This window comes from Amphibalanus amphitrite, unplaced genomic scaffold (assembly GCF_019059575.1).
Source record: "Amphibalanus amphitrite isolate SeventyFive unplaced genomic scaffold, NRLGWU_Aamphi_draft 000108F_arrow, whole genome shotgun sequence".
Classification (NCBI taxonomy): Eukaryota; Metazoa; Arthropoda; class Thecostraca; order Balanomorpha; family Balanidae; genus Amphibalanus; species Amphibalanus amphitrite.
Genome location: NW_024881603.1, coordinates 1 through 65609, shown reverse-complemented (window position 1 = coordinate 65609; position 65609 = coordinate 1). Strand labels below are relative to the sequence as shown.

At 52.1% G+C, this 65609-nt stretch overlaps 1 protein-coding gene across 2 annotated transcripts; it reads right to left on the bottom strand.

Annotated features, from left to right (window-relative positions):
* Positions 1 to 15835: 15835 nt before the first annotated feature.
* On the bottom strand, positions 15836 to 56153 carry LOC122380867. 2 transcript variants are annotated; one of them, XM_043364396.1, is made up of 7 exons: positions 55835 to 56153; positions 51905 to 51984; positions 21509 to 22463; positions 19791 to 19897; positions 18612 to 18662; positions 18162 to 18287; positions 15836 to 17593 (listed from the first exon to the last, which is right to left on the bottom strand). In XM_043364396.1, the coding sequence occupies exons 1-7, from the start codon at positions 55872 to 55874 to the stop codon at positions 16376 to 16378; spliced, it is 2577 nt and encodes an 858-aa protein (XP_043220331.1). In that variant the 5' UTR covers positions 55875 to 56153; the 3' UTR covers positions 15836 to 16375. The 2 variants fall into 2 exon arrangements, with proteins under 2 accessions (XP_043220331.1, XP_043220332.1); XM_043364397.1 differs by having other exon boundaries at positions 18192 to 18287.
* Between the last annotated feature and the right edge of the window lie 9456 nt (positions 56154 to 65609).

Here is a 65609-nt window from a genome sequence, read left to right as displayed (position 1 = left end):
TCTGACCTAACCTCAGGTCACAGATAAAAAAAATCTGAGATATACAAACGACACATACTGCAGGTATGTACTGTTTTGAAGACTTGATGAGAGGAAATAACTTCGTGAAAAACTCAAGCTCTGACGTGATTGCAAACTTTTCTGAGGTGGGGTCAACAAACCCGCTCTGGTTACCTGACCTGACCTGACCCGGCATTTTTTTTTTGCTGAGATGTGCGCAATGAGCATTTAGGAAAAGTCACCAAATATGAGCTGAATGTCTCATTTCTTAAAGAATTGGGCGGTTTTGACTCGTTTACTCGAGGCAGGTCGCATTTCAATATTTTTTTTCATAGGCTTGCAATGTAAAGGTCACGACTCTGACCTAACCTCAGGTCACAGATAAAAAAAAAATCTGAGATATACAAACGACACATACTGCAGCTACTGTTTTGAAGACTTCATGAGAGGAAATAACTTCGTGAAAAACTCAAGCTCTGACGTTATTGCAAACTTTTCTGAGGTGGGGTCAACAAACCCGCTCTGGTTACCTGACCTGACCTGACCCGGCATTTTTTTTTTTTTTTTTTTGCTGAGATGTGCGCAATGAGCATTTAGGAAAAGTCACCAAATATGAGCTGAATGTCTCGCGGCGTTTGACAATTGTACAAGAAAATCCTGAAAGGCCTCCCCCGTCCGAAATAGGGTTAATGTGCATATGAAGAGTTGCAGATGCTAAACATACTCAGATCTAAGACTGCAGTTCCCAGCGCCGCTGCAACGTTTTAAAAAAAAAAACATACATACATATGACATACAAACATGTTTATTTGCATCTGTTTTGGATAATAGCAACTCATGGCGCCATCACCCGCGAGAACTGTTAGGATTTGAGATACGTTTTTTATGTAGGCCATTAGTTTGGCTGTAATGTTTATTAATATTAGTTGGGCGGAGTTTGGTAGTCTTTTTATTTAACTTGTGGTATGTTGTGCTGATTGCGGGTTGTTCAAACCTTTCAAGGACCTTATTGAACTCGTCCCTACCCCTACACTACCCTCTGGACATTTTCCAAGCCCACAAGCATCACGACGCCGAGATGGAATGTAGCCGGGAAATCACCCTCGCCATCTGCTCTATGTAGAGCTAATCGGTGTGGGGCGGTGTGTGGGGCGCCGCTTAGCCTATGGGGGTGCACTTCTAGTGGATGGGGGACGGGGGTGCACCTGCACCCCTTGGCCCTTTCATATGGAAAGTTACTTCCCTGATTACAGCTCCCCGTATTGCACCTAATCAGGGAACGGCCAGCAAACGAAGGAACTATTTCTGGATGACAGGCGAATAGCCGCTCACGCAAGGAGCGGAGCTCGGCCCCGTCCAAAGTGGCCAACAAAGCAGAGACAGAGGCAGCATCACATCTTCCATCAAGGAACTGGTTTCTGGCTCGGAAGATGAGCTCCATCTTTGCATCTGAGTCGGTGCTGTCAGGAATCAGCTGGTCTAATAGAGTGAGACGACTAGCCATCGTATCAGAGCTGCCTGGTCCTCGTAGCATTTGCACTGATTCTTCTCGATCGGACTCTGAATTATGTCCCTCCTGCGTATTACTTGAGGCATTGCTATGTAAGTCTTTGGCAGTTTCGTTATCCATGCTTTGCAAACAGTGCCATAACAACGCAGTTAATTAATCACCAAGCTTCTTTGCAAGTTCCAATACAGTTGAATCGCACGCGATTTGAGTGCGAAAATCAAGAGAAGTGCCAACTTGTTCCCGTAAAATATTTTGAATATTGACCTAGAAAATGAGTAATTTCCAGATAAAATAACAGCGAAATCAGTTTTTGCTTGCCAATAAAACTCACAGATATTGAAGCTCCACTATTAAAGGAACATTTTAGTATATGTTAATCTTGATAAAATTTCTTAGCCACGCAATACCAGCGCAAAATAAAGAGACACTGAAAACATGACCAATCACTCCGATTTACCATAGGAAAATACATAGAAAATATATGTCTCAACTGCGCCAAATATACAGGCAGTTATATACCTACATGTGACGTCATGATTAGCCCGACCAATCAGAAGCAAGTTGTTTTCAGTCACAAATAATTAATTTCTGAGCTAACTAGGTATTCTTTTAACAAAATGATTTTTAATTAAATCATGAAAAATTCTCAGCTTTCTTATTTTACCAAAACATACAGAGTGTGGAGATAGGTCCCAACCCTATTGCTCATATGCCTGCTTTGTCATATTATCAGAAAGTATCATCGATTAATTCACTGAAATAAATTCATGAAATAAAGACATTTGCTGTAAAAGAGATTTGGTGCAGATTTGGTCAAATTAGGTGCACTCGCCGGATAGCCCGTCGTGAAAACGGCTAATATGAAGTTGGTCAATAAACAGGCATCAACAAGATGCAAAAAAAAAGCAATACGATCGCAAAAGTTATCACATATTCATTGACTTTAACTCTTTTCACGACCGTTATTTGGCACACATTTAGTCACATTTGGAGCGATTCGGTCAAATTATATTCATAGTTGATTCTTAGTAGTTTTCAGCATGGGTTCCACTACTTCTTATACGTAGCCGTTTTCATGACGGTCTATCCGGCGAGTGCACCTAATTTGACCAAATCTGCACCTAATCTCTTTTACAGCAAATATGAATTTATTTCGGTGTTTTAATCGATGATACTCTCTCATAATATGACAAAGCAGGCCTATAAGCTATTAGTGCAACCCTAGCTGACAGCTACCTACCTACTAAGAGACACACTGAACCTAATTTGACCAAATCTGCGCCTAATCTGCACCAAATGTGAACCAGATGGCCGTCGTGAAAACGGCTATTATTTATCAAATCAATGGACTAGAATTATCCGATAAGAGCACTGAAATAATTTCATTATATGAAAATATTTGCTGTCAAAGAGATTTGGCTTGATTTGTTCAAGTTCGGTGCACTCGTCGGATATCCCGTCGTGAAAGCGGCTATTGTAGATTTACAAAATTTATTAATGCCGAAAAATACGTCCTCTCAGCCAGTTGTCAGATTACGTTATACTACGGCGTCACTTACGTCGATCCAAGAGTAGCAGCAGTAACTCGGTGGCGGCGTCCCCCGCTGTCGGCCGCGGTTCGGGAGGGCCGTGCACAGCTCTAAGATCCGGCGGCGGCCGGTGACGCAGCCGCCCGGTCAGTCCACGGAGTCGGACCCCAGCCGCCCGGCAGTCCACGGAGTCGGGCCCCAGCCGCCCGCCCGATCAGTCCACGGAGTCGCCGGCCCCTGCCGCCCGGTCAGTCCGCCGTACTGGGGCCGGTCAGTCCATGAAGCTGGGATTGGTCAGTCCGCCGTGCATGGTCCAGCCAGTCCATGAAGCTGGGATTGGTCAGTCCGCCGTGCTGGACCTGGTCAGTCCGCTGCGCTGGGTTCAGGTCGTTCCACCAGTCCGCTGAGCTGGGCTTCGGCGTGGTCTGCTCCGCAGTGGCACCGGGCACCATCAGAGTAGACAATGGCACTGCATTCGTTCTTCAGTCCAGGCACAGAACTGCTCCCGCTTCCCACACAATATCCAGCACCTGGCACTGAGTCGCTCAGTTCCCCCACCGCCGTCACCATCTCCGCCGCTGCCCGCTGGACCAGTACAGCCTCCGTCACAGCAGTCACAACAGTGACGACATGTACCGTCACAGTGGCAGTCATCGACCATCTCCCGCTCACACACGGACCGTCCCAGTGGCAGTCGTCGACCATCTCCCGCTCACGCACCGCCACACGCGGTACCGTCACAGCCAGCGCTGTTCGGCGTCTCAGGCGGAACGGAACATGACAGAGCACAGCCACCGTGACGCTCCTGGCCGCTACCGCCGCTCCGCTGTCACTGCCGCTGACAGTGCCGCTGCCGCTATCACTGCTGCTGTCACTGCCGCCCGTGCTGTCACTGCCGCTGTCTCCGCTGTCATCGGGCTGCCGTGGCGCTGGTGGTGGAGCCGTTCCACGACGTCCGCCGCGCGCCATCCAGGGTTCGGATCGCCAATGGTTGCCGCCGCGGGCCCAGTGATAATTTGACTCTGGTGTATTTCACCATGAGAGGGTGCATTACACCGTCCCAATCACCACTCTCGGCTAATGTGGCGCTGTTTTGTGCCAACGCCGTGTAGGGTCGATTTACCAGAGCTCTATACCAGCGCCGTGTGGGATCGGTTTACCAGCTACACCAGTGCTGAATGGGATCGGTTTACGAGCCGTACCAGTGCAGTGCCGCTTACTTATCAGTCTGATCGCTGATACCAGGGTGGGGGGGGGGGGGGAGAACAGACTGGAAGATAGTTTTGAAATTTGATGCTGCGCAAAATAAACTTTTTTTAAAAAATCACCGTAAAAAGTTCTTGCTGCAGAACTGGCTTTCTTCCAGTTTGCTGTGCTGTTTGACAAACAAACTTGTCAGATAGGAGCTGGTAGATTCTCCTGTATCAGAGAAAACGCCAAATTTAGCCAAATTCAGATGCAGCGGGAAGGAGCTGCCTTTCTTTGGATCCATCATGCATATGATCCAGCAGGTCGCCTTCGTTTCGTGATTGCTAAGGTTAGCTCTATTTGTACCCAGGCTTCTGGGAGAGGCTCAGGTTTGTAATCCTCTCCGTGGACGCCGCGGCCTGTTGACCGCAGGAATCCAGTGGTGGGTATCAGAGCGCCGGGCGCCGGCTGAGCCCCGCGATAATATAAACCCATAAAGCCCCGAGCCCTCCACCGCCGCGCCGCGCCGGTTTCTGGTTCGGAGATGAAGAGTCTCAGGCTGCACGCAACCGCGCAAACGTGGCTCTCATAAAGCAGGATGCAAGTTGAAATCCAAACACGGATCTCTGAAACAGTCCCGAAACATGCAATGACTACCCCGCGCCCTGCTGGGGGGTGTTTGAGCACCCCCCCCCCCCTGTGTTTTTCGCGAATATATCAAAAACGGGGGTGCAGAGTGCCGCCGTTTTTTGCACACCTTATACCTCTTGTTTGCACATGTTGCAAAAATTTCAGACCAAGGTCACTGTAACTGTATCGGTCTGGCCCGGACCCGGGCTGGGTGGACGGGGCTGGGGTCGGACTCGGCCGACGCGGGCCCATGTGCCGGCCATGTGTCTCCCCGGCGGCGACACGCGGTGGACGGGAGCCGCGGGCCGCGGCAGTGTGAGGTCGGCGATAGCTGAGCGACCGTGTGGAAATACATACAGAAACTACAAGCTATTTCGGCATTGCGAAAAATGGCCAACAAGACCGGCAGTGGGACTGTAGACGTGAAAGGAGTGGACTCGAGTGGACAGACCGTGGTGGTGGCGCCCAGTGTCGCATTCGACGCGCGTGTGATCGCCGAATTCGATGGGACCGGCGATGTGGTCGAATGGCTGGGCAGAGCGGAGCTGCTCTGCCAGCACCGCGGAGTGGATGCAGCAGCGATCATCCCACTCCGGTTGACCGGCGGAGCCTTCGCCGTGTGGGCGCAGCTGCCGGACGAAAGCCGTGGCAGTTTGGCGGCCATACGCGCAGGCCTGTACCAGGCTTTTGCGCTTGATCAGCATGCAGCATACGAGGCCTTCACCACCCGAAGACTCCGCAGTGGAGAGTCAGCCGATGTGTTTCTGGCGGACCTTCAGCGGCTGGCACAGCTGTTTGGTGGCGTACCGGAGCGTGCGCTGACCTGCGCTTTTGTAGCAGGTCTGCCCGAGTCTGTTCGGCAGATGGTGCGGGCTGGGTCTAGAGCGGAAGGGCTCGACCTTGCCAGTGTGCTGGCGCGCGCCAGAGCTGTGCTCAGCGACGAGCGCGTGGCGGCGGCGGCGGCGGCGGCGGCGGCGGCGGCGGCCGGGCCGGCACCCCTCGCCCCCGCCCTCTCCCGTCAGCGGCTGTCAGCGCAGGAGGGACCGTCGCGCCGGGCCAGCCGGCCGCGGCGCTGCTGGGCATGCGGTGATATAGGCCATATGTCCTTCTCATGCCCCCGCCGAGCTGCGGGAAACGACGGAGGAGAGGACGAGTCAGCGCCGGCGTCCTCTCGCGTGCAGCACTGAGCGGCGCTCTGCCAGTCGTGCAACTGCGAGTCAACGGGCGAGACTGTCGAGCGCTAATCGACACCGGCTGCACCGATAACATCATTTATGCACCGTTCTGCGAACAATGGCAGCGCGGACCTGTCTCGGTGACGACGATGAGCGGTGACGAGTTTCAGTGCACTGGCTCGGGCAGTGCTGACGTGGTGACTGTGACCGGGCAGCGGGCCCGAGTGAGTGTGCTGGTGGTGAGCGAGCGGCCCCTGGGAGTGGAACTAATTATCGGCATGTCTGGCATCTCTAGCCTGGGGGGTGTCAGTGTGCAGTCACCGTCTCAAGTCCGCTTCTGTGGAGCCGCTGCCCGTGCACCACTCGAAGTTGACGCGCCGGACTTTAGTGTGCGGTTCGACTCGGCAGAGCGAAAGTGGACTGTGGCTTGGAAGTGGGCGGACAACTCTGGCCCTGAGTGCCTGGAAAACTCTGTGCCCCAGTACTCCGTGCCACGGTCCGCCCGCTACGAATTTGACACGGAGCTGGACACATGGATCAGCAACGGCTGGCTGCTGCCATACGACGAGCAGCGGCTCGGCCCACCGCGAGGGCTCGTACCGCTGATGGCTGTACAACAGAAGAATAAGGAGAAAGTGAGGCCGGTGCTGGACTATCGGGAGTTAAACAGCCACCTAAACGCCCACACCGCTGAAGCAGATGTCTGCGCCGATCAGCTGAGGAAGTGGCGGCGTCACGGCAGAAACGTGGCGGTCGTTGACCTCAAAAAGGCGTACCTTCAGATCCATCTCGACGAAAGTCTATGGCCGTATCAAACGGTTGAGATTCGTGGCCAGCGCTTCTATCTGGGGAGGCTAGGATTTGGACTCAGCCTAGGGCCGCTAGTCATGAAGGCGGTCGTCAGTGCTGTGCTGGCACAGGACCCTGAAATCCAGCGTGCAGTGCTCTCATATGTGGATGACTTGCTGGTAGATGAGGACATTGCGAGCGCGGAGCGGGTTGTCAGTCATTTCGCCAGGTATGGACTCGAGTGCAAGGCCCCTGAGCGTGTGTCTGATGGTGCGCGGCTGCTCGGACTGCGAGTTCGCCCACTGCGTGACGAGCTGCACTGGGAGCGAGACAACCCTGTCGGCCCCCCGCCCAGCCCGCTGACCCGCCGCAGCGTGTTTGCTTGGTGCGGTCGCCTGGTGGCCCACCTCCCGGTCTGTGGGTGGCTGCGTCCCGCTACAGCCTGGCTCAAACGCCGTGCTAATGCTGTGACACGCGGCTGGGACGACATGACAGCGGACCGTACGCTGCAGGCGCAGGTCGATCATGTGGCTGAACGGGTGAACAGTGACGATCCGGCGCACGGCGTGTGGTGTGTCTCAGGTGACGCGGCCGTGGTGTGGACGGATGCCAGCTCGCTGGCCGCAGGCGTTGTTTTGGAGACCGCAGACGGTGGCCCTGTGGAGGATGCCTGCTGGCTGAGGCGTGAAGCTGCTGCTTCTACCCACATAAACATGGCTGAACTGGATGCTGCTGTGAAGAGTATCAACCTAGCCATCGCATGGGGGATGAGAACTGTTGAACTGCGAACTGACTCTGCCACAGTCCATCGATGGATTGACGACGCTCTGAGTGGGCGAGCTCGGCTCCGCACTAAGGCACACGGCGAGATGTTAATCCGGCGGCGTGTCGACCTTATTCGCCAGCTGGTGGAAGAAATGGGTCTCGTGCTGACAGTGACCCTGGTCAGGTCAGACGAAAATCGCGCAGACGCCCTGACACGGGTTCCGAAAGAGTGGCTGAGGCATGACGCATCAGGGCCCGCGGCAGTCGGCACGGCGGTGGCCGCCGACACGGGAGCGGCAGCCGGCACGGCGGTGGCCGCCGACACGGGAGCGGCAGTCGGCACGGCGGTGGCCGCCGACACGGGAGCGGCAGTCGGCACGGCGGTGGCCGCCGACACGGAAGCGGCAGTCGGCACGGCTGTGGCCGCCGACACGGGTGCGACCGCGGTGGTCGGCGCGGCGGTGGCCGCCGGCACAGAAGCGGCGGTGGCGACCGGGGCAACAGTGGACGCCTCTATTGCTCAGCTGCACGAGCGCGCCGGTCACCCAGGGATTCGCCGCACCTGGTATTTCGCCCGCCGTGACATCGCTCCTACCATTACTCGGTCTCAGGTGCGTGCTGTTGTGCATCACTGTGATGTCTGCCGCTCAATCGATCCGGCACCGGTCACCTGGCGTCACGGATCGCTGGAGGTACCGGAGACGTGGCAACGGCTGGCCATCGACGTCACCCACTACCAGCATCAGTCGTACCTGACAGTGATCGATTGCGGTCCGTCTCGTTTCGGTTTGTGGCGGCAGTTGCGTCGGCCGGACGCGGAAAATGTTGTGTCGCATCTGGAAGCGATATTATGCGAACGTGGAGCGCCATGCGAGATTCTATGTGATAATGACACTGTGTTTCGTGGACGACATTTTGCGGCGTTCGCGGCGAAATGGGGCGTGGTTTTGCGGTTCCGAGCAGCATACGAGCCGGGCGGTAACGGTATTGTTGAACGGCATCACCGGACAGTTAAGGTTATTGCCGCTCGAAAGCAATGCTCAATCCCAGAGGCCGTGCATCTTTACAATGTGTCGCCCCGCGACAGCGACAGCGCCAGTGATGCCCCCGTCGGTCGGATTTATCGCTACACAGTGCGCGACTGTGTCGGGTCAGCTGGTCGCCAGCTGCCGGTCGGTGACAGTGACGGTCAAGGGCGCAGCCAGGGAACGGACGGCCGTGGGAATGGCCGCGAGGGATCGGACGGCTCGGAGCCGGCGGCGCCGCGCGGGACGGGCGAGTTCGCCCCTGGTGACGCTGTGTGGGTCAGGCGCCGTGGCACGCGATGCACGGACGTGTCTGAACCTGGTGTCGTGTCCTCAGTAGTTTCTCCACAGGTAGTAGTAGTTGATGGCACCCCTCATCATGTTAGAAACCTGCGACACCGCACCGTCAACGTGAGCGATAACTGTTTGGTTGACGACACAGAGGGTGCCGAAAATGAGCTGCCACTTTTCGTATCCGCGCAGCCACATAATGCTGATTCTAGTCCTGGCCCCGTAGTGAGTGTCATGTCTGATGTCACGCCTCGCACTGAATGCACTCGTGCTAATGATGCTTCCAATGACGATGGACCAGGAGTCGTTGCACCACGAACCCTGCGGCGCACCGAGCGGGAGAGTCGCCCGGCACAGCGCTATGGAACACCGGTGTATTATTAGGTACTCGCCTTGTTATGTTGTGTCATGTTATGTGCATTTTTGTGTTGATTATGGATTTGTGATCTTGTAGATCAGGGGGGTGTGTAACTGTATCGGTCTGGCCCGGACCCGGGCTGGGTGGACGGGGCTGGGGTCGGACTCGGCCGACGCGGGCCCATGTGCCGGCCATGTGTCTCCCCGGCGGCGACACGCGGTGGACGGGAGCCGCGGGCCGCGGCAGTGTGAGGTCGGCGATAGCCCGTGGTGGGTGAGCGACCGTGTGGAAATACATACAGAAACTACAGTCACTCAAGGTCAGGTCACCAGCTTACTTCAAGTGACCTCACCTCATAAAAAGTTTCCAAATGTCTGCAAATTGTCATAGCTACACCAAGTGACCGATCGCTTTGAAACTTTCAGCGACTGATAAGAACATAAGAACAACAGTATGTACAAAATGTATACCTCGGGATTTCGGTATCGGTAACCTAAGGTCAGATCAATTTTGCGACCTCTCGATTATTAGTCTGCAACAGGAGAAAATTGAAAGTCGCCGCTTTTGGACCAACGTCATTCTAACCACTCTTTAACACTGAACTATAAGTAACTATAACACACTGAACACGAAACTGGCACCCGAAACCCCTGTTTATACCCTGAGGTCACCTGAGGTCACGAATGGTATCTAACAGTCTTTTTCGCAAATAACTTTTGATAGAGGTATGCTAGAGCGATGAATACGCCTTAGTTGTGCTCAGCTTGACGATACGGATCGACTGATATGCAACATGACCCTTTCCAGTCAGGCCATGACCTTGACCTAAGGTCAAATTTTAAAGTTGACCTTTCAGGGTCAAGTTATGGTTTGTTCGATGCGCTTTGACAAGAGGAACACGATGCTGATAAAAGTGAGCTCGTGAAGGGTTTGACTCAAAAGTAATTGCAGACAAACTGTTTCCGCAAAAATAGTCTATTTTGGCAGTTTTTGCTCCCTGTAGGCAACACCGTTGACATTAGGTCAAATCTGAGAAAGTTTTCAGGAAGAGCGTTAATAGGGCTATCAAACGCGCTTTTCCGGGTCGCTCTAGCTCTATTAGTTTCCTAGTTATGCGTTGGCTTGTTACAAATTGTCAACATTCGACATAAAAATCGGTGAAATTTGGCCTTCAATGACCTTTAGTGACATGCCCTTTGACCTGACCAAAAGGTGACTGAATTAATTTCGTCATTATTCTTATACTCTTTCACCCTCCACCCTCCAGCCCACCAGCAGAGCGTGGAACTCCAGCAACCCCAGCGGGACCGGGATGCCCGTCGGACGTTTTGGAATTTTGTCAAGCGACCAGCGTCATAACTGTATTGCTTTTCAATTCCATCGCCATTCGCGAGTCGCGACCACACCAAGCAATTGAAAAGGCACAAGTAGAATGTCACTACTGAGAAATGTCGTTTGGCACTGGGTTTGAGACCCAATGAGACATGTCCTACATACTAGCAGTGGCAGGTGATGATGAGTGATGGCTACTCTTTATTAATAAAACAATTAACCATGAATCATCAGTCATAGTCCCTTAGGATTGCGCAGGCTTGTTCCATGTCCCCTTTGTGACCAAAAAATTTTCAAAAGGCTATGATAGGTTGAACGCTAATGACGTCAGAGTGACGTCATTTCTGCCATTTTCGACCCAAAAAAAGGTTTCGCGAGAAGAGCTGTCAGGCCTACAGCCTTAGAGATACAGAAAAATGTTTCAGACATAAAAGGTGTAGAATTTAAAGGGCTACAAAACTGCTATCTCGGATTTTTCAAGTTGTGGGATTTTGACCCCAAAAATAAACAAAATAGATTGTTTGTTTATAATAGCCGAAAAATCCAAAAACAAATTTAAATTTCGAAAAAACCGGAAGATATGTGATAGTCCCTATCGCCTTCTATCTACATACCAAATTCGAGATCGATACCTCTTTTTTTTGGCCAAGTTATAGCGAAAAAACTGTTCAAAATTGATGACGTCAAATTTTCAAACTCATTTTTTAGCAATTCTAGACCTTGTAGCGCAAAACAAATACCACCATTAGACTCCCCGTGACAAGCTGCATCGAATCAATACCCATTTTATGCAAAAATATCAACTTTGAAATTCGACCTTTTTTGACAGGTCAGGTCTGACCTTGATCTGACCTCCACCAGAAATTAACCTAAACCGTACCTGATGGTCTTATAACCAACACCATTGAGTTGGAAATGAAAAACTGGCCATAAAACATGCATCGCACAACCTTAGTAAAGTTGGGTTCATGTGGTGACCCTTGGTGACCTTTGGTGACCTGACCTGTGACCTGACCTGGTATGACCAGTGACCTCTAATAGCAACATATGCACTAGACAACTGACGCCCTATCGCTGATTCTCGACAAAATGCGTTTTACTCGGTGTTATAGCGCTTTCCTTAGAAGCCTCGTGAACGGTGAAACATTTTATCTTTGACCTGACCTGTGACGTCATCGGTGACCCCGAGGTCAATGAAATTTGGTTTCTGTCAACAAATTTGACAGGGCTATCGAACGCCGTTTGAATTTTCCGGATCCGTCCAGTAGTTTCGGAGATACGAGGGGGGACAAAAAATGCCCCCCCCCCCGCGCGGAAGGTGGCCGGGAGGCCTGCCGGGTTAACATCTATCATACCTATACGAATTTGCGTCCAGTGCGGTTCACCCGCGGCCACCTCAGCAAAGAAACGACTCGCTTTCACACTAATCCCCACTGCCCACCGTTTGCCGACTGCTCTCACGACCATCCGCCTGGCACAGACCGTTTTTGGGTTTGTTTGTTTTGTTGGGTTAGGCCCTTTTGGTCCAATGAGACCATTTCAGAGCCGGGAGGATGATAGGATATAGAGGGAGACATTGGTCTGGGCAGGCACCCTAGTGAGTCGCCGGGGCTGAGCCCGTCCGAAGACAGGCCACCCAGCCCCAAGGCACTCACTGCACCCGGCTACGGGGTGCGCTCCCTCGGGAGCAGCGGTGCCGCTCCAAGGGAGCAGCCCGCATGAGATAAAGTTGCCTGTCCAGCCCGGAGGGAGGTTGCGGCGTGGAGGAGAAGGATTTCAGTATCCTGCGGATAGAAGCACGGAACGGTGTGTGTTTTTGGGGCGCCCCCTGTCCTTTCCTTGGTCTTGTGTTGTGACAATCATTCGAGCACAGAGCCGACGGTCGGCTGTCGACCACCAGCTCAGCAGTGCGACGGTCGTATGCAATGGGTATACGACCCGCATGGGGTATGCCTGCGGTATGTCGTATACATAGGTCGCTCGTTGCGGCGTGCGGTCCAGGGGCATGTCCGCTGCGCCAACTGCATCGAATCAATACCCATTTTATCCCCCCCCCCCCCCCGACCGGTGAGCGGTTAATATCATTCAAAGCGCTTACGCTGACTCAGGCGACAATAAGTGGTGCTATCTGAGCGTGACTTGGACTAGCGAGATTGTCTTGGCTGATATGATTCATACGCATGACATGGGGATATTTTTGGCACAAACATCAACTTTCTCGGATCATAAATCTTCCTGCGGCGCCCGAATCCTAATCTCAGATTTCTAACAAGGTGTCGTGGATAGCGCCGAGTTAGCATATTGGCACGGCGGTGGTCGGCGGCCGCGGCTCCTATCAGATCCGCCATCGACAGTGGCCGGGGGCGGGGACTGAGCGAGCGAGCGAGGCTGAGCGAGGCTGACTGGGGTCGGGGAGGCTGGCCGGGGCCGGGGGCGGGGACTGACCGGAGCTGGGGACTGACGGAGGTCGGGAGCTGGCTGTCCGAGGGACCGAGTCCGCGGCAGGCTGACTAAGCTGACTGGGGTCACGGCGCCGACCGGGATCAGGGAGGCTGACTAAGCTGACTGAGGTCAGGGCGCCGACCGGGATCAGGGAGGCTGACTAAGCTGACTGAGGTCAGGGCGCCGACCGGGATCAGGGAGGCTGACTAAGCTGACTGAGGTCAGGGCGCCGACCGGGGTCAGGGAGGCTGACTGAGCTGAGGTCAGGGCCCAGTTCATATAGAAAAGCCAGTCGGCAAGTGTCAATTTTCCAAAGTGCCACTTTTCAAAAGGACACTTTTTGGTAGCATGGCCGGTGTGTAAGAGTGGCTATATGAATCCGTCTGTCGAGTCCCCCGTTTCCGATAAGTGTCCCTTAGCAGCAAAGGGGCTCTATATGAACTGGGCCCTGGGGGCTGACCAAAGCTGACCGGGGCCGGGGGGACTAGCCGAGGCCCCCAGAGGCTGACCGGGGCCGGGGACCGAATAGTGGGCCGAGTGTGGAGGTGAGAATACCATACATTGATTGAGTCCAGAACTATTGCTGGATAAATGTTTGCCTTTGGGCAGAATCCATCTATTTTGGCGATCTTCGCTCTCTGTGGGCCAAACCGTTTACCTGGAATCAAACATGAGGACATTTTAGCGAAAATACTTCAAAAGAAACATCGTATGCGGTTTTCCCCGTTGCTGTAGCTCACGCTGTTGTTCACGATATGCGCGCTAGTTTGTGTAACACTGTCAAATGCGAGAAAACGCAGGGAAAAATTTACCTTTCGCTGCCTCCAGTGACTTTAGCTATAACCTAAGCAATAAATGATGTGTATGCTTCCGAAAGAACTTTGATAAAGACAGATATCGACTGCTTATTCTGCGTCTCTCCATTTATTTCATTTTTTCCTAAGGAAATCGGCCGAAGCTGGTTGAGCCCCACACCCGGGCGCGGGCGAAGATAAAGTCAGCTTCTCAATTATATTCATCCTGACACTGGATTTTTATTCTTGATTATTATGTATAACGCATCACGGCTGATGCGCATGCTTTTTCAGCTCATCTTTTACATCGAAATTGCCCTATCCTGCGCACGAAGTAATTTGATGGTGTGTATTGTTTTGGTGTTCGGTTTTGTGCCCTTTAATTAATTGTAATCCGTGAAAGTTTTCATCAGCTGACGCCCGATGGAATGTTTCTCAGCGGTGAGCTGACCCCGTCTGTTCCCCAAATTACCCCCATTAGTCCCGCCCCCAGCTGCGGTTCTCAGCCCGGCCTGGGTGGCCGTCTGTGGGCCCCCAGAGGTGGGTGCTGTGCCCGTGCCCGTGCAGTATGGAGGGGCGCGGAAGGGCGGACCTGCGGACGGCGAGCGCTCCCCCCCCCCCCGCCCACCCGGCCCGCGACAGGCTAATGACTCCATTACGACCTGGCCCGTGTCATTAGCTCGGCAAACACGGGCGGGGCGGACACTGAGACGGCCGGCCGTCAGCGCAGTGAACTGGGATCAGCGCAGTGAACTGAGCCGGCGGGATAGGGTCAGCGCAGTGAACCGAGTGCGTGCGATAGGGTCAGCTTAGCAGACTGTGTGACGCAGATAGCAGACTTCTCAGAAAGCAGACGTCTCAGAAGTCAGAAAGCAGACCTCTCAGATAGCAGACCTCTCAAAAAGCAGACCTCTCAGAAAGCAGACCTCTCAGACATGACATCGAGTGTCTCTGACAGGAGACCTTTGAGCCAGCAGACGCCAGACCGCGTGTCTCAGACAGCAGACCGTGTGTCTCAGACAGCGGACCTAGTGTCTCAGACTGCAGACAGTGAGCTCAGACAGCAGACAGAGTGTCTCAGACAGCAGGCCGCGCGTCTCAGACAGCAGGCCGCGTGTCTCAGACAGCAGACCGCGTGTCTCAGAGTGTTTCAAAGTGTCTCAGACAGTACTGACCCTGTCTCAGGGACAGTCAGTTGAAGTTCGTCAGGCCGGTTGTCAGGAGTAAGTAGTAACCGCAAGTGTCGGAGAGGCCGGCCGTAGAAAGTAAAAACCACCTCGACGGAGCCCGCGCAGTGGCCAGCCAGCATCTCCCCGTGTGCTTTTTATAGTTTGTTGCAGCCATGATAATGACTTGTGTAGTCCCTTACCGGTAACGAGTGTGACATCCTTCGGCTACAAATGCGAGCTCTAGTAATGTCTAGTGGTCAAGAGTCAGTAGATTCGCACGAAGGCCGTTCATTATAAGTTAAAAGCTGATAGATACGTATCTGTCATCTATGAGTGTTGTTTTAACGAAATTTTCTATCTTGATAGAATACATCACATTACAAGTGAAAAGGCGCGAGAGACATGGCATCAAGTGTCAACAAGCACATAAAAGATGAAAGAAGCATGTTGTGCGAGTGCATCCATGCATGTGTGATGATAACACTCTGCATTGCAAATGTGAATCGACAACACCAAAACCTTGAATATATTGACGTTTCCCTGGGTTTGGTTTCCGTACACAGTAAGTGGACAGCAGGTGGTAACGTTATCGCTGTGCCGGTCCGGCCGCACAGTTCTGAAATGTAGTCTCGTGTGTTGTGTGACGGCAGAGTTCCCTGTGAACCGATGACCGCGTCCTTTCCGTAGCTACCCATGGGCCGCGGCACAGCGAACAGTGACGGGATGGGTAATTGTAATCTGTTCGTGATGTCTGCTCACCGGTCGGTTTTGACGCGTGACTGCCGACACCATGAGATTTCCACTGGTCAGCACATCTCAATGAACAGATACCAACAGCTCATTAATTCGATAGTTTATTGCACGGGTGCCATGTCACACTGTCACAGACTGGCAAGTGTGATTCAGCAGGTACCGGCACATTTTCATCTTGGTTTATTTGGTACATTTTGTGCTCCAAAACAGCGGATAACTACTTAGAAGGTCACTCACATAAACCAGATATACCCATCCACTAACAATTGTCGCAAGACTATGGATGATGGACAGAGACAGCTCCATGTTATATGGCTCTCGGCAGGCAGAGTATGTGGGCAGACCCGCGCCCATGAGCAGGTCCCGGCCGCCCCTGACTGGAGCGGAGGGCCGGGACACCACGCCGGAGCACAGCTGATAAGTACACAGGCTCCTAACGAGCGGAGGGCCGCCACACCACACTGGAGCACACCGACCGCCAGCGGTGCTCCCACAACGGCCAGCACTCGCACATGGCCGTACCCTTATGCATTATGCAACAACAATAACGTTTTACGGCCGCCATTCTGCGCTCGCGGAATGGACGGACCACAAACAGCTTTAGCCGAAACGGCCCGGCGGTCCGCTAGACGGTCCTGTGGTGTCGGTCCTCAGGCGACGGCCCGCTGGGAATCCGCAGACCAAAACTGCGGAACGACGCGCTGCTGAGGAGATCATCGTATTCCGCCGGGCCGTCGGCGAGCCGCTCACTGCGGCCGGTGGTACTGCTAGTGACATCTGTCGGCGAGTTGTGGAACTGCTCTCGGCCGCCCCGCCGTCTGTGTCTGGGTGCCTCCTCGGGCGGGGTCTCCTCCTGTGCCACGGAGGGGATGGTGGTCCCCCAGTGGACGCTCCCGTCCCGCTCCTCCCTCTGCCCCGCTCGTCTCTCTGCCGCCGGCCCGGCGCGTGCGTCTGTGGGTGGGTGGACTCGGGTCTCTGGGCCGCCCGGCGCCGGCTGGACCACAGACCGGCGCGTGGACGGGGGTCGGTGGTCGGGGGACGGTCTCGGAGACACGCCGCCGGCCTGGAGCCGCCGGCCGGCGCCGGTCCGCGGCCGGCCGGCCTCAGCCAGGTGCCGAGCCACGCGCGCCGTCTGTGTCACAGGGCCCCGGGCCGGCTCCGTACCGGCGCTCCCGCCGGACGGGAAACTCCAGCCGCGCAGCTGCGCCCTGCTCAGGAAGCTGCGCGCCGCCCGCGGGCCGAACTGGAGCTCGCTGGTGGTGCGGCCGCCGCCGCCGCCGTAGCTGACCCGCACCACGAACGGCGGCGCGCCGGCGCCGGCTCCCGTGCTGGCATCAGCTCCGGCTCCGGCTCCGTCTCTGCCCTGTTTCACGGACGTTTCGCCGCGCTCGTGCCTTGCCGCAGTGACGGTACCTGGCCGCTCTTCTGGAGGCGCCGCAACGGCCGCCAAGTGTCGCTCAGGGCGGCGGTACGCCTCGGTTGAGCCGGACAGGGGCTGGCCAGCGAACGGAGACCGCCAGGTGACGCCGTTAGCTGGGGGACTGCGGTCGCCGCCAGAGGCGCTGCGGTCGCCACCGCTAGGGGCGCTGCGGTCACCACCGCTAGGAGCGCTGCGGTCGCCGCTAGGGGCGCTGCGATCGGCGGGGACCGGCACCCTATCTGTGGCTCTGTGCTGCGCCGTCCGTGGGGTGTTATGGAGGGCTCCGGGCCCACCGCGTGCCCCCGACGACCGATCAGGGTCGGTGACGTCATGGCTGATGACGTCAGAGTCGGTGACGTCAGAGTCCTCGTAGTCGTCCACCCAGTCGTGCTCGAACATGTGCTGCGACACCTGCCGACTCACCTGGAAATGAGGCAGGACCCATCAGGACCCAGCGTAATCAAGGCATGGCAGGTCACGGCTGATGGAATTGCCGAACTCAGCGCTCAGCAGTTATCAATCTGCATATTTTTGGAAGGAATGTTATGTTGTCCTCCCAAAACCTGGTCTCTCAAGGGTGATTCCCAGCGAGCATCTCGGCCCACTCAGCCCCACAGCCTTTAGGCTTTAATATAACTAAATTGAGCAATGGATGCTGAGTGCTGGCTGCAGTTATATCGAAAAGGTGCCTATGTGTCGAATGCAGGAATGAATAGGACGACTATCAGCCAATGTTTTTCTGAGTTCGGTCACTATCGGTAGGTCTGACCGCTGAGTGACCCCTGGTCGGCGGCCCTACTGTGAGCGTGGAGTGGATCTGGGCAGCGGCCCTACCCTGACCGTGGAGCTGGTCGGCGCCCCTACCCTGAACGTGGAGCTGGTCGGCGCCCGGCGCCCCTACCCTGAACGTGGAGCTGGTCGGCGGCCCTACCCTGAACGTGGAGCTGGGCGGCGGCCCTACCCTGAACGTGGAGCTGGTCGGCGCCCCTACCCTGAACGTGGAGGTGGTCGGCGCCCCTACCCTGAACGTGGAGCTGGGCAGCGGCAGGCCGTCCGAGCACTCCGTGTTGAACCACCAGTCACAGGTGGCCAGCGGCTGGCTGAACACGGTACCGTTCTGGAACACAGCCGGCAGCCCGTCAGACGGTCAGCCGTGAGCCGGCTGCATACCCAGCCGTCAGACTAGCCTCCCGAACCGTGATATAGTCAGCAGCTTAATTGCTCATGATTTTAAATATAGTCTACAGCTCGCTACAATTCTCATAATCAGGAGCCTCTTTTAGATACCAGGCAGTAGACATATTGTTATCTAATTAAACTTGAATGTTACGTTTGCATTTTTCCGTTCAAAATATGCTGAACGTGCATAAGAACTGTATTTGCTCGACGCCATTTTTTCAGCCAATTGCTGTCCGTTCTGAGAAGTTGACCGGTCACTTACCGGGCAGATGAAGGAGCTCTTTTGGAACGTCCCGTGACACACGTGGTATACCTGGAAACGTAACGTCACGGTCGTCAGTTGAGTCACAGAGCGTCACAGAGCGTCACAGACGTCAACTGATTGGCATACGCACACTGTATCACATGGTGACACCGGGTGTCACATTGCATCACAGGGTGATACCGGGTGTCACACTGTCGCTGTGTCTGACAGTGTGTTACATTGTGACTGTGTCACAGTGTGTCACATTGTGACTGTGACTTGTGACATTGTGATAGTGGGCGCCACATACGCCACGGTCACACGGAGTCACGAGGGCTCGTCACACGGGTCCCGGTGAATTCGGATCCTTCAGAGCTGGACAGCCCAGTCCGGTCGCTGCAGTGACGAGCACACAGTAAGAGCCCCAGGGAGAAACAGATGAGGCGTTCAACAATGACCGGCCTCTTTTGTCGGGGACCACGCGACTTTTCCGTCCAGAACTGTTCGTGACCTCCATTTGGACGGCCCGGGTCGGCGGTGATTGGTACAAATGATGATCGATTGGGACGGCAGCAGTGACAAGCAGCGCACGTTTTCTTTGTGGTGCTCTTAGTTGCGATTTCAAACTGCAGTGCTGTGGATGTGGAAAGTCCGTTTCCATAAATGGCTTGCCTCACACTTTTTGCCTATAATTCTTTTTTGGAAAAATAAGCCAGAGCAATTACATTTTTAGAGACATTGCCCGTTTTAGCACAGGACTCATGCATATATGCATACAATGGACAATAATTACCATACATAGCACGTCAATCAAAGCAACCATAATCCATACGAACATATGCATGTTTGCTACACTCATTCATGTCGACAACCTCAGCGAGGTCCTACCGGAACACAGCTGGCAGTGGCCCCAGCAGTGAGATCCCGCTCGCCAGCCCGCCAAGCTCAGCCACAGCCTAGCCCACCCAGCCCAACCAGCCCAGCCCAGCCGCAGCCCAGCCACAGCCAGCCCAGCCCACCCCAGCCCAGCCCAGCCGCAGCTCAGCCAGCCCATTCAGCCCAGCCGAGTCAAGCACAGCCGCAGCTCAGCTACAGCCTAGCCCACCCCAGCCCAGCCTAGCCGCAGCTCAGCCCAGCCCAGCCCAGCCCAGCCGCAGCCCAGCCCAGCCCACTTAGCCCAGCTGAGCCCCCACTCACCTGACACCTGGCCAAGACGTCCGAGAAGTAGCCCTGGGGCCGGCCGGCGCACGAGAAGTCCGTCTCGGGGATCTCGGCCAGGATCGGGTAGTCGTCTCCGGGCACACCTGTAGCGACAATGGCGGACGGTGATCAGAGGGAGGGGACGAGCGCTGCACGGCGGGTGCTGCCGACAGAGGGCGGGGCTAAACAACAAACCACAGATATAAACCGGTAACAGGCCACAGTGATGATCAATTTCGCAGGTTCAGGTTTTAAATTTACCTGCCATTTTTCCTGCGTGGCCTACAAGCCAATCGTGTGTGTATCTACACTGGTGTTCAAATATCTCATAAAGATTGTGCAGACCTTATGCGTAAATTTCGTATCAACTGATATTTCGCAAATAACTCTTTTTATTTTTTATTTTTATTTTTGTTTGAGGATTTCGTCAAGCAAAAACTTACGATCGGTAACGGTGTTATTCGTCATTATATAACACTTTAAGGATCAATTTAATACAAAAGAAATTTGATATAAAATGGAGGATATGATTTAAATGACATATTAGCTGTTTTTTGGACTCTTTTTTTGTCAAATTGCAAATCAGCCGTTCGCATTATAATCAGAGGTTTGTAGAAATGAAATGACGTGTTCGGAGCAGCTCGTCATTCACAACAAATACAGTTACTGGCAAAATACATCCTCGAGAGTCGAGACTCGAAAACTTACGACTAAATTAGATGTGCGATGACGTAAGGCCAATAAATGAAGCAACGTCATTTCAGACCTTACTATTTCCGTTTTATTCCATTTAACATGTACCAACCTACACTTCATCGCCAAATTATTCCGTACCGTCCATCAGCCGCGGTCACAAGAGTCAGTCCTAGGGCGGAGCGCCCACCTACTCGCAATGGGTGATTTAGAATGGAGAAAATTAAACGGCCAATCATATGCCAGTGGTTCCCGGAGCATAGCATATGGCTCCAGATGGCCGACTGCCGAAGAAACAGTAACATCTGTCCGTGGAATCTGTGTCATAATACACCACCCGGGCCCATTGTCAAACCATCCATTTAGCTGCGCTTAAACTGGCCGAGTCTGTGTGTGGCGCAGGGGTCCGTCGACCGCTGACCGTCCGCCACGTGCACTACATTCCCAGCGGCTAATTACGGCCCGGAGACCAGGAGCGGCTCATATTTCACCGCCGGACCCGGTCAGCGGGACGAAATTCAGCGCCGCCGCCGCTGCCGCCCCACCGGACTGGCCATCGTTCAGCTCGTGGTTGTTCGTAGAAGGACATTGATACCATTCAGCAAGGATCATAAAGGCTCATACAAATTGAAATACGAACATCGAGTTAGAAGAACGCGATGAAAAAAAAACGAATGCAAGCCACTTGAAGTTTTTTTTTTTTGCTGAGTTAGGGCTCTTTCGGTCTATTGAATGAGTCGAATGGCCTTGGAATGAAAGGATAATGGGGACGTCAGGCTGCCTCGGTCATCACCGACTAGTGTACCTAATGGGGACGTCAGGCTGCCTCGGTCATCACCGACTAGTGTACCGCTGCGGCTGATTTCGTGCCCCTTAATTCAGCCGCTCAAACTGCACTACCTGGTTGTCTGAACATAGGGTGATTATAATCAGTCCGGTGGGGTGTGTGATGGACGGGATGGATTGATTCTGAACATACAAAGGACGGGTGGCGGGCGCGTCTGAAGCCGCTCTCCACTGACCTGGTACCACGTCCTTCAGCCATTCGAGTCCCTCCTCGTAGTGGTCCTTCTGGTCCCAGCTGGGTCCCGAGTCCCAGTCTCGGTCCCAGCTGGGTCCCGAGTCCTGTGTCCGCTCCCGGCTGGGTCCGGAGCTCCGGTCCCACTCCCGCTCTGCAGAGTGACCTGGAGCCGCCCCTGGACGGGGTGGACCGTATCCCGCCGAGGACACTCCGAGAGGGTCGGTTTGCGCCGGCCCGAAGGTGGTCAACTTGGCCCGGGCGCGCCGCCCGCCCGACCCCTCTGGTCGGTAGGTGGTGACCTCTGGCGTCCTCGGGCGGTAGGTGGTGACCTCTGGTGACCTCGGGCGGTAGGTGGTGACCTCCGGCGCCCTCGGGCGGTAGCTGGTGACCTCTGGCGCCCTCGGGCGGTAGCTGGTGACCTGTGGAAGCCCAGGCCGGTAGGTGGTCGCTGCCGGTGACCCCCAGTGGTCGGCGGGACCGGCTGCCTGGTGCGCCCCGCCGGTGTGATGTCCGCCCGGGGACGGCGCCGTCCCGCTCGGAGTGTCCGTGTCCTCCCGGTACCCCGCCGACCACTGGTGGGTCGACTGGGCCTCTGGCCGACTCGACCCAGAGGAGACGCGCCGCCGGCCGTCCGAGTGCCTCTCCAGGGTGGAGTAGCTCCGCCGGCTGGAGGTATCGGCCGCTATCCCCGGGTAGGAGGAGAGCCGCGCGGCCAGGCCGCCGCCCCGGGCCCTCTGCCGGTGCCCCCGGTGCCGTGACCTCTGTGACCGGGCCCGGTGCGGGTCACCGGACTGCGACCGGCGGCGGGCCCGCAGCTGAGCGAGCAGGGAGCGCCGCGCCGCGTCCGGGGTCTGCTCGAGCACCGCCCTCCAGACGTCCGGGCTGGAGCCGGCGGCCAGCCGGACCAGCTGGTCGGCCGCCACCGGCACCGTGATCTCCAGACGCACCGGCGACACCTGCAGACACGGCCAGAGGTCAGTGACAGAGACCGGCAGACACGGCCAGAGGTTAGTGACAGAGACCGGCAGACACGGCCAGAGGTCAGTGACAGAGACCGGCAGACACGGCCAGAGGTCAGTGACAGAGACCGGCAGACACGGCCAGAGGTCAGTGACAGAGACCGGCAGACACGGCCAGAGGTCAGTGACAGAGACCGGCAGACACGGCCAGAGGTCAGTGACAGAGACCGGCAGACACAGCCAGAGGTCAGTGATAGAGACCGGCAGACACGGCCAGAGGTCAGTGACAGACACCTGCAGACACGGCCAGAGGTCAGTGATAGAGACCGGCAGACACGGCCAGAGGTCAGTGACAGAGACCGGCAGACACGGCCAGAGGTCAGTGATATAGAGACCGGCAGACACGGCCAGAGGTCAGTGACAGAGACCGGCAGACACGGCCAGAGGTCACTGATAGAGACCGGCAGACACGGCCAGAGGTCAGTGACAGACACCTGCAGACACGGCCAGAGGTCAGTGACAGAGACCGGCAGACACGGCCAGAGGTCAGTGACCGAGACCGGCAGACACGGCCAGAGGTCAGTGACAGAGACCGGCAGACACGGCCAGAGGTCAGTGACAGACACCTGCAGACACGGCCAGAGGTCAGTGATAGAGACCGGCAGACACGGCCAGAGGTCAGTGACAGAGACCGGCAGACACGGCCAGAGGTCAGTGATATAGAGACCGGCAGACACGGCCAGAGGTCAGTGACAGAGACCGGCAGACACGGCCAGAGGTCACTGATAGAGACCGGCAGACACGGCCAGAGGTCAGTGACAGACACCTGCAGACACGGCCAGAGGTCAGTGACAGAGACCGGCAGACACGGCCAGAGGTCAGTGACCGAGACCGGCAGACACGGCCAGAGGTCAGTGACAGAGACCGGCAGACACGGCCAGAGGTCAGTGACAGACACCTGCAGACACGGCCAGAGGTCAGTGACAGAGACCGGCAGACACGGCCAGAGGTCAGGGTCGGACCTGGCAGGGCACGGTTCGTCGGAAAGTGATTTTGTCCACACAAAAATGAAATATACCATTCGATAGCTGACGGTGAGCTGATTTCAGAAATGTGATTTTTATCAAAATCGTTCAATGACCTTTTTCAAAAATTGCGTTTTGTAAAAATGCAAAGTTTTTTCCTTTTTTTCTCCGTGGGTTCTTAAAAGGGAGAGCATGTTTTGTCGGGTTATGCCGAAGGTCGAATGCCGTAAGAACAACATCTGTAAAAAAAAATATGCGTAAATGTGCATAGACGTGTGCAGAAGCCAGCAATAAGCTTCCGTAACGCAACTCGGCGTCACGATGGACCAAAGTCCAACATCCAGAAACGTGGAATCACCCTTATCGACTCGCACACCGCGTGCCCCGGCCCGACGGTAGGCTACGGAAGTGACGTACGTTCGGCTGTCGCTCCTCTACGCAATTGATATAATTGCTGGTTTAACGACTCATTTCGCTAGCTAAGCTATTCAGAATGACTCTGAAGAAAATTCATTGTTCAGTTGGTTTTGCAACACACTTTTATTTGCATTTGTTGATACCTGTTTTGCTCAATCCAGCTGGTCTCCATGCCTGAAGAGGGAAAGTTGGCTGATCTGAGCTGTCAGAGGCTGTACCCCACCTGCGCACGGGAAGAAAAAATGGGATGTTGGGAGCTAACTCACTTCATCGCTCTCCAAGTCATCCTAATGCGGTCAGTGAGCCCAACGAAGAATCATTTTGCGATAAATTGATGCTTTCTGGAAACAAGCATGGCGAGCTTGAAAATTAAGCAAGTGCAAACAATTCGCTTCATGGCAAGTCACTGTACTGCCACATTCTTTATCAAAGAAGTCATACATTCTGTCATTTCTCATTACGAATGGGACAAACCGACGATATTTTTTTCTGAAACGTACATTACATGATGCTCATATTTTCTGCGTGTTAGCCATGGGTCAGGATATAATACATGTTCGTTTGCTTAAAGGTAGTGTGCCAGCTTTCCTGGACCGTATGGAGTTAATGCCCCAGATAAGGAGAACCGGATTTTTAGAACTTATCCATACCTTCAAAACTCATGGAAACGTCTTAAATTCTTCAAATTTTGAGTACCCCAGTGCGAAATTCGCCCCGACGGGTTGTCGGTCGTACCCCAACCACATTTCACACCACTATGAACGATAAATGCACACACTGAAATCGCTATTACCAATAGGCTCATCCAATCAAGTTTCGATAAACCCGTTCATCATCATCTCCTGCGGTTTCGAACACGCCTGTTAGGTGGTGCGGTAGACCGCGCCCAAAGCCAGGGCCCCGGTAACGTGAGGTAGCCGAGTCGGGGCAGCGTGCGCTGACCCAAGTCGGGGCCGCGCGTCCTCCCGGTGTCATGTGATAGCCCGGGGCTGCCCCGGGATGCGGTAGACCGCGCCCAAAGCCGCGGCCCCGGCTTGGGTCAGCGCACGCTGCCCCGACTTGGCTACCTCACGTTACCGGGGCCCTGGCTTTGGGCGCGGCTTCTGCTCATACTTTGTGGTGCGGTGGTGGTGCGTCGGGCCGCGCGCTCTGACTTCGGCCAAGAAAAATGCGTCAGCTGATCATTGTCATTTCTGCCACTTTCATGTGGTGAGATGGGGTCATAACTTTAGAGACGGCTGTTTCATATCAATTATTTTACATAAAATATTTATGAAAATATTATTTATAATTTATGGTTTGAAAATAATATTTCAAACCATAAATTAATGTTCCACAGCCAAATTAAAGAAACAATACCAGTACAGGCTTACAGTTTAAATTCGACATTGTGTTGTCTACGATTAGACAGCTGATAACTCATTCCCGTACGTCGTAACTCTATAATGACCTTTGCTTATTGTCACATGTGCGCCGCATTCGCGATTGTTGCCGACGCCTGTTTGTAGGTCAGCCCACTACAGTTGTTATATTAGGTCGTTCAATAAGTAACGAACAATCGGTCATAACTTCTTTATTTCTTTATTTAACACTTTCAAACTTTCACAGATCATAGATCAAATGTTTCTGAACGTAGCCTTTGCCTCAAACCAGTCGCCGCCCGCCTGCACACACTTCTCCCAGCGTTCCGGCCAACGTCGGAATTCCGCCCGAAAAAAAAAAACGCGTTTTCCGTCTTTTTCACCCAGTTCTTGACAGCGCACCTGACTTCAGCGTCGGTCTCGAAGTGTTCACCACGGAGGCCATCCTTCAGGGGACCAGAGGTGAAAATCTGAAGGAGCCAGGTTCGGACTGTAGGGCGGCTGGGGCATGATATTCAGCCCTGTCTCGCGATCTCCTCGCGTGTGGCGTGAGACATGTGCGGACGAGCGTTGTCATGGTGTCATCCTGGTGGGCTTTCTTGAACCTGGGCGGACTATGGACAGCGGGCCGCTACATCACAGTCCTGCAGGAGACTGAGAAAAGCAATCATGAAGAAGAGGCGCGGCTCGGATGTCAACAACATCACCATACACCATGACAACATCCGACCGCACTTGTCTCACGCCACGCGCGAGGAGATCGCGTGACAGGGCTGAATATCATGCCCCAGCCGCCCTACAGTCCGGACCTGGCTCCTTCAGATTTTCACCTCTTTGGTCCCCTGAAGGATGGCCTCCATGGTGAACACTTCGAGACCGACGCTGAAGTCATGTGCGCTGTCATGAACTGGGTGAAAAAGACGGAAAACGCGTTTTTCCGGGCGGAATTCCGGCGTTGGCCGGAACGCTGGGAGAAGTGTGTGCAGGCGGGCGGCGGCTGGTTTGAGACATAGGCTGCATTCAGAAATGTCTGATCTATAATCTGTGAAAGTTTGAAAGTGTTAAATAAAGAAATAAAGAAGTTATGACCGATTGTTCGTTACTTATTGAACGACCTAATACATATCGAAAAACCGATAAACTTTTAGGCGAAAAAGGCACTATTTTAGGCCCTTTTTTGCGATATTATTCGTCGGTGCGCCGACGTAGTGACGGAACAGCTTTAGTGCTGGTCGTATTTTCATGTTAATTTTGGATGTGTTAGATAAAATGGCATATGCCAAATGTTTTGCCATATTGCCGAAGTACATGGGTGAACCGTACTTGACATAAATATTGAAGAAATAAGCTAAAACAGGTGCTTAAATATTTGGAGAACCTCGACGAGCAGTGGCAAGCTTGCGACTTGATTGGCGCGGGTTCTGATAAATCGCACTCACAAGACTATTCCCAGACAAGATACTATTGACAATATGATAAATGAAGCTTTTTCTACTATGGGCCGCGGAATGAAAACAAGTGAGTGAGAAATATTCGCTAAATCACGATCAGAACTGTGCATGTTTTGTCTTAAATCGGTTCCGAATTCGCGGCCTTGACCGCCTTGACATAGCACGTGATTCTGTCGAGACACGCACCTCCCCGGGAGGATGCCGAACGTGTGAGGCGACACTAGCGCCATCTTTTGACGAATCTTTCGTTATAAAGACTTGTACGGCTAATATTGGATACCACATTTTGAAGCATCTGGTTGCAAAGAATCGTAAGATGATTGGCGGAAAGGTTTTCACGTACGCACTGCTCGCTGCTGTGGCTGTGTGCGCACTATGTAAGATCGAAGATACCGTGCAGTACACGCCATGGTGCCGCTGCCGAGTGGCAGGACAGTACACTGTACTTCTGCCTCGCCCAATACCCAGCAGACGAGGACAGAAATACATGGGCACAAAACTGTACATCACCCTCTTGCTCATACTACTAGCAGGTGATGTGGAAACAAACCCTGGCCCAAGTACCACATGCTCATTGTGTGACACAGCATTTGAAAGCCGGCTGCTACGATCGAGACTTGTGACAGATTCCATTATCAAATGCGAAGTAGTGACATGCTTCAGATACGCGCATCTCCAATGCATGGAAGAGGAGAGAAACCCACAAGCCGGATGGACATGTAACGAACATTCAATCGGCGATCGACAGTTTCAGTCAGAGAGGTCCGCCCTCGTCGTTACCAGTGCCGGCGCCTCGGGTCGAGTGCCCCTAACAGGACTGGAACGGTGCCCGTCAGCGCAGCCCGCCGCCACCGCGGCCGTCGCCCTTGGAGAACAGTGCCCGCCAGCGCAGTCCGCCGCCAACGCGGCCATCGCCTCGGGAGAGCAGCGCCCGCCAGCGTGTTCCGCTGCGGCTACCACCGCTGCTGCCCTTGGAAAGCATAGCCCGCCATCGCGGTCCGCCGCCACCGCGGCCGTCGCCCTTGGTGTGCAGTGCCCGCCAGCGCGGTCCGCCGCTACTGCCCTTGGAGAGCAGTGCCCGCCAGCACAGTCCGCCGCCACCGCGGCCGTCGCCTCGGGAGAACAGGGTCCGCCAGTGCGGTCCACCGCCCCTGCCGCCGCTGCTACAGAGCAGTGCCCGCCAGCGCAGGTTGCCGCCGTCGACACCTCAGGCCGAGTGACCCCAGCAGGACTGGAGCAGTGCCCGCAAGCACGGTCGGCCGCCGCCTGGGATCGGCATACTCACACAAAGCCGGAGGCTATACCTGGCCCCTCTTTCATATCGGTCAGTCTCATGGATGTTATGGAAGGCCTTAGGCTGACTCAGCTCAAAGTGGATAAAATTTCTGATGAACTAGGTGAGGTGAAAAATTTGCTTCACGTTCTGCTGTGTCAACAACCACAAACACCTGCCATTTCAGTGGAGAGTGATCCACCAGTGAGTGATAGGCGTGATGATTACATAAGGCAGGATAACCCAAAACGTAATGAAAATGTGCGCTCTCAACGTCCAAGTGACACAGGATTACTGGTCGTAGGTGACTCTAATGTCCGCCGTCTTAAGCTATGCAACACTCGAGCCAACATATCGTTTCGATCAATCCCTGGCGCTGCAACTGAGCATGTTGAACGTGTGGTTCAGGCGTCAACAGAAACCGTTGCTCCTAACGTAGTTCTCGACGTAGGTACAAATGACCTGACGCGTAACGGGTCGGAGCAGATAGTCTCGAATTTGGTGAAACTAGCACAACAGACAAAGAAAAGATCAGGAGTCAGACAAGTATACATCTGCAGCGTAACGCCTAGTAAGATATCGGTTCATTTGTATGCAGCAGGGCTGAGAGCGTAAACAACAGGCTTCATTCCCTCTGTCCCAAGCTAGCTGGCATAGAGTTCCTAGACTTGCGTCAGTGTCTTGACAGATGTCCATTTACCGGCCTCGTAAGGGATGGTGTTCATTATAACAAAGCAGGTGCTACACAAGTTCTGAACACCATAATGGACTCAGTCGGCAGTTTTTTAGCATAAATGAATGCAATAGTCCGAATGTTGAAGATTCAACATTCTTTAGCGCGAGTACCGAAAATGTGACCGGTCAAGCAAGCAATAAGAAATGTAAACATAGGCAAGCTAATAGAACAAATAGGGACTTGTCATTTGTACTCCTAAATTGCAGGAGTATAAGATCTGAAAACAAAGCAAGGGAGTTTAAATTGTTTGTACGAGAACACGACCCTGATGTCATTATGGGTACCGAGTCATGGCTAACAAACGACATAAGTGATGCGGAGATATTCCCACATAACTATGTAACATACCGAAAAGACCGTTGTGACAGGACTGGGGGAAGAGTTTTTATATGTATCAGAGAAAGTATAACTATGTAGTTACAGGGAGGATTGGAATAATACCGATGAATGTGAGGCGATTTGGTGTAGGGTCATTGATAAGGGAAAGAAACATTATATCATAGGGTGTCTTTATGACCCACCTAGTGACTGTGAACTTCGGCTATCCGAATTCTTGTCTGTTCTCGAGCAAAAAGCACTATCCACAAATTCCAGAATCATTGTCGGTGGTGATTTTAATCTTCCAGATATAGATTGGACCAACGTGATCAGCTCGACTGGTGGAAGATACCGCAACAAAAACGATATTCTAGTAAATGTTGTGAATAGTTATGGATTGGAGCAGATGGTTAAGGTACCAACCAGGGTAACTGAACACGCTAGCAACATTCTGGACATAATTATAACTAACGTTCCTCAACTAGTTAACAACCTTCACACATGTTTGGGCATTAGTGACCATTTAGCTGTGATATTCCAAACCCAGGATGTAGCACGACAACCAAAAGTAAAACGAAAGATAAAACAATATAATAGAGCCAATTTTGAAGATATAAATCAGCGTCTTTATCAATCTTTCATACAATTTCGTGAAGAAGCACTTTCACGGACCGTTGATGAAAACTGGATTATGTTCAAAGAGGCGATAAGTAATGTAGAAAGTAACATACCTACCCGTGCCTTTACCATTAACGGAGATCCTCCGTGGTACAGTCTAAGACTTAAACGTCTCGAAGACAAACAGAGACGGTTTCATCGAGAAGCAAAATTTTACAAATCTGCTGTTTCTCTGCAAAGGTATAGAGAAATTCGGGCGGTTGTAAAACAGGCATACAAAGGAGCAGAGTCCAATTACAAAAGTAGGCTTGGGTCGCTCTTGAAAGAAGACAATAGACATTTTTGGAAGCATGTTAAAGCAAAAAGGACTAAAAAAAACGGGCATTACCTCTATTGTATCCGAGAGTGGGAACATTGTCCACAACCCGGAGGATATAGCAAATATTCTTAACAATCAATACAAAGGGATATTTTGTGAGGAAGATGATACAGATACATCATTGAGCGATTGCACTCGCACGTCGGAGGTTATGCCGCCGGTTCTTATCAGTTATCATGGCATCGTAGGCCTCTTACAAAATATTAAGGTCCACAAAGCGTGTGGCCCTGATGGCATTAGCGGGGCTATTCTAAAACATTGCGCAAAAGTGGTCGCAATGTACCTCAAAATGATTTTCGAACAGTCTCTTGATATGAAAGACATTCCTCACGATTGGCGTCAAGCCACAGTGCACCCAGCTTTCAAAGGGGGCAGTACCAAACAACCTGTAAATTATCGTCCAATTTCGCTCACATGTATATGTTGTAAAATGATGGAGCGTATTTTAGTTTCCCATATTGTGATGCACCTAGATGATTTTGACCTATTCTCTGATAGTCAGCATGGATTCAGAAGACATCTTTCTTGTGAGTCACAACTGTTACTGCTTTATCAGGATATTATGTCATCCATTGACAAGAAAAAGAGTGTTGATTTGGCATTCATTGACTTCAGTAAGGCGTTTGATAGGGTTCCACATAAACATCTCTTAACTAAACTAAAAATGTATAATTTAGATACTAACGTTCTTGGCTGGATTGAAGCCTTCTTATGTAATAGAACGCAGAGAGTTCTGGTTAATAATTGTTATTCTGATGTGATTAGAGTTACGTCCGGTGTCCCACAAGGGAGTGTATTGGGTCCAATATTATTTCTTTTATATATTAACGATCTTCCGGATATGGTTAATTGTCAGATAAAATTATATGCAGATGATGTTGTTCTTTACACAGACAACTTAAGCAATGAAGAATGTAGTTTTTCGTTACAGGCAAATATAAATAGATTATCTTAATGGTGTTCCAAATGGAAAATGTATATTAATGTTGAAAAGTGTGCTATCATGAGAATGACAAAGCAAAAACTTGCTGCAATGCCTAGATACTATTTGAATGGATAAAAGTTCAGGTTGTCAATGAGTTCAAATATTTAGGTGTGCATATTTCGAATAAATGTAACTGGCAAAATCATGTACAACATGTCACTGGTGTAATGTCCTAAGCAGCCAGTTATGTTGACCGCATCCTGACAGTGTTCTCTCTTTCAGGATGCGTTGGCCAATACATTGACAGACTGATCTAGTACTTTACATTGGCGACGAGGTGGCCTCAAGATGGCTACTGGTGTTGATGCCGCCCTGGCCAAGGCCGGCAGAGTCTGTGACCTCGGCACAGACCCAAGTCAGTTCCTCGACAGGTTTGAAGAGTGGTATGAGGAGCACAAGCTGCTTGCTGATTCAATCAGTGGCATCACAGAGGACCAGAAGCTGAACCTGCTCCTGCTCTGGGGCGGACGAGAGTTCAGGAAGTTCGCTAAGGGCGCGGGGGTGGTGCATGAAGATGGTGATGAGACTCCCAAAGACAGTCTGAAGACAGCGCACTTAAAAATCAGAGCCAGCTGTGCACAACATGTAAACCTCACCATGGCTATGTATAAGCTAATGCATGTGAAACAAGGCACCAAGAGTGTCACTGAATTCGCGCAAGAAGTTGACTCACTAGCTCAGAAGTGTCAACTGGATACGGTGAGTTACACGTTAGCTAGAGCAAAAAAGGACGCCTACATCTATGGCACTTCTGATGAGAAGTTGAGGCAGGAAGCCCTGGCAAAGGACATGGACTATTCCACCCTGCTACGGACTGCAACCAGTTACGAGCAGTCACGTCGGTCCTCAGGTGTGATCAAGTCAGAAGAGCCAGTAAGACAAGTTGTCAGCGAAGAGGAGGTTGAAGCACTGGTGGCCCGAATGATGTCTGGAAAGCAACCGGGCAAGTACAGCAATAGGGCACCAACAGCTACACCTGGGACCAAGGGCAGCGCTACGAGGATATCGTCCAAGTGTCCCAACTGCCCCGCGCACTACAGACCTCATGGACTGGGGAAGTGCCCCGCCAACGGCAAAACGTGTGTGGTGTGTAAGAAAAAGAACCACTTCGCCGGCTCCTCCAACTGCCCTGGTGCCAACAGTGGGGTCCGTCGAGTCGCATATGAGTACGACGGGGAGGAGGTTGGAAGAGTAGTGGTAGTGGGACACGTGCAAGCCGAGGCCAGCAATCAGGTACCTGTTCAGGTGAATGGTGTGACACTCACCTTCTATGTGGACTCTGGCTGTAGTAGGACTCTTCTTCCCCGCCACCTATTCGACACAAGCATGGGGTGCCTTGAAAAGACGTCCATCCGGTTCCGGCCCTATGGCACCAACGAGCATCTGCAGGTTCGCGGTCAATTCCACACCACACTACGCAGCAGGGGTGGCGCAGCGGTCGACACGACGGTCTATGTTGTTGAGGGACATCAGGTCGAACCGTTGCTCGGAGACCGTGATGCAAAGCACCTCGGCATCCTCCAGATCCGGCAAGACGGAGGGACGGCAAGGCAGAGAGCAAAGAGTCCCAGTTCTTCACGAGAGCCAAGTTTCACCGCCACGACCACCAGCGAAGGACCAGACCATCTCCCTGACGGTGAGAAGGAGAGGTGCGAACAAGTGGCGGGGATCACCAGCTCCCTGCGAGAGGCGGGGGTCACCGTAGCGACAGCCAGCGCGGTACCAGAAGAAGTCCCAGAAGATGAAAAGAAGAGAGTCGAACAACTCCTCGCCAGACATCAGCCAGTCTTCGAAGGAGTGGGGCTTCTGCGGGGACCACCAGCACGCTTCCACGTGGACAACACGGTCACTCCGGTCTCCGCACCTTACCGAGGTGTGCCCCTGGCATACCAAGAGAGGCTCAGTCAGCATCTTCAAGAGCTGAGAGAGGCAGACAAGATAGAGGACGTCCCACCAGACCAAGACTCTCAGTGGATCTCGAACGTGGTAATCACAGAAAAGAGAGAGCAAGGCCAAATCCGCATGAACGTCGACATGAGGGCGGCCAATAAGGCCCTGCGCACCACCAGGAAGCATGTTCTCACTGTACAAGAGATGAGGCACCAACTCAGAGGAGCAACAAGGTTCAGTGAGATGGACATGAACCACGGCTTCCACCAAGTCAGTCTTGCAAAGGAATCGCGACACGTCTCGACGTTCAGAACACACGAGGGACTCCACCGCTTCAAGGTCCTGTTCTTCGGCCCCAGCCCCGCACCAGATCTGTTCCACGAACGCATCAGCCAAGCTCTCCATGGCCTCCCTGGGTGTGTTTCAATCCATGACAACATCCTGGTCTGGGGAAACACACCAGAAGAGCATCTGTCCAACCTGGACCAGTGCCTCACCAGGCTGGAAGAGTGCGGACTGACGCTACGACGAGAGAAGTGTACGTTCGGAACAACTTCGGTTACCTGGTTCGGATGGGTGTTCTCGGCCTCCGGCATGTCCGCCGACCCCAAAAAGGTTCAGGCCATCAAGGGGGCAGGACGCCCGTCTTCGGTCGATGATGTCAAGAGCTTCCTGCAAGCATGTCAGTTCAACGCGAAGTTCATGTTTGACAGCGAACGCGCGTATGCTCAAGCCACCCAACCACTGAGAGAGCTGACGCACAAGGGCCGCAAGTTCTTGTGGAGCACAGAGTGTGAAGCCTCCTATCAAGAGGTCCTGCAGGCTATGACGAGCGATACGGCGCTGAGGGCGTTCGATCCATCCCTGCCGACCAAGCATGTGGCCGACGCGGGGCCGAATGGCATCGCCTCAAGCTTGTTTCAAGAGCTGCCGGACGGCACGTGGGTGCCAATCGACCATGCCAGCAGGTCCCTCACTCCAGCGGAGAAAAACTACTCGCAGTTTGAAAAGGAGTCGCTTGCGCAGGCATGGGGCATCAACTACCACCGCCATTACCTCCTCGGGATCAAGTTCGAGACCTTCACAGACCACAGGCCCCTTCTGGCGATCTACAACGGTGGGCGACGCGGTAACGCACGCGTAGAGCGCCACAGACTAAAGGTCCAGGAGTACACCTTCACCGCCCACCACCTCCCAGGGACAAACAATCCCTGTGACTTCGCTTCGCGGCACCCGAAGCCTCTCCACCGTTACAGCGACGCAGAACGTCATGACATGGATCTGGAGGGGAAAGATGAGGTGTGCATCAGCACGTTGATCACCAGCGATCTCCCAGACGCCGTAGACTTGAAAACCGTCCAGACTGCCACGCAGGGCGACGGCACCGCACGGAAGCTGGTCACATGCATACAGCGGGGGAGCCTCGACCAAGACCCCGACCTGGTTCCGTTCCGCGGGGTCTTCCCGGAGCTGATGTACGCCAGAGGTGTCATTCTCAAGCAGGACCGACTCTTCATTCCCGACGTCGAACTGTACCCTGGGTCTGGAAGTCTCCAAGATGTCGTTGTTGACCTCGCACATGAAGGTCATCAAGGGGTGGTGAAGTGCAAGAGACTACTTCGCTCCAAGGTCTGGTTTCCGGGGATGGACAAGAAAGTTGAACAGAAAATCTCTCGGTGCCTGGGGTGCCAGGCGTCGACACCGACCACTCGACGGGACCCCCTGCAACCGTCCCCACTTCCGGATCACGCTTGGCAGCATCTCGACGCGGACTTTTGGGGCCCACTGCCAAGCAATGGGGAGTACCTGCTCGTGCTGATCGACGAGTACTCTCGGTACCCGGTGGTGGAGCTAACGCGCGGCACCAGTGGAGAAGCGGTGATACCGGTCCTGGACAAGGTGTTTTCCACGCATGGATTCCCGGAAACGCTGAAAACGGACGGCGGGCCTCCGTTTAACGGACACGACTTTCAAACGTACCTGCGTTGGGCGGGCTGCAAGCACCGCAAGGTGAGCCCGGAGGATCCGGAGGCCAATGGGCTGGCCGAAAACTTCATGAAGATCCTGAAAAAATCATGGCACACGTCCGTGATCGAAGATAAGAACCCGATGCAGGAGATGTACAAGATGCTGCGACAGTACAGGGCCACCCCACACAGCAGCACCGGTAAGCCACCGGCGGAGGTACTGTTCAACAGACCATACAAGGTCAGACTGCCAAATCCAGCTTGGCCAACGCATGGCAGTCCACTGGAAGCAGCACACAACGCTGCTAAGGCCTCTCAGAAGCACTACAAAGACGGCAAGTCAAACGTTCGAGCACACAACATCGCTGTAGGCGACACAGTCCTTCTGCGGCAAACGGCAACAAAGCAAAAGCCCTGGTATGATCCTTCACCATATCAGGTCATCAAGGTCCTCGGCACGCAAATCACGGCCAGCCGAGGCCAGAAGACAATCACAAGAGATGCGCAGCGCCTCAAGAAGGTGTGTCTCGATCCGTCAGACGCTACCCGGTACAGGAAACAGCGGTATCCGATGGACCACCGCACAGGAGACGAGCACTGGCCAGACCTGCATGACCCAGTGAGTGGTGATGCCGTCGCTCGGCCTCCGGAACCCGGCCAGAGTGTCACCGGCGCTACTGGAGCCCTGACGTCGGACAGCGCCGATGCCGACGGGGCCGGACACCGCACGGAGGCCGGCGCGAACGAGTCGACTGCCGCCGGAGAGGGTGGGTCGCGCGATGCGACAACGACAACACCCGGACTCGGTCGGCAGCGCCGGTCCGAACGGGTGACGCGGGCCCCGGTGTACCTCCGCGAGTATGTGCAGTGAATCCGGCAGGACTGGCTCGCGCACGGCACCACGGAGAACTATCTCATGTTACACATACGAAGTGCGATTGTTGTTGCTGTAACGTGTCCCGCACGGTTACATATTCATACATTGACACTTTTTTGTATCTTTTTATTTCTTTCTGTTAACCGTTTAGGTGCAAGGTATGTAGGTACATCGCTCAGTCGAGATCACCATAGGGCAGAGGAGAGGTGTAAGGTCCTGTTACTTTATCGTGTTACTTTTTTCTTGTGTTCCGACCTTCGTGTTTGTTAGCTAGTCGGCCGAAAAGTCAGCTGTATCCGGTGGGGGCAAGCAGACTTGAGCAGACTGAGCTTTCCGTTCACTCTTTATAGTGTAGGTACATTGGTCAGTCCAGACCTCCTTGGGCAGAGGAGAGATGTAATGTCCTAAGCAGCCAGTTATGTTGACCGCATCCTGACAGTGTTCTCTCTTTCAGGATGCGTTGGCCAATACATTGACAGACTGATCTAGTACTTTACAACTGGTAAAGCGAATCAGATGCTACGATTTATTAAGCGAAATTTCAAGGATTGCCCACAAGCTGTAAAGGAAATCATGTATTTGTCCCTTGTTAGGCCACATCTAGACTATGCCAGCTCTGTTTGGGACCCATGGGGAGAGGGTATGAAGCATGAGCTGGAAATGGTTCAAAGGCGCGCTGCTAGATTTATACTTAATAACTACGACCGACATAGCAGTGTTACTGACATGCTGGCCACAATAGGATGGGTATCCCAAGAAAGCCGACGTAGAGAGGCGAGATTATGCTTAAGGCCGCCCCACACTGGACCTCGCATGCGGGTTGCGAGTTTGCGGGTTTTGAGTTTGCGGGCATGATACTGATTTAAAGAGTGATTAGACCGTTCCCTCATGGTAACTTCATGATTGCAGTGAAGCCGGTACACCTTCAGAAAATTACATATAGTCGCAATACCATCGAAACGAACCAAAATTCGACTCCAACGAAAAACCCGCAAACCTCGCAGAACTCGCAGACCTCGCAGCGAGGAAAATCGAAAGTTGGCTCAAAATCAACTTTTGAAATGCGATGCAAGGTGGCTCGCAAGCTAAGAACATGCAGATTCGCTTGTTATATGGTAGTGTGGGTCATTCAGCATAGATTGTATTACTTAATTTTGAATAAACCCGAAAACCCAAAAACCCGCAACCCGCATGCGAGTTCCAGTGTGGGCGGCCATTACTGTACAAATGACACCATGGCAACATGAAAGTAGCTGTTAGTAGAATTATCCCTCGCCCGTAAACGGCGATCTGCCACCTTCGCCCATGCAGGGGGGGGTTGGTGCGACCCCCCCCCTTGGCGTTTGAAAACGGAGCGTCGTAGAGCTTAGCGGAAAAGACCAACGGATTGCTCTCCCCGAGATCTCGCGATTGGTGGTATATTTTTTGGTCCTAGGTCAACATTTGACCTACTTTTGACCGGTCAAAGGTCAAATTTTCGGAAAAATAGACTTTTTTCAACTTTCCGCGGCGATTGCGGCAAAACGGTGGTAGATATCGACTTGAAACCTTCACTATCGTGTTTCTTGATCAATTCTCTATCGTTTGGTATGTATTTCGTTTCCCTAGCTCTAAAAATGGCGCGTTGGGAGCGCCGGAAGTCGGCAAGGTCACAGTCGGCGGCAGAAATTCGAAAAATCAAAATTTAAATTTTTGAAATCTGATTGTATTTTTGGATTTGGAAGGTCCATTTGCTCTCTATAGAAGCTAATATTGCTGCATATTCCCATTGAGGTGACAAGAATTAGCAAAATAGTGGTTCGGGCGCTTTTCAAAAATAGTACCGGACGCTGTTCCTCTTGTGACGTCATAGCTCCGTGACCTGACCTGACCCGGTCAAGTTTCTTATACCATATGATAGCCAATACTTGCCCCAACATGCATGCGAAGTTTCATCACGATCCATCAACCGATGTCCGTACCACCGGCAGGAAACCTCGGGCGTTGGCACTCAGTTTGTGAAAATCCGGCCGGAGGCTGTTCCCTTTGTGACGTCATAACTCCGTGACCTGACATGACCCGGTCAAAATTTTTTTATCAAAAGATGCGCAAGGTTTGCCCCATAAGGTACCCAAAATTTGGCGGCGCTGCGCGCCGCCGTTTTTGCACTATTTCCGAAAAACCTCAGGGGGGGGTTGCACCAACCCCCCCCCCTACATGGGCGAGGGTTATATGTGAACCTAGCTATTTATCACGGAGTGATCACCCTAAAAAGATAGAGAGACTTCCGTCGAGATTACTTCAGTACCATAACTCGTTTTTCCCAAAAACCATAAGAGAGTGGAACCAACTTTTGCCCAGCATGATGGAAGCCGAATCTGTGGAAGATTTTCGGGAAAACGTTCAAACACATGTAAATTCGGCGTAAACGTGATTGTAATTGAAATTGCTCACGAGTAATGCAGAATGAATCAATATAAAATGAGTAGTACATAATGTGAGTAGGTATGTACTTGTGTGTATGTACTTGTGTGTATGTGCGATACTGATGTGTGCACTGCATGATGTGTGAACCAGATTTAACATCACCAGGGCCAACCGGCATTCGTGATTGTTGTAATACATGATACATGATGATACATGACACATGATACATGATACATGATACATGATACATGATATTAGGTAAAAACAGAAGCTTCTTATCCTAGGAAAAATAAAATGGGAAATCATTGGAAGGTGGCACACTACCTTTAACACTTTTCATACACATAGGGTAAGGGCGGGTAAGAGTACGCGGGCGATAAGAGTACGCATCAGCTGTTTCGGTTGCTTAGTAACGCGGGTTTGTCGCGTTCATGAAGTGACATGAAGCCGCCAGTGCGTGCTTGTCACCAACGGAACGTGGGCGTTGAGCGGCGACGCTGTTGAGTTTAAGGCGATGAATATTATTTTCGAGCGTTATGATATTATTATGGTATGGTACAATAATTTTGATACTTGGCAGTTGAGATAAGGTACATTTCCGTGATTGGTGTGGGAAACTTGCGAGGTTATCTGGGGAAATACGGTGCAGTGCAATATTCTGTTTGCGAAGTTTTGCACAACGTTTCGGGGTTGTTTTGTGCGCGAATTGCATGTACGGTAAGAGGACGCACTGTTCAGGAGGGTTAGAGTACGCAGAATTATACATTAAATCGAATATACAGAAAAATAAAATTATTAATCTATTGCTCAATGACGTTTGTTTTGTAGGTATATCATCAATGAAGCACTGTGATGCAGATGCGTACCCGAAATTCTTCCAAATACGAGTTATTCTCCCTTTTGATTGTGCATTTTTTAAAAAGAAACGCACGACATGATTATTTCCAGATTTATAGACTTGAAAGATTTATTTTATGTTTTTCTTTTTGGATACTATAATTAAATTAAATGCCTTCTGAGTTTGAAGTTAAGCATTTGGACAGTACAAGCTGCATAGGTGTGTGTTCATATGCTTGCGTACTCCACCCGCCTGGCGTGCGTACTCTTACACACCCCATATGGTAAGAGTACGCAACTGCAGCGGTTCAGAAAATGTCAGTTTTAGACCACTTCCATTTACGCTGAAGGATCGTTGCCCCATGGGTTGATGGCTAATTCAATGAACTTTAATATTCACTATTTGCGATTTCTTTCTTTCAAATATTAAACAAATGAGAGCAAGAAATCCACTAAGTGCGTACTCTTATACGACTTCACCCTACACATATACACAGTACCCACATCGCCCTAGTTTGACATATGGCGGAGGCCCGAAGCTTCCTTTGCGGGTTATAGGCCGCGTTGGCGGCGCTCACTTGGTAGTTTCTCCAGACGGTGCAGGAGAAGTCTGCAGTTTCTCCAGACGGTGGAGAAGTCTGAGTGCACCGACTCACTGGCCTGCTCTGAGAACAATCCTAGCCCCCTGCCTCGGGCCACACAGAACTCGGGGACGTGCACGAAGATGGCGTGGTTTTTCACCGAGACGGTAGGTACGCCCCGCGCCAGGTACACCTCTCTGTACGAGGCGACACACTCAGCCGCCCCATCCGCCAAGGCATGGCCAAAGCACGACTGTGTAGTCGACTACAGAATAATGTTCCACTCCTCAGAAGCTATCAGTTGACCGGAACACTAAGTTGTGCCGTTTATCACGCAATTAAGCGTGTCGATTGTGAGCATTGGGACAAAGCTATGCATAATGTGAACTCAGCCCGTGTGATGCGGCACAGCCTACCACTCCAGGCAAATAATTGCCTGTGAAAGGTGGAACATCATTCTGTAGTCGACTATGCATACAACGGCACGGAGTGTTGAAATTCGGTCATGAGTGGTTTTAAGTAATATCTGCAGCTTACCGTGTTCAGTGATTTAGCCCGGCCGCCGCGCCGGCTGAGCTTCCCGGCCGACGCGCGGGCCGACGCATTGCGGCACAGCCTAACCTGTCGGGGCGCCGCCGCGTGCCGCGGCCCTGCGTGTGCTGATTGGTCGGCCGCCGACCACGTGTGGTGAGGCGAGGTCGGGTGGGGTCGCGCCGGCGGAGGGCAGTCGCGCAACGGTCCTTGCTGCGGCTGGTTGTGTTGGGCTCTGGAATCTATATCCGTTTGCTGGGCGTTGGCATGCTTGTCTGTGGGCAGTCTGTCGGCGTTCCATGCGGCGCCATATGGATTCGAGACGCAAAATTGGAGGCTTCGTCTGTGGACTAGCCTTCACTCCACACCCTTTTGCTTTGCCCGACTACCAAAATCACAGCACCATTAATGCGGTAGTTTAAAACGTGAATGCCTGTGGGCCAATCGTCTACTTCATTAATGGTGCTGTCTAATAAAATTAACTTAAAGGTAGTGTGCCAGCTTTCTTGGACCGTATGGAGTTAATGGCCCAGATAAGGAGAACCGGATTTTTAGAACTTATCCATACCTTCAAAACTCATGGAAACGTCTTAAATTCTTCAAATTTTGAGTACCCCAGTGCGAAATTCGCCCCGACGGGTTGTCGGTCGTACCCCAACCACATTTCACACCACTATGAACAATAAATGCACACACTGAAATCGCTATTACCGATATGCTCATCCAATCAAGTTTCGATAAACCCGTTCATCATCATCTCCTGCGGTTTCGAACACGCCTGTTAGGTGGCTTCTGATGCTCGTCGAGGTCGGAATTTCCAAATACGCGTGGTGCGTCGGGCCGCGCGCTCTGACTTCGGCCAAGAAAAATGCGTCAGCTGATCATTGTCATTTCTGCCACTTGCGTGTGGTGAAATGGGGTCATAACTTATAAGACGGCTTTTTCATATCAATTATTTTACATAAAATCATATTTCAAACCATAAATAATGTTCGACAGCCAAATAAAAGAAACAATACCAATACGGGCTTACAGTTTAAGGCTCGACATTGTGTTGTCTACGATTAGACAGCTGATAACTCATTCCCGTACGTCGTATGGTCGTAACTCTATAATGACCTTTGCTTATTGTCACAAGTGCGCCGCATTCGCGATTGTTGCCCGACGCCTGTTTGCAGGTGAGCCCACTACAGTTGTTATACATATCTAAAAACCGAAAAACTTTTAGGCGAAAAAGGCAATATTCCAGGCCCATTTTTGATTTTTTTGCGATATTAGGTAAAAACAGAAGCTTCTTATCCTAGGAAAAATAAAATGGGAAATCTTTCAAAGGTGGCACACTACCTTTAAGCGCGCCGTGATACGGGCCGGCGCTCGTACTACGGCTATGAGCCTATTCAAGGGCGGTATTTTCTTGGGTATTACTCGAGCGTCTCTCGGGATTCACCTATATAAATATAGGTCAAGGGCAGAGTCGGCGCTGTGGCCGTTCGGCGTTCTCCGTCGTTTGCGATTGGTCGCTCTTAGTCGGGTTCCTCATAGTCGTGGTTGTTGCCGAGTGTTTGCCTGGTTGGTCCGTATATCTGTTCGGAACACGCATTCTCGGGTAAACACCACGGCTCAGTTAACTAATGTATTGATCTATGCACATCGGCTCATGACACGCCAATACCCTGGCTGCCCATCAGGCCGGACCTCTCGTCCGCTAGCCCATCCCAGAGCTCCTCCTGGCGAGCCAACCGCTCAGCCTCGAGCCCCACCCGCCGAGCCAAGGCCCTATATACCAGGTAGGGTCGTCCGGCGATTCTACCTTTTCGTGACGTCAGCTCGTGACGTCATTTGGAGTCAAGTCTCGAAGCCCCGTTCAATCCCCATGTAAATGAGCGATTTTCGAAGCACTGTAGAATGAAGTCTGCACAAGATATATCAAACTTAAGTATCTTATCTAAAAGAGCAGACAATTTTCTGCAAGTTATCTATTACGTGTTTTTCGCTAAATCTTTTGCTTTTTTCACAAAAGCGTAAAATGTCCCCCCATGTCTCCGCAGCCTCCCTGCCGCCGGCCGCCGCGCGGTCGCGGTAGTGTAGTGGTTAGCGTGCCCGCGCAGTACTCCAAAGGTCCCGAGTTCGAATCTATGCGGTGCGGGACTTTAATTGCAATTCCAAGCTGTTTATACGCACATCCATAATAAATTATTATTCGTATAGCTAAACTGTCACCAAGCTATCCATATAAATTGACTTCACCCAAAATATCGGCAAGATTCTATTAAAATATAAATTCAAATATGGCGGCTTGGACTGCCGCGTGCGTTAGGCTCCGCCCATAGCTCCGCCCACATGCGTGACGTCATTCGTGTTAGTGGACACGCAGGGAGATAGGGGACGACATGGGCCTGCCGCCGAGCCACCCGCTCAGCGACTGCCGCCGCCGGCGATGCGCCGCATTATATAGGGGGGCTGGGCGCCCGCCGACCAATCAGCGGCCGCCACGTCACCTACGTCACTGGCCGGCCGAGACTGCAGGCTGCAGCGTCGGCGCACGCTGCCGGCGGCCGATACGAACGGCCGCCGCTCCCAACACACACCCCCCCTACACAAGAGAAGTGTACAACCGCTCACATTTCACAAGCATGTACGACACTTTACAACATAGCCCACAGTACATCGCAACATTACCCGCGCACATAAACTACAAGGAAACACACGTTCTCGAGCGCTCGGCAAACTGACTAACACAAGCGACCCCTCACAACGATCGAGTCCACAACGCACTTTGGTTTCAGCAATACACACAGCTCACGAGCCCCCAGTCTCATATTGTGCAGAGGGGTGGCTGAGCCGCCCGTACCGCGCTCGGCACGGAGCGGGCGGACCGACTGGGTGATGCCGCGCGCACCACACGGCTGTCAGCGGTTTCACTTTGTCACCGGCTACGCGCTCGCCGGGTTGTGTGACCGGTCTGGTCCTTGTTGGGGCCTTTGGCGATGTAGCGGACTTGTCCCGCCTCTGGCAGAAGGCGCACGTCCTGCAGAAATCCCTGATGTCTTTATACATCCCGGGCCACACGAAGTTCCGTTTCACCCTGAGCGTGGTGCGGCGATGGCCCGTGTGCCCGCCCGTCGGTGGCTCGTGTGCCAGCTGCATCACGTGGGTGCGCAGGGAAGGTGGCACTGCTGCCCTGCGCCCACTCGCCGTGGCAATGCCGACGAGGTCGTCGACTACCTGCGCATACTGAACTTCTGTCCCCACGGCCATGCTACACTCTTCCGGCATCGATATGTCTGAGGGCGTCTGATGGCTGAAGTCCTGTCGGGCGTGATTGCGCGGCGGGCTCTCGTCTTTGGCCCTCTGCCTGTTGCTCTGCTCCACTGGACTGGTGTCGCCTGCTTCTCCGTCGACACCTGGGCGGCTGACGGCGCGTACTTCTCTGCCCGCCACCTCATCAGCCGAGTTGACCTCGCCGCTGGCCTGGGCGGTCTGCCGGTCAGGTTGGCCCGCGATGTCGATGCTGGTCGACCCGCCCTTGCAGCGGCACGCGCTCTCCGTCTCCGACTCGTTTGAGGTCACCGTGTCCTCGACGCAGCCGCTGCTGGGCTGCCCGCCCCCGCAACGGCTCGTCCCGGACCCGTCGGGCTCGACCGGGCCCACGCATGAGGCCACTGGGGTCGGCCATTGTCGCCTTCGGTCGAGTCCTGCTAGTGCTGACTTGAAGACGGCCCGAGCGGTACAAGTCACGAGGGCCGCTGCCCGCGCGCAAACCTGTGAGCAGCGCCTCACCAAACCGGAGCTCTCGGTCCCCGACTGCTCGTGATGCCCGATCTCATTGAGCGGGGGTTGGGATGTTGGCGGAGCCTCGCTGCCCGCCGGCTCTGATCGTACCGTGCACACGAACGACGGTGTGGTTCCCGGGGGCTGGCGTGACATGACCTCGGCGTTCCCGCGGGCGTGACCGCAGATGTGGGGGCACCCTTCCCACTGTCGTGTGGCGCTACTACCCCCCGTGTGTGTGGGCTGCCCCGCGGTGGGTGGACCGTAGAGTGCAGGTGGGTCAGCCACCCTCCGCTGCCACTCACGGCCGCACTCCGCTGCCGGTGTGTCCCCCCGCTGCCAGTGACCCGCGTGCGCTGTGGGGCCCCCCATTGTCGGGCTGGCAGGCATGCCCACGGCCGCAGTCGCCGGGGCAGGCGGGCGTCCCGCCCATCGCTGACCCCCACGGCTGCACCCGCGACAGAAAGGCGTCCATCCGCCGGCCTCCTCAGACGGACCACGGGGGCACTCTGCCCACTCCAGGCCCGCCTGCTGATGACCGCGTGGGAAGGACCACCTCGCCTGCTCATTAGCATGTGCTTGCCGCGCTGGACAGTCGCGGACCAGGTGGTCAGGGCTACTACAACGAAAACAACGGCGCCCAGTACCCCGCCTGTTTGGGTTCGGTGGCCCTCGTTGGGAGTTCCTCGCCCCTGTCCCGTGCCCCGTGCGGTAGGCGTCCCGCCTTCCCGCCGTCTCAAGAGCCTGCAGGGCGCGCTGCAGCTCTCCAATTACCCTTTCCAGGGCGTCTAGCCGCGCAGTGCCGGGCGCGTCTCGGTCTCGGACCGCCAACGCCTCGCCCCCGATGGGCGGGCGCATGGCCCGGAGTGCGTCCTGCTGCTGCTGGAATTTATCCGCGACCCCCATGGCCTCGGTGAGGCTGGACGGGTCTTTTCTAAGCACCCGCGTCTGCAGCTCTTCCTCACGGAGGCCGCACACGAAGCGGCTGACGACGGTCGCTTCCACGGCCGGGTCGCCGGCTCTCGCTCCTGGGTATGCCTCCAGGCCAACCTGGCGCACCCTGTCGGCGAAGTCACGCGTTGCCTCACCGGGCTGCTGCCGGATATTCGCCAGCTCAGCGTGCGCCTGTATCGCCTTCTTCGCTGCGCCGAAACGGACCTCCAGTGCAGACACAGTTTGCTGGAGGTTGCTCTGGACCTCCTCCGACAGCAAGGCGAAATAGTCCAGGGCGCCATCTTGCAGCAGGCTGGCCAGGCCCTGTAGCCGATCCTCTTCAGAGAACGCGATCGTCTTCGCCCGGAACCGCCGGTACCACTGACCCCATGATTGTCCATCTTTCCCCGTGAATATTTCAAAGTTAGCTAAAAGTAAAATTTCTCTTTCCATGTTACGTTACTCTACTGAGCCGATTCAAAATAAAATAAAAATGAAAATTTACTTTAAATGGTGCAACCCAACGAATGCGTGTCCGCTAGTGTCCGAACCGTCCTACCGACCGCGCCAGTTGTTCGGAACACGCATTCTCGGGTAAACACCACGGCTCAGTTAACTAATGTATTGATCTATGCACATCGGCTCATGACACGCCAATACCCTGGCTGCCCATCAGGCCGGACCTCTCGTCCGCTAGCCCATCCCAGAGCTCCTCCTGGCGAGCCAACCGCTCAGCCTCAAGCCCCACCCGCCGAGCCACCCGCTCAGCGACTGCCGCCGCCGGCGATGCGCCGCATTATATAGGGGGGCTGGGCGCCCGCCGACCAATCAGCGGCCGCCACGTCACCTACGTCACTGGCCGGCCGAGACTGCAGGCTGCAGCGTCGGCGCACGCTGCCGGCGGCCGATACGAACGGCCGCCGCTCCCCAACATATCTGCCTGGTGTATTTATACTTTCTTTTACATTGGAATCGCAACAGAAAGCTCGCAGAGCCTCCACGATGGGCATCACGCAGAACGCCTCTGTTCGGCCATGGTCTGCAGCAGGTCCGCGTTGTTTAGCAGCTTGTTGCAGGAGTTGCCGTCAAACTGGCCGCCGTGGTAGCTGCAGCGGGACAGGCCGAGATTGCTGATCCAATTGTATTCGAGAGTACATGAACCTCCAGGCTCCACAAATCGAACTATTAAAACAATTACATTAAAGGCGTACGGTTTCGTCTATAATTGACTTCTTCAGCGCCGTTGTATGAAAGCGCCGTTTCATGCAACACTGTAAAAAAAAAAAAAATCTTACAAGCCCCTTGTAGGAAAACCGCTGGCGCAAAAATGAGCATGCAGCGACGTGTAAAAATCGCCTCATATTTAGCTAGTAAGAGGGTACAAGCTTGTTTCGTTAGTAAATGACAAGCCCACGCCTGATAAACCGAGCACCCCCGTGTCAGCCCCTCGTTTCGTTATTCGGTACCTCGTTTGAAAACGAGGGCAAAACCAGCAGATCGGTACGCCGATTAGGCTCCTTAGCAGGACTCGCCTGGTAACCCAACCAGCTAGCGCCTGCTATTGCTGCCCAGTAGTAATACTAGCTCAATTGCGTCACCCCCCCCCCCCATTCTTCTCCCCAGCCGCCCCTCCGACTGGTGGACGACCCGGCCAACGACAGCCACGACAGCGTGCCAACCACGTTACAAAAAAAACATACACAAAAATAACGTTTATTACTTATTAGCATACGATACAAAATATCTTAATATATACATATTACAATATCATAGTGGAGTGGTGCAAAAGCTGATTCGAGTCACCACCAATAATATTCACAAAATAATACGGTTGCATGAGACACGATCGGGCACTTCCACGGGCTCTGACGCAACGGCACTTACGACAGGCGAGTGAGCAAGTTGATCCTGCCATGTCAGGTACATTGTGCACTGTCCAGTCCATCAAATATTTGCCATACTTTGCAAATTCAAGCAAGTATTTTTTTCTGGGCGAGGCTTACCAACAGAAATATCGCTGGCTTCCGGTATACCTTCATGCCTCAGTCTCCCACAACTTTGAGCAACTCTGCAAAGAGAAAAGAAAATTAACTGCTGATTTTAAAATATCAGTGAGGATGGCTTTATTATCTACATCAACTGACTTTTGTATAAGAGAAATCAATGTGAGGCAATATGTGTAGCTTACACATTTGGAAAAAAGGCTAGACAGCAACTGAAAGAAAGTCCGTCTTCCAATATCCGGAATTCAAACGAAACAGTGGCCCACAACGGTCAAGGGGTGAATTCTATGACGCAACATGTGTTCAGAAGATTACAAAATAAATAAAATGTCGCCCATTGCTACGTAAATATCATACAATATAACGTACCTTCGAAATATCCCAGTCCGAGAACTTCACAACGCACCGTGCCACAACACAACCGCACCAACCGCCGGCAGCCGCAGAACTGAACAATGGCGGCCGGAAATGACGGCCTCGCCGGAAGTGAAGGAGGCGTTTTAGAAGCAGTCTCAGACTCGTCGCTGCTCACCGTAGCAGGGATTTATGAGGCACTACCGAATCAAAGTCGTTTCGTCTCATTCGGCAACACGAAAACCCTACCAGGACTAGTCCGATGATGAGTTTCCGACTAGGTGGCGTGTGCGCAGGATCATATTTAAAGCACGTGCAGGGCGGTGCCTTATTAGCCGACATAATAATAATATGACACGATAATGAAACACGCATGTAACTAGCATGCAACAAGCTTCTGGTGGATTTAATTATGAGACTATGCGTAGTTTTCCGACACAGCGCGAAATCTGTTGATAAGCAGGAAGGGGTGTTAGGGAAGCATTTAAGCTATTAGGTTACCGTTTGTAACCAATTGTTTCACGAGGCCACTCTTTAACTAACAACTCTCAGGCTGATAATGTCCATATATATAACAGCAAGGTACAATGGACGACCGTGTAACCCACTCCTTGTCATAGAATTGGCTCGTGACATTTTTTACAGTGAACGGCGCTGAAGAAGTCAATAGACGAAACCGGTACGCCTTTAATGTAATTGTTTTAATAGTTCGATTTGTGGAGCCTGGAGGTTCATGTACTCTCGATGCTGATCCAATGTTGAAGACTGAGCCCAGAGCCGCTGTCTGTCAAGGTCTTCTCCAAGTGGTCCACCAGTCGGTTGACGGAGCCCAACAGCAGGTGCAGCTCCATCGGCGACAGCGCGTCCAGCACCAGGACGTCGTCGGCGCCGGGCAGCAGCGGCATGTGCACGCTGTTGTCGTAAGCCTTGAGTGGCTGAGTCCGTCCGCGGTCCAGTGAGTCAGCCCTCCAGCGCTGATAGTTGTGCCGGTTCGAACCCAAACTTCTAGACTGACCCTTGACGAGCTCAGCGAACATGCTGCGAGGTAAGTCGCACCCCGGACATGGGTGACATGACCCGGCTGGGTTCTGGAACAGAGTTAAGGCAAATTGTTATTCCTCTTTATGCGGCATATTTCGAATATTATTATTACCTCTGATTGCATAAATTGATTGTTGATCGTGCTTTCTTTCAGGTAGAATAATGCCAAGTTCGCAAACGTCAAAATTAATGTAATGCTTAAGTTCATACTTATCTTTTTCAATGATAACTTATACTAGCTTCTGATATGGCTTTAAATAACGTAAATAAGGTTGCGTAAATATTTAATGTCATCTATGCATCGTGCTACATGCGCGCGAAAATTTCTACTTCTTAGCGTATGCGAAAGTCAATCCTGATATTTGTTATGCTCACCTGAAGCCCGCACAAGATGTTTGCCATCTTCAGGTCAGCTGCCACGATGAGGCCTCCGATGTCTTGCAATCGGATGTGCTGGAGGAGCTCCGACATGACCTCGTAGTTCTCCGCAGCGTTGGGAGCGACGGCCGGCAGCAGCAGCCGTTTCACCCCGTCTCTCTCATGGATGGCGGCGACGTGCTGGTTCCTTCATCGTCGTTGTTGCTGGAGTCAGGGTTTCCTATGGCGTTGCAGGTCACTTTCGGCATGCCGCCACCGCCGTCCATTCCCACCTTCACCAGGTGGTTATGGGGGTCCACTTGGCGATGACGGACGACTCGCTGCAGTAGCTCGCTGACGTCGCTGCAGACAACAGCACACGTTGGCTGATCTCCGATGGTGAGTTACGCTGCCAAACAAGCCTTCCATCATCTTGTCTCGTTGACCAATAGCCTGGCTCAGGTTTGATGCGACAGCCGCTCGACTCATTTCTTTTCCCTTGGCAGTCGCTACCTTGAGTCTGGTTAGTTGACAGCCCGAGCGATTATTGAATCTGTAAGCAGGCTCCTGCTGGTACTCCCGGCTGTTCTTGTCTGGTCGATGGCCTCTTTTGTCGTCGTTTCTTCCGCAGTTTGCCATTGATGGATGAGCTCGATTTCTGGCACCATCGACAACAGCATTCCGAACTTGCGGAATCTGCTTGTTTAACAAGCACTAGTTTTGGAATCCTTTTTCGATGTCTAGCTTGGTTCCAATGCTGCTGCTCTTGGCGAGTTTAGCCCTGCAAGTTCCACATACCAGAGGGTAGTTTGATGTCTTTTGGGTCGTACCATTCGCGTTCCGGAACGACGGCTCGGATTCGTTTTAAAACGGTGGGTGTTTTTTTATTACCTTTCTGTAGACAAACAGCGCAAATCCGTCGCTGGCGCTGTTCGTGGTTCAATGCGATACAGGTCATCTTCCTCCAGTACCGCGCGCGGCGTGGCACTGACCTAGGATCGGTTTTTGACCGGTCACCAGCTGGGGCGGCCTTGAGCTGGGGCCGGTACAATCTCTGACAGCGAACCCCGCTCATTTTCCCTCTTCGGGCATGGAGCTCAGTTGGATTGTGCAAAACAGATATCAACAAATGCAAATAAAAAAGTGTTGCAAAACCAACTGACCAATAAATTTCCTTCAGAGTCATCCTGAATAGCTTAGATAGCGAAATGAGTCGTTAAACCAGCAATGACGTCAATTGCGTAGAGGAGCGACGGCTGAACGTTACTTCCGTAGCCCTACTGTCGGGCCGGGGCACGCGGTGTGCGAGTCGATAAGGGTGATTTCACGCTTCTGGGTGTTGGACTTTAGTCCATCGTGACGCCGAGTTGCGTTACGGAAGCTCATTGCTGGCTTCTGCACACGTATATGCACATTTACGCAGATTTTTTTAACGGATTACCGCATTCGACCTTCAGCATAACCCGACAAAACATGCTCTCCCTTTTAAAAGCCACGAAGCGGTCTGTTTAAGAAAAAATATCGCATTTTTACAAAAATGCAATTTTTGAGAAAGGTCATCGAAGTCGAACGATTTTGATAGAAATCATATTTCTGAAATCAGCTCACCGTCAGCTATCGGATAGTATATTTCATTTCTTTTCGTGGATGAAATCATTTTCCGACGAACCGTGAGGGCGCAGTGAGCATATTTAGAGCACCCATGGACACCATGCACAGACGGGGAGTAACGTCTCGGTCCATGGACGCGGGAACCGTGGGGGCAATGGGGGCATGCTGCCCTCACAACTTGAAGGCTGGGGGTGACGCCGCCCCCACAACGTAAATGAGTATTTTCGCTAAATATTTTGTTTTTGTTTAAGCTATAAAATGCATTATTTCGGTAGTTTTCAAAATAAAGTGGCCCAAATGCGAAAATAAAAATGGGGTAGTTTTGTTATTGGGACCCAAGACGCCCTCCCCTCCACGGTTGGATAGAATGGAATGAAGGCAAAAATAGGTGAGCCGACGAAAGTTACTTAGCGTAAAAAAAAAATCATGTTTGGTAGCTCTGATATCGTGGCGTTCCACTCATTTCCATTTAAGTGGCCATCCCACCTAACATTAGTTTTGAGTTTTCCCATACCTGCTACATTGCATAATTAAATCGAGACATCCAGGCATTTAAACGGCACGTGCATATACCACACTTTACAAAGTTTAATGCAATGCTTTAATATTACAAGCCGTGTGGTTCAAGGGGTGTGGTTAAACACGTTGAACCACACGGCTGCTGACGTCACTATCATATAGTTGTGAGCTTTTTGGCAGGTATGGGAAACACCTTCCAGCCCTAAGGCTGGGAATTCAATAAATGTCACCTTGCTTTTTTTAGCAAAATCACCTCGGGCCTAACGGTCCTCGGAGTTTTCGCTTAAAAACCTCGGTGACATTTATTGAATCATCCCGGCCCCGGGCAGGAATATATTGAGATAGCCACATTGGGGTCCCTAGCCATTGCCGATTTGGGCACTCACAACGAGAAATGCTTTACCTAATTCGGAAACATTTAATTTCAAAGTCTGCAGTTTTCGAATTAAAGGGACTATCCCACCTTCTAAAATGTTGTTAAAACCAGTTAAATTGTGCCCGACTTTATAGATTGGATGACCAGGAACACGGTTCTGGCATTTATTTTTCATTAAACATCTTAGGCTTCCCATATTCCAAACACAAACTTTCAAATATGTGACGTCACAGCCCAAAATTACCTCCTTCCCCAGGCCACATTACTGTCATAAAGCTGATTCTTTTTACTCTGTAGGCACCACAACAAAGTTCAGACCAAGTTTTAAGCGATTTTTCAACGAACAAACCCATTTAAATCAGAATGACTAAACGAGGTGACGTCACACTAACGGTCGCTCCATGTTGAAGATAGGGCCTTGTACAAGGCCCATTTTCAAATGAAGGGAACGAATTTCTTCAACACCAAGAGGCCGCGGGGGTTGCAACCTAGATAGATAGTGGTTTCTGAACCTCGCCGCAAACTTGGCTATCTCAACTCAAACCCCATGTTAAAGGTGGGATAGTCCCTTTAAGGGGCTAATGTATTTGAATGCCCCCTTCGGCGGCGCAGAGATGAAGTCCGCAGTAATTTTAATACTCTGCGTTTTTTTCAAATCTGTTTGATTACGTTATTCCACATTTTGCGAAATGAAGTGGCCTAAATCCGAAGAGAAAATTTAATTTCGGGTATCTTGGTTTTGTCCCCGGAATCGGTCTGCGCCACAGCCATGACCCTTGCCCCCACAACTTCAAACTAGTTCCCGCGTCCCTGCGTCTCACCTCTGTCTGCTGCTGGTCCAGCGCCGCAGCCCGCGGCGTGCTGTAGCCGGCACCCTGGACGGCAGCCGCTCCAAACAGCGCTGAAATGTAAAGTACAATGAATTAACCGTATAGCCAGCCATACCTTTTTATTGACGGTGGTATAACCAAAAAGTGATTAGAGAATACGAGTAGAGAGGCACTGCACGCAGAATTTATTCCTCACGTTGTGTTTACCTGCGTCGTGCTGGGGGCGTTTTTACGCCCCCCCCCCCTCGGGTTCTTCGCGAATGTCGCGCTGCCGTTTTTGGTACACTTTTTCATACATCATGCCTTTTCCGCTGCGCTGTAGCTCAATTGGTTCCCGAGTTAGCAGTTGGTAGATCTTCCAAAATTATTGAAATCGACTAAATTTGACCTTTGATATCTCTGGTAACCTGACCTTTGACCAAACCTTAAAAATCACCAATATGTTTTTCTCTTTATTTTATACGTTCTTTGATTTTTCCATTGCCGCTTACCGCGTGTCGCTACGTGGCCCAGAAGCCGAGCTAGACGGAGGGGGCGAGAATCCCCCAGCCCTCGGTGGAAAGTTCAGACCACCAGTACGGCGCGGGTTAATGTAAATAAATCACTTTTAACAAGAGTTTTTTACCTGGATTAGCACTTTAGTAGCTCGGGCTGAGCCTAGCACAAATCAGGAGCTTTGACGCCCCAGCGATCACCCTAGGCAAAGATTTTCCATTTCTCGTTTCGAAAAAGAGTGTCTTGTAGAAGAAGGTGTGCCTTGTAGAAGAATGCCAAGCATGCAGCCACTTCAGCATTATGCCAAACAGCATGCAGCTGGTTTTGAACTATGCAATATGATTGGTCAACCCGTTTGCAAACACTATTTTATATAAAATGTAGTTCTTCCTTTATGAATATAGTTTAAAGATTCCTTTTGTAAATACTACTGTTTTCTTTCGTATCATTTTAAGCATAAAAAACGTAAAACTTTGGCACAAAAATAATTTGAGGAAAGTGGTAAATTAAGTCAGCCTATTAGCAATATTTCACGTAATGATAGCTTCACAAACAAAAAAAAGAACATTTTATTTAGCATTTCAATCGGGTGCTCAAAATATTAAAGCATTGGGATAAAATTTCCCGTAGACTTATTTACAATGATGGGTCTGTAATGTTGAACTGATGACTTTGTAATGTTAAACATATGGTAAATAGGGCGACAACATCAACCCTTGCAGAGGCTCCCGAATTTCTGATTTGCAGTTTTCTGATAAAAAGTAAAAGGGAGGATTATACGGAAACTACACTATTGTGCTTAAGCCGTACATCCCTTATTAATGACATCATTAGTTTTAGTAAAAAAAAAAACAACAACGTTATTGATGAACCTTGTAACAACACTTAATTGAATATCTATTGTTTACTATCTCTTCTACATTGCTATTGTTTGGTATGAATCATCAGAATGCTAAAAGTGAATGCCTTGATAGATTCAAAGCAATTAATACGAGAAGAGATCTACAATGATAATTAGTCCCGGATGACGGTGGTGTTTTATCTGCGGCGATGCGTTGCCCGTCAGTTTCACCCGTCCACCCTCTGTGCCGGGTCGGAGTACGTGTTCGGAGGGAGGCGTGGCAGTCGTGTGCCGCTCACCGAGAGCTGATCTCACCTCACCGCTGAATACCCCCGTCACCGCCAGCTGTCGGCAAACACTGGCGTATCACCGCCGCTGAATACCCCCCCCCCCCCTCCCCCCCCTGTCTCTGCAAGCTGTCGGCAAACACTGGCGTATCACCACCGCTGATCGATCAGGCCGGTGGCTTCGGAGGCCATTCGGAAACCAGGCCGCCGCCCGCCACCCACAGCTCTGCCCTCCGCCCAACGTATACCGTCCACCTTCCACCGCCGCCCTATGTCCACCGCCTGCCGCCCAACGTCCACCGTCCACCACCCACAGCCGCCCTCCGTCTTCCTTCCATCGCCGCCTGCCGCCCACCGCCGCCCTCTGTCCACCGCCCTCTGTCCACCGCCCACCGTCCACCTTCCATCGTCCACGCGTAGTCGCTCGCCTTCCGTCGCACAATGTAGATATTTCATTTCATTTATTCTTTTATCACCAACGGGCGTTACCCCAATGACAGATGAAGTCAACAAATAAAACATTCAACAAATAAAACATTCATAACATTCAACATTCAACATATCAGCAGATGCGGGTATAGTATCGTGAATTAGCACAATTGCCAATGCATGTGTGGTGTGTACTTCATTCGTCATTTTACAACATATTGTCGGCCGTTTGAGGCGATGAATATGAAGCACGGTTAATTCATGCAAGTAATGAAAAGACATAAAGTAATCCGCTTGGCCTACCATGGAACATCAAGGTTTTACACGATGAATAGGTCAACCTTCTTTTGGAATGCCGTTTTCATGAAGTCAAGCATTTGATGTGTGAAATCCGCATGCTTACGCAATGACCTTTTTATGACCTTTTTGACCTTTTTGACTAAACATGGCTTTTTTATTGGACTTTTTCATGGTAAATTGGTATTCCGACTTGTTTTGGTTAATTAATTTTTTAAATCGCAACTGAATTTTAATTATTAGGTCGTTCAATAAGTAACGAACAATCGGTCATAACTTCTTTATTTCTTTATTTAACACTTTCAAACTTTCACAGATTATAGATCAGACATTTCTGAATGCAGCCTATGCCTCAAGCCAATCGCCGCCCGCCTGCACACACTTCTCCCAGCGTTCCGGCCAACGCCGGAATTCCGCCCGGAAAAACGCGTTTTCCGTCTTTTTCACCCAGTTCTTGACAGCGCACCTGACTTCAGCGTCGGTCTCGAAGTGTTCACCACGGAGGCCATCCTTCAGGGGACCAAAGAGGTGAAAATCTGAAGGAGCCAGGTTCGGACTGTAGGGCGGCTGGGACATGATATTCAGCCCCGTCTCGCGATCTGCTCGCGTGTGGCGTGAAACATGTGCGGACGAGCGTTGTCATGGTGTCATCCTGGTGGGCTTTCTTGAACCTGGGCGGACTATGGACAGCGGGCCGCTACATCACAGTCCTGCAGGAGACTGAGAAAAGCAATCCTGAAGAAGAGGCGCGGCTCGGATGTCAACAACATCACCATACACCATGACAACGCCCGACCACACTTGTCTCACGCCACGCGCGAGGAGATCGCGTGACAGGGCTAAATATCATGCCCCAGCCGCCATACAGTCCGGACCTGGCTCCTTCAGATTTTCACCTCTTTGGTCCCCTAAAGGATGGCCTCCATGGTGAACACTTCGAGACCGACGCTGAAGTCATGTGCGCTGTCATGAACTGGGTGAAAAAGACGGAAAACACGTTTTTCCGGGCGGAATTCCGGCGTTGGCCGGAACGCTGGGAAAAGTGTGTGCAGGCGGGCGGCGACTGGTTTGAGGCATAGGCTGCATTCAGAAATGTCTGATCTATAATCTGTAAAAGTTTGAAAGTGTTACATAAAGAAATAAAGAAGTTATGACCGATTGTTCGTTACTTATTGAACGACCTAATATCTGACATTAATGATTTGCGGTAATCGCGGAGACCGTAAATGAAGGTAATTTATGCTTAATTTCAATGGAGTTAGATTGTTGACGCTATATAAGGTCTTGTTCTGAAAATTTCGGGCCGCTACCATATCAAGATGATGTTGAGTTAAGAAGTTCAGTCATCGCATTGAGCCCATGTCGTTAGAAAATGGATGGTGGTAGGCACTGGTTGAGTTCTCATAACTCTGAATTCTGAGCTTTGATATCTGAAAAAGTACGCATCGATTCGTAAATGATTCATTTTTTCCATGCTGTGAAGGCAATTACTGGGCTTTAAAATTCGTCAGGTACCCCTCATTAATTATTTGGGTTCAATTTCAGCATACGAGCGGAAGTAGAGCGACTCACCCACACAGATGACGAGAAGTGGTGGTCTATGGACGTCCATGGCAGTCGCGCGGTGGCTTAGCAGCACATTCCGACCTGTCCAGCCTCAGCAGCCCACTCTGTGCACGTCCCGCCCCACAGTCACAATCCACGCAGCACACAGTCCTCCTCCGTCCGAGGCGAGCCAAAGGACACCGCCTGCAGGTATGTGACACAGCACTCAGGGCCGTGTCTGAACCTGCAGAGAACCACGGCCACCGCCACCTGTCCCCGCGACCTCCGCTGCCGGTCTCGGGGCTTCTGTGGCGCGCGGCGCGCTGGTCTGACCGGGTCTGTCGCGCGCGGCGTGCTGGTCTGACCGGGTCTGTCGCGCGCGGCGCGCTGGTCTGACCGTCCGGTGCCGCCGCCGGCCAGTGGAGATCGCCGAGCCGTCAGCTGCGCCGCCGCCGCCGCAGAAACAACTGCTGTCCGAGCCGAGCCGAGCTGCACGTGCCGCCCCGGTGAAAAGCCGGCGACACGGAAACAGCAGCCGCGCCGCCGCCGGCGAGACGACGGGCGCCGAGAGCGCCGGATGGCGCCGTCTGGGTCCGTCCCGGGTCCGGATACAGGGCGGTCTGGGTCCTTCCCGGATCCGGATACAGGGCGGTCTGGGTCCGCCTACTGGACATTGGGCTATCCGTGCCTGTTCATCAGACATTGGGGGATTTACGTATGTCCGTCCATCAGGCTGTGTGGCTGTGTCCATCGTCCGCCTATCAGTCTCTGTGTGTGTAGATCCGTCCATATAACATTGTTTCACCTGTGTCCAGGACTTTGTACTTTGTAGTGCAGTCGGTGTCCAGTCCAGGTGTCCAGAAAACTGCGTGATCTTTGGTGAACACAATGGCATGTGTCCGGGACACTTTTGTCCGTGTCCCGGACACTGTGTGGTCTGTGTTCAGGAGACTGTGCGGTCTGTGTCCAGGTCACTGTGGTATGTGTCCAGGATACGCTGTGGTACGTGTCCAGGTCACTGCAGTCTGTGTCCAGGACACTGTGCGGTTTGTGTCCAGGACACTGTTTGGTCTGTGTTCAGGACACTCTGTGGTACGTGTTCAGGACACTGTGCGGTCCGTGTCCGGGACACTGTGCGGTCCGTGTCCGGGACACTGTGCGGTCCGTGTCCGGGACACTGTGCGGTCCGTGTCCGGGACACTGTGCGGTCCGTGTCCGCCGCCGGGCTCAGGAGCGCTCGATATCTGTCTGGCCAGCGCGGCCCAGGAGCGGGACACCAGACTTTCCATTGGTCATTAGTGATGACGTGTAGTGGAGAAATGGCACGGTGCTCGTCGTAGATATCGCCAAATTGCCAGTCGTCAGCCGGGATAATGGTGAGTTCATCACTTACCGCTGACATGTCTGACATCACACAACTCTAGTTATGACACATGAAAACCACGCCGTAACGTCTTCCGAACACAAATGATACGTCCCCAAACCATGTCAATAAAAACTTGGAAGTTTATTGTATTATTTGCGCATAATATGGTCGTTGTGCTGATACTTCACGTAATTCGAAGAAGAAAAAAATGTGTCACTTTAAGTAAAATGTGTCCAAAATGAAATTTGTGAATATGCCCGCATATGCTTTCCATAACGACCAGGATGTTCACTAAGCTCATAATGCATAAACATTTCTCCAATCTAAAACGGCCATTCGCTGAGTTACTCACTCTTCGGTAATGGTAGATACGCTACACTTAACCCGCGCCCCGTAGGGCTACCGGCGGACCCTACCACCCGTAGGGGGGGGGGGGGCCGTTTCGGCCCCCCCCCCCTAAGATCTCGGAAAGTTACCGGCCGATTTTCAAAATTCAAACAGCGTTCGATAGCCCCACCCGGGAACTACCTTGTGACCAAATTTCATTGACCTAGGTCAAACCGATGACGTCACAGGTCAGGTCAAAGGTCAGATTTTTACCGTTCACAGGCAATTCAAGAAATGTGCTGTGATAGCGAGTAAATTGGTAATTTATTGAAAACCATCGATGGTACATTGTTCGTCAAACACATACTTTGCTATCTGAGGTCACTGATACCAGGTCAGGTCACAGCGAGGTCAGGTCACCGGGGGTCACAATATGAATGTGTCGTGTGATACATGTTTTATGGTCCATTTTACATGACAAATGCGATTATGTGGGTTAGGCAGCCTTTGGGGCCAGCCTAGGTCACGTTTTGGTGAAGGTCAGGTCAAGGTCAGGTCAAATTAGGTCAAATTTCAAAGTTGATATTTTTGCATAAAATGGGTATCGATTCGATGCAGCTCGTCACGGGGAGTCTAATGGTGGTCTTCGTTTTGCTCTACGAGTTCTAGAATTGCCAAAAATTGAGTTTGAAAATTTGACGTCATCATTTTTGAACAGTTTTTTCGCTATAACTTGGCCAAAAAACGAGGTATCGATCTGAAATTTATTATGTGGATATAAAACGGTAGGCACTATCACATATATTCCGGTTTTTTTTTGAAACTCAAAAAACTTTTTGGATTTTTTGGCGAATATATCCAAAAAAAAATGCTTTTTTTTCATTTTTGGGGGTCAAAACTAAAAAATTTCAACAATTCGAGATAGCAGTTTTGTAGCCCTGTCAATTCTACACCTTTTATGTCTGATCATTTTTCTGTATCTTCAAAGCTGTAGTCCTGACAGGTCTTCTCGCGAAGGTCTTTTTTCGGTCGAAAATGACAGAACATGACGTCACTCTGACGTCATTTGTGGCCAACCTATCATAGCCTCTGGAAAAATTTTTGGTCACAATGTGTAAAATTGATGCCCGGAAGGGTCCTGAAAGTTTGGTGGCGATATCTCCAGCCGTTTAGGAGATATCGACCGAAAAGGACAGGGGGGCCGTTTCGGCCCCCCCTACGGGGCGCGGGTTAACAAAGCACAGAATGTACAGTCCACAGCAGAAGTAATGTGGGGTTTCAGTCATGGGTATGTTCTGCTTCTGAAGCTTAGGAACGATTAGCCAGACACAATGAAACTTTGAATGTAGCTTATACATATAACATATGTATCGTCACTAGAGTTGCAAAGTTTTCCCCAAAGGCTGCTACCGGCACCGCCCCGCCCCACAAAAATTTTCTGGGATACCGGCATGCTACCACGCCCCAAGCAAAAAAAACCGCCAAATTACCGGCATCCTAAAAAAACCTGCATTCTTGATTCTAGATTACCCCTACAAGAGATGCCACATTTTGGCAGTTTCAGTACCTGTCCCACCCAGCAGCCATCCATTATCCAACCACAAATACCGCCAGGCTGATTTTGGCTGAGTTGGCCCCACAAATACCCAAAATTTTGAAACTCAATTCCAGTCTATACTGTTAAAATATCACCTGTAATCAAAGAGGTATTGCCTACAAAAAAACTAACACATTCATCAAAAAGGCGAGGACAAAAAGAACTTGAATTACTGAAATGTGTTTCTAAAGACTGGACAGTGAGCATTGAGCAGTAATCACATTTACATTTCACAGGTGTTCTACTTTTCCACATTCTCCTAAAATGTTGCAGGCACCAGCCAAACGTTTAAAATCTAGATGGTCAAAACATAAACAAGTACAGATTCGGCCATCTTCCTAACTGAGGAAGCGAGATCAACATCTACTGTTTCCTATCCACCATGGCTTGCTGGTTCGTGAATAAGATACGAATCATGTAAAAAAAATGAGTTAATAACTCACTGGTCCTGAGAACAGTCACCAAATAATATGTACAAAAACGATATCTTCCATCCTCTCCAACCTCAAACGGGAAGAAACACAAGGTCTCAGAGGGCCTGATTTCGAAACAAATGCGCCATAACAGAGGCTTTTAACCAGCTGAATAAAACGCTGCAAAAAAAGTTTTACGACTGCAAGCCACTGCCTCGTGAATGATTATATTAATAAAAATTATCCAACACAATATTACATTATAATGAAATCAACAATGTGAGTGTAATTCACTACAAGAAAATTCATTTCTCTTCAGTTTTTCAACCAAAAAAGGGTATATGAATGAACCTATTACGTCATCAGATTACCTACATCCATTCATTAGGGGAGAGAGCATCTTAAAAGTAAATGCTTGCAGTGGCGGATCCAGGGGGGGGGGGCAAAATGGGCATTTGCCCCCCCCCCCCAAACGGCATGATTTTAACATTACGCCTATGGACGATGCATGGAAAGAATCGATAAATTTTTATCGTTTGCCCCCCCCCCCCCCAAACCTCTGAGCTGGATCCGCCTCTGAATGCTTGGTTGTATTATTTTGCGCCACTGTGTCAATTTTTTGCCTGCATGATGTGTTTTCTTGTAAAGATACGACAAAATGTCAGTTCAAATCCATTTTCATTTAATTATGGGACCAAAGTCAGGCTCAGGGCTACCTAGCGCCTGCCTTTTCAGCTGGATTTTCAGTGTCAACAAATTCTTTGTAGAGTTTCTCAGACCACATCTCATTATCTCAGGACTCAAGGCCAGTTTCCAAACAATGTGTTTTTTGGTGTTTTGATTCTGCCTTTTCCCCTAGGGAATGTTGCCATGAACATTTATTTATTTTTTTGTGTGTTATACATATTACCTACCATTTGACTTACTAATTGATCGTGCTTTTGCAACATGAATGAGTACCATTACAATTACTCCTTTTATAGACCACAGTAGATTCTTGACAATTCTAATTATAACCAAGCCTGTGAAATGCTGAGGTCCATGTGTTACCCCTACCCTTAGCAATGGAACTTCTACCACAAAATGTATCTTGCAGTGGTTAATATTGCTGTTTTATTACAATTTGAGAGCCTCTTAGTGTCCAAAGTTTAAATCTTTTGCTGATATATTTTTTTTGCACAAAATCAAAAATACCGGCATGCTACCGGCAAGACATGCCATATACCACGAAAAAACCTGCGGTAGTGAAAAATTACCGGCATGCCGGTAGTGCGGTAGGGAAATTTTGCAACTCTAATCGTCACCCTTGCAGCTGCAACTTTAGCTATTGACATTTCTTTTTGATCACTCCGCATTAAACAATCGCCAGTCAAAACCAACCGTTGAGATTGGTAAAACCCTACATTACTTTAGCGGTGGGCTGTACATACGAGTATGATACTGTGGTGCTGTGGGGCTGTTCACCACATATCAGTGACTGGATTTTACGTTAATCAGAAATGGAAAATATCAACCTGGTGCGTGTTCCAAAAATTCAATCAGTTCGATCCAAACGGCCCCAAGTAAAAGAATTAATTTAAGGAGCGGGTTGTTATATTTAAATTACCAAAACGAAGTCAAAAACCAAAACAGCGAATCAGACAATGGAGCGACGAAGAGACGAGAATGAAATCCAAGTTTGCCAAATATGCCCTGCCTAATCTAAGTTATAAATCCCGGACAGAACGGGCCAAATCGCGGAGCCAGACGTGACGCGTCTGCTCGGGCCAAGAGCTCGGCCAGAAGTCCCGGAGAGCGCGCGGCCCGACGCAGCGGGCCGGGCCCAGACATGCGCAGAAGCACTCGGACACCACGTGGCTGCCGATCGGAGCGCGGATTGGTCACTGGCCGACGCACTGCGGCAGCGCAGGCCGCAGACACGCGGTCGCATCGTGATGGGACAAAGTTCACGAACAGACACGTCCTGGGCCGCCCCCCAGCGCCGGGGCGGGGTAGCGACGTCACAAGTCGGCGCGCGAATCGGTCTGCGCCGGGAACTCCCGTGCCGGCCGGCGACACACGTGGTTACCACAGTACTCACCGCCTCAGCGCGGAGCGCATACACGATAAGCCAAAACAATCACTTTTCACATCACTCGGTGCGCGACGCGATCGACACTTCACTGCGCGACGCAATAATCACTACACGGTACGGCGCAACGCAATTGTCACTGCACGGTCCTGCGCGACGCAAGAATCACTACACCGCGCGACGCAGTTATCACTTCACTGTCGGCGCCACGCGATCAGGATCGTCCTCGAACGCACGTACGCGGGCGCACTCAAAAGTATCGGAAGTCCGGTTGCGGCCGGAACTGCACGCGGCGGCCGCTGCGGGTGTGCACCGGCGCAGCCGCGGACGGCTTGTCGTCCTTGGCCGGCGATGCGGAAGACGTCACTCCAGGTTTTGAAGTCCTCTTGCTGGACGGTCTTGTAGTCGTCGGCGTCTGTGTCGGCTCGTCGGGCGCCCCAGTGGCGAGGGGCCCGAGCGAGGTCGACGGTGACGGCTGCTGCTCCGGAGCCGCAGGCTCGGTACTGCTCGGATCAAGCGTGTCCTCAGGTGGCGGCATGTGTGCCGGTTTGAGTCTGTCAACGCTTACAGTGTCGTGGGCGCCAGTCGGCAGCTCCAACGTGAACACTTTAGGGCTGCGTCTGATGACTCGCATGGGGCCGCGGTACGGGGACTCCAGAGAGTGCCGCACGCGGTCAACGCGTACCCACACGTGTGTGCATGTCATGAGATCGGGTAGCACGTGCGTCGGTGGTGTGCGGGCGTGGTTCGAGCCCTGTGAGAGTGTGACGAAATCGATTTCTGACATACGCTTTGCCAGTTCTTGGACGTACTTTGTCCCGACGGGGACCTTCTCGACGGCGCAGCGGGGAAACAGCACCTGCGCGCCTGTGACGGCAGTGAATGCCGAAAAACCCGACTCTGCTGGCATAGCTCTTATACCTAACAAAACTACTGGTAGCGCGCGCAGCCACTCTTGCCGGCGCGCCCTGATCGCGGCTTTGAGCGTTCGGTGGACCCGTTCCACCATTCCATTGCACGTCGGATGATAAGCAGTGGTTCGGAGGCGATGGAAACCTATCATTGAAGACAAGTGCGCAAACAGTTCCGCTTCAAATTGGGAACCACGGTCTGTGACTACATGCAGCGGAACTCCGAATCGGGACACCCAAGTGTCGAGGAAAGCAGAGGCTACACTTTCCGCGGTGATCGAGACCAACGGCACGGCCTCGACCCAACGCGTGGCGCGATCGATGCATGTCAACAAATAACGAAATGGCGCGGTGAAGGGGTGCCCTTGGGGTACTGACGATGGCAGCGGCCCGACTATGTCTATATGTACAGTTTCGAACCGCTGTGAGGGCACGTCAAACCGACCGGGCGGAGAACGAGTGTGCCTGTGCACCTTGGCTTCCTGGCATGCTTCACACTCCTTCACCCATCGCGCAATGTCACGGCGCATATCATGCCAGAAATAGCGAGAGCTGATGAGACGGGTGGTGCCTTTCCTACCCGGGTGTGACAGGCCGTGGAAACGATCAAACACGGCGCGCCTGCATGCCTCTGGTACGTACGGGCGTGGATGTGGTCCAGTGTTTTCACACAGGACTGTGATGTCGCCAGACAGTGTCACTGGCTCCAATCGGGAGGCGTCCTGTGGATTTGAGCGCGATCCTGGACCTGACTCGGAATCCTGGTGCTCTGAATCGGCACTGTCGGCGTCTCTCTCCTTTTCCTGCTTCTGAGCCGCCGCGATATAATGGAGGTCACATGCATCGAGGGACACTGCATTTACCGGGCGACTGAGGCAGTCCGCCACCACGTTGTCACTGCCACGAATGTACGAGACCTCCGTGATGTATTCCGTGACGACACACCAGTGGCGCTGTTGGCGGTCAGACTTAGCAGTGTGCGGGCTGTGAAAAGCGCGCACGAGTGGCTTGTGGTCCGTTCGCAGGGTAACGTGGCGGCCTTCGATCATGTCACGAAAATGGAGTGTGGCCAGATAAGCCGCGAGTAGCTCTCTGTCATACGCGGCGTACTTCTGTTGGGCCTGACTGAGCTTCCGTGAAAAGAAGCCAATGGGAACGGGTACTCCGTCCACAATCTGATGGAGCGCGGCACCCACCGCGACTTGTGATGCGTCAGTAACGAGCTCGTACTGCTCGCAGTGTGGCACTGGGTGTGGCAGAGTGCAGGCGCCAGCCAGCGCTGCTTTACTCTCACTGAACGCCTGAGTCTGTTCCTCTGTCCACGTCAGTTCTTTGCTTTTTGGGTTGAGTCGAATCAGTTCGGTCAGGTGGAACGTGACATCGGCGAATCGCGGAATCATACGCCGGTAGAAGCCGATGAGTCCCAGATAGCGACGCAGTGACTCTGAGTCATGCGGTAGAGGGATCCAGTCACTAATATGTGGTGCTGTGGGGCTGTTCACCACATATCAGTGACTGGATTTTACGTTAATCAGAAATGGAAAATATCAACCTGGTGCGTGTTCCAAAAATTCAATCAGTTCGATCCAAACGGCCCCAAGTAAAAGAATTAATTTAAGGAGCGGGTTGTTATATTTAAATTACCAAAACGAAGTCAAAAACCAAAACAGCGAATCAGACAATGGAGCGACGAAGAGACGAGAATGAAATCCAAGTTTGCCAAATATGCCCTGCCTAATCTAAGTTATAAATCCCGGACAGAACGGGCCAAATCGCGGAGCCAGACGTGACGCGTCTGCTCGGGCCAAGAGCTCGGCCAGAAGTCCCGGAGAGCGCGCGGCCCGACGCAGCGGGCCGGGCCCAGACATGCGCAGAAGCACTCGGACACCACGTGGCTGCCGATCGGAGCGCGGATTGGTCACTGGCCGACGCACTGCGGCAGCGCAGGCCGCAGACACGCGGTCGCATCGTGATGGGACAAAGTTCACGAACAGACACGTCCTGGGCCGCCCCCCAGCGCCGGGGCGGGGTAGCGACGTCACAAGTCGGCGCGCGAATCGGTCTGCGCCGGGAACTCCCGTGCCGGCCGGCGACACACGTGGTTACCACAATACCATGACCCGCCCGAAGCATACCCAGCCGGAAAAAATGAAGTGACCACCCAAAGTGAAACGGAACATTTTTTTCTGATAACTGGCGTTATCTTTAGTTAATCCCGTAACGCTTGGGCATCGTATGCTCCATAGCATACTCACGTGTTGGCTGTTTATCGGCCGGCCGTCTCTCTCTCTCCCTTATATCCTATTCACCTTCCAGGCGATCGTTAAGAGAGAGGAGACGGTCGACGAGGTAAGGAAATGAAGGTAAGTAAAACCAACGCAGATGGTTGGAGGGGTGGGTGGAGGAAAACGTGCTCGGCAGCGACCGCTGCTGGTCCGCTTCACTCGCCCGGGCCGCGTTGAGTGGACCTCAGCCGTCCCGCTCACGGCGGCCCGCTGGTGACGTCACGAACCCTCCGGCGAGGTCAGGTCGGAACACCGCTCGACAGTGCCGGCCGGCGCGGCTCTAGAGGCCAACCGCGGATACGCGTTTGAGCAAGGATGCGGCGTTACCATTAACTGCATTTACAGACCCGTAGATTATTAGTTGCATTGAGTACTGTCTGATTACTGCCCGCAGGGATGCGGATTTACCAAGGCCAGCCCAGACCTCGTGCACAGCATCAGCTAGCCTTCAATTGGCTCGGTGACTGTCGCATGCTCATTGCTCAATGGTAAAAAACAATGAACCCAATGTTTCTCTTTACTCATGGTTCGTCCTGTCCACATGCCACAATCTGAATGAATTAACCGCGGACTTACGAGGTGTGTCTAAAAGAAGACCGGACTGCTCGTGCTGGCCACAAGGTAGGGGCCTGAAAACTAGCGAGACACTTTACATTAATCTTTCATATTGTCATGATGTGCCAAACGGCACCTCGTTATCCCTATTATTCTCCTTTCCCAGCTCTTCTTTGTTTTATTGATGACGCTGACGCTTCACACTCTGGTCTGGGGTCCTCGCCCGATTCAAAATGGTTTCCTTGACGACGTTTTTCATTTTAGAGAACAGCCAAAA

Excerpts from the sequence above, each read along its gene's own strand:
- LOC122380867 (XM_043364396.1), bottom strand. The coding sequence starts at position 55,874 with ATGGACGTCCATAGACCACCACTTCTCGTCATCTGTGTGG. Across the intron at positions 22,464-51,904 it reads TGGACCAGCAGCAGACAGAG|GTGTCGCCGGTGCGTCTGGA; the intron begins GTGAGACGCAGG and ends CCGTGTCTGCAG. Across the intron at positions 18,663-19,790 it reads ACGTCTTGGCCAGGTGTCAG|GTATACCACGTGTGTCACGG; the intron begins GTGAGTGGGGGC and ends TTACGTTTCCAG.